Genomic DNA, 57,932 nt, shown 5'->3' on the forward strand with positions numbered 1-57,932 from the left:
ATTTGTATAATTGGTGAAACACTTTATTTGTTTTACTCTTTTCAATGTAACACTTGTAAAACGTTGATATAGAGGATCATTATTAACTTCAATAGCACGGAGCGAGTTCTAAATTTCTGGCAAGTAGACACACACATGGTACTCCTGCAAACCAATTATATATATTTACACCTCACAATGCCTCAAATCCCATCAACTTAAAGTTTATTTTATTATTAAATATTTGAAGATGGCGGAATTGGTCAACGACCGTGCTCATCTGTTTGTTACCAATGTTCAGAAACGCATCGACGAGGGGAAAGGCGAAATGGAGATGTCAAAGTAAGTCTCGACTAGATTTGGGAACTGTTTATGTTTGTTTACATTATCTCAGTGATACTGTTTTGTAAAACCTTTGTTATATGAAAGCGTTGTGTATACCACTTGTAATATTTACAAACATAAACACACGTTCAATTATAGTTATGTCATTCATGCTTTGATATTTATTATATTTGTCCTCCACACCGAGTGAAGTTTTATAAACTGGTGAACGTTCAAACTTCTTTTGACATAAGGAGCGCGTTCCGGTCCTTTAAATGTGCATACTATTTTTGCTTTCCTTCATATCAAAATTCTCTATGGTCCACCTTTAAAGGCAGTGGACATGCACTATTGGTGATTACTCAAAATAATTATTGGCAAAAAAACTTTCTTGGTGACGAGTAATGGGGAGAGACTAATGGTAGTAAACATTGTGCGAAACGGCTCCCTCTGAAATGCCATAGTTTTTGAGAAAGAAGTAATTGTCCACGAGTTTGATTTCGAGACCTCAGATTTAGAACTTGAGGTCTCGAAATCAACCATCTAAAAGCACACAACTTCGTGTGACAAGGGTTATTTTTCTTTCATTATTATCTCGCAACTTCGATGACCGATTGAGCTCAAATGTTCACAGGTTTGTTATTTTATGAATATGTTTAGATACACCAACTGTAAGGCTAGTCATTGACAACTACCAATAGTGTCCACTGCCTTTAACATTGTGGCAAAAATAATGGTTTTCTCATAACATGCTTTCACACGGCTCATAATTTCACTCCCTTTACATCTTTTTTCCAAATGCTTTAATGTGAAACTTTGGAACGACAGGTGGCAGCAGACTTACCGGGTAAAATCCCATTGTTGACGTGAGTGCTGAGCCTGCGCATATTACCGAGAACAATGGATTTTCCTTGGAAGTCTGCTGCCACCCAGCGTCTCAAAAGTACACTGCAATCTGATTGTTTCTGTGTTTTTTCCTTAATATCTTGTGGATTTCTCCCGTAGGATGCTTGGTTCATTCGCCATAGAGTCTGGTGCCTTGTGCGGCTATGCAACCAAGATTGATACGCAGAATCAGGACGATACCACATTTATTGACAACGCCAATTCTTTCTTCAAAGGATTCAAAGAAATCCAACTACCATGGATGCTTATATGTCAGTATTAATATCAGTCAGTCTTGTCAGTCAAACCTTTGTCTGCTTCTCTCTTTTGTTGCCCAATTGCACAACGCACAACCCAAATGCATAGTCTTTTACGGGTGAATCCGTATGTCGGCGTTTGTAGGTTTTTTTCTGATACGGATTTTGACGTAGCTCGGCGGATATGGGTTAAAGGGACACGTTGGTTGCGTGGTTTTCCTTTTGCTTTGCGAACTGACACGGTCGGCCATTAATGGGAGCCAAAAATTTGACTCCCATAAATGGCCGTCCGTGTTAGTCGACGAAGTAAAAGGAAAACCAGGCAATTTCGAGGCATATTTGTGTAGATCATTGTATTTTGCTCTAAAAACATCTTTCCAACCACATGCATTTCATAGCAACGGACGGTTACAAACGCTTTTCAGAGACAAACTCGACCGATCCAAGGCAACGTGTTCCTTTAATGCATGCGTTATACTCTGTTGGTAAATATTGGTAAACACCTTAAGAGATGTGCACAAACGCGTATGCGAATCACGCCACCATTCAGAGCAGCTCAGAGTAGTAAAAAAAAAAAAAAAAATGGTGTCCTGCAACCACCCAAATAAAAACGGTTCCCTCTATATTTAATAAAAACTGTCTAAATACACAACTCTGCACCAGCTGCCAAACAAAAAGGTGTAATATTCCACGTGTTGCCTACCAATTTTCAGTGTTAGTACGCCTGGCGATGTGCAGTTTAAACATGTTTTTGAATTGACTCTCAAACAAGCGGGAACTGCTCGAGTGCGTGACCTCATGTGTCAGTCGCTTGGGATCTACAAGCCATGAAGGCCTTGACAAAAGGCTACTTGTGCAAGGGTTCCAATGTACATTGGTTCCGGTAGAAGCTAAAAGACCGGTGTGACAGGATATTCTGTGGTGCCCCCCTCCCCTCCTCCTCTTATAGACCTTTTTGCAAATACTGGGGCGCGCGCGTAAAGCTTGGAATAAGGTGCATTGTGGTCTAGCTAGTGTCCAAATTTGATCCATATCTATCCCACAATGCACCTCATTCAACAGTCTGCGCTTGGGCAATGGTATTTGCAAAAAGGTCTGTGGTGATTTTTTGCACAAACTTCTTTTGATATGCGCCCTCTTTTGAAAGATTCTCCTTCAGCCCATGTACATTTCTCACTGGGGACAGAGTTTCCGGCGAATAGATTCCTGAAAGACAATGGCCCAATTTCATTGAGCTGCTTAAGCTGGAAATACTGCTTAAAGGATTTGGGTACTTTTTGTAACACTAAACACACAGCCCACAGATTTACATTAAACTTACATTGTTTGAAGTACGTGATAGTAAAAAGTGTAGCCTATTACCTGAAAAATATTAGTTGCTGAGGTGTTGTAGTTTTTGAGAAATGAGTAAAATAATGTCATGAAAATAGGTTTTTACATGCTCTAATAATTTTCGTCTCATGATCATTGAGACAAAAATTATTTTCATGACGTTGTTATACTCATTTATCAAAAACTACAGCGCCTCAGCAACTATTTTTTTACGGGAAACTTTCTACTATCATTATCTTCAGACGGTGTAAGTTTAATGTAAATCTGTAGACATTGTGGTTTGTTTTCCTACAAAAAAGTACATAGACCCTTTAAAGGAACACGTTGTCTTGGATCGGTCGAGTTGGTCTTTGAAAAGCGTTTTGTAACCGTTTGTTATAAAATGCATTTGGTCAGAAAGATGTTGTAAAAGTAGAATACAGTGATCTACACAAATATGCCTCGAAATCGCGTGGATTTCTTTTTACCTCGTCCAATAACACGGTCGTTCGCGACGTGAAAGAAAACCGTGCAACTTTGAGTGATACTAGTGTGGATCATTATATTCTACTTTAAAAACATCTTTCTAACCATATGCATTTCATAACAAACGGTTTCAAACGCTTTTTATTGACCAACTCGACCGATCCAAGGCAACGTGTTCCTTTAAGGAATCACTGCATGTCACATGGTATTTTGACTTGTAACCATATTCCGGTTAGCATAATTTTGTTTTGCCTAGCTTATTTTTGTGCTTACGAGCCTCCCACGATGAGTTAAAATGTTCGGTGGTAGATACCAGCACGAATACTATGTGAAGTTAAAGACATGTACACTATTGGTAATTGTCAAAGACTAGTCTTCACAGTTGGTGTATCTCAACATATGCATAAATAACAAACCTGTGAAAATTTGAGCTCAATCGGTTGTCGAAGTTGCGAGATATTTAATGAAAGAAAAAAACACTCTTGTCGCACCATGGTCGCACGAAGTTGTGTACTTTTAGATGCTTGATTTCGAGACCTCAAATTCTAAATCTGAGGTCTCAGAAATCAAATTCGCGGAAAATTACTTCTTTCTCGAAAACTATACATCACTTCAGACGGAGCCGTTTCTCACAATGTTTTTTACTGTTAAAAGCTCCCCATTACTCGTGTCAAAGTAAGGTTTTATGCTAATAATTATTTTGAGTAAATACCAATAGTGTCCATAGTCTTGGCCCAAGACTATGGTGCTTGATTCTGGATAGTCTACGCGCGGTTGAATCGCCAAAGCGCGCCCGCCACGGTATGATTTAGTTAATTGGACGGCTTGAAATCTAGACTACACTGGCAAGTAATTGGACGGCTTGAAATCTAGACTACACTGGCAAGTAGCTTGCCAGTGTAGTCTAGATTTCAAGCCGACCAATTAACTAAATCATACCGTGGCGGGCGCGATTTGGCGATTCAACCGCGCGTAGTGCACTATCCAGAATCAAGCACCATAGTCTTGGGCCAAGACTATAGTGTCCACTGTCTTTAACTCATTTTTGGCACTGAGTTTTGCCACTGGCATAATGCTCACAATAAATCCCTGTTGAAATCTTTACCTCCAGTGATGTTCTCTTGGATGGAGCCTGTGTTAAAGTGGTTTGGATTCTCTATTCACCCAATACCAGCTTTTAACTTCTTCAGGGATTTGATCAAGGATATCATCAATACACGCAGAGCTGACCCAAACCGAAAGGTACGAGTAAATGATATTAAATACACAAAAATTTTATGAATGTTGCTGTTTATCTCCTTTTCTATACTTTGTAATATTTGTTACTGGCCTTTCTTTAGATTACTTGTATAGATTACAGATTTTGAAGATTTTGTGATGTATTTTTGTAACTTTTATAGTTTTTTTAGAATGAATCCAACCGTATGTGGTTGAGTACGTGCCATTTTTGGTGCATGAATGGGGTGTCGTGGCCGATAGGAGCACCGAACTCAAGCTCTGGCGTTTTTGTGCGGCAGAATGTGGAATCGGAGTCGCGACACTTGTGTCCCTTAGCAATACACTTAACTATGGGTGCGTTCGTTTAGCTTCCCTGGGTCGACCCCGCGGTGCTCACTCGGGTGAGCACCTGGCAAGAGCTAATCGAACGATCACTCACCGCTTTCGTAGTGACGTCATGCACCTGGGGCCAGCCCCCAAGTGAACCACTCCACAAGCAGGGCACTGGGGGCTGACCTGGGTGAGCCCCTGGAATGACGTCAAAGCTATTCGATCGCACCGGGGCAGACCGGGGTCGACCCAGGGAAGCTAAACGAACGCACCCTATGAAAATGTTTGGTAATTGTAAAAGACCAGTCTTCTCACTTGGTGTATCCCAATATTTGCATAATATATCAAACCTGTGAAAATTTGAACTCAAATTGGTCGTCGAGGTTGCGAGATAATAAAATGTGCTTTCAGAAGCTTGATTTCGAGACCTCACGCGTGAAGTCTCGAAATAAATTCAAATATTTGAGAGGAAAACTACTTCTTTCTCGAAAACTACGAGACAACCATTTATCATAATGTTTTATACTATGCAACAGCTCCCCATTGGTCGTTAAAGGCAGTGGACACTATTGGTAACTACTAAAAAAATAATTATAAGCATAAAACCTCACTTTGGTAACGAGTAATAGGGAGAGGTTGATAGTATAAAACACTGTGAGAAATGGCTCCCTCTGATGTGATGCAGTTTTTGAGAAAGAAGTAACTTTCCACGAATTTGATTTCGAGACCTCTGATTTAGAATTTGAGGTCTCGAAATCAAGCATCTGAAAGCACACAACTTCGTGTGACCAGGGTGTTTTTCCTTTCATTAATATCTCGCAACTACGACGACCGATTGAGCTCAAACTTTCACAGGTTTGTTATTTTATGCATATGTTGAGATACACCAAGTGAGAAGACTGGTCTCTGTCAATTACCAATAATGTCCAGTGTCTTTTAACGTAAGTTTTTATGCTACAATTATGTGATTGCCAATAGTGCCCACTGCCTTTAAGTGTTTAGTATTAATATTGTCTTAAAGCAACACGTTGCCTTGGATCGGTCGAGTTGGTCTTTGAAAAGCGTATGTAACCGTTTGTTATCAAATGCATATGATTAGAAAGATATTTTAAAGAATAATATAATGATCCACACAAGTATCACTCGAAATCGCGTGGTTTTCCTTTTACCTCGTCCACAAACACGGTCGGCCAATTATGGGAGTAAAATTTTTGACTCCCGTAAATGGCCGACCGTGTTAGTTCGCAAAGTAAAAGGAAACCTAGCAATTTCGAGGCAAATGTGTGTGGATCATTGTATTCGACTTTTTAAACATCTTTCTAACCATATGCATTTTATAACAAACGGTTACAAACTCCTTTTCAAAGACCAACTTGACCGATCCAAGGCAACGTGTTCCTTTAACAGTTACTTGTAATCCGTTTTCTTTGTGTAGGAGTACGTGGACTTTCTTCAGCTCATGATGAAAGCCCATAACTTCCAAGACGAAGATACTCCCGAGGAAGAGAAGGTCGTTGTCGATATGAAACGGGAACTCACTGACGATGAAGTTGTTGCCATGGTAATTAATCGTATAATAAACGTAGCTATCGTTACACCGGCGATGAAGAATACAACTGTTTTTATTTCTTGTTTAGTTTCGGGGAGGAGGGGTCGTAAACACTAAGTTAGTCAGTTTGTATGAAGACATTTTGGCAAAACTCGTATCTTCATTCGCAGCAAATATGAAAATAAAACAAGACAAGTTCTTAAATAAGCATAATATACCTAGCAAGTAGACACAGACTTAGTGTTACCGCAACCCAAATTGATACCTTTCAACGCAATGCCTTAAAACGAATGCATATGTTGAACATTCCATTTCAGTCCATAGTATTCTTCCTTGGTAACTACGAAACAACGACAACAACCCTTTGCTTCACCGCCTATTTATTGGCCACAAACCCAGAGGTACAGGAGCGACTGATAGCTGAGATTGATGACGTCATCGGTGACCGAACAAAACTAACGTACCAAGACGTCTCTGACCTGACTTATTTGGATATGGTGTTACACGAGTCAATGCGAGTATATCCGCCGGCCATCGAGTACGTAAATCACAATAGGAGACTTTGAAACGCTAGGTGGCAGCAGACTTACCAGTATGTCTGCTGCCACATAGCGCTCCAAAGCCCCCTATTTAGTATAATACTGTTTGTCAGTGTGTTCTTTTCCATCTTCTGGTGTCAGTGGGTACTCTATCGGCCTTTAATCACAGTCTGTGCGACCCCTGTTCAGATTCCGCCTTGGACCAGAGCCGGTTTCCCAGAGAAATCTGTCCACCGGTGATTCTGTCCCCCATACTTAATGACACTTAAAAACGTTGACTGAGGAGGATGTTTCAGAAGAGGGCGTTAGTTTGTACACAGTTCGGAATATGGGGGACGGAATCTCTTGCCACAACGGTGTCGTACGTTAAATAGCATTTTGTCAATGCGAAGCTTTGTGGCTTGGAGAGCTGCGATCCCAGGCGTCCGGATGGAAAGGGAGACCACGCTTGCGAGTGGCGAAGCCACGAGGGCCTTTTCCAACTTGTTTGCGGTTTTTAATGTTTTCTTTATAATCACGTGAATATTAAAATTGGTTAACTTGAAATGTATGCTGTGACCGCTGACCCCCATTGCTTCTGATTGGTTTGGAATGTTGCTTCCCTTTGGGGCAGCAAAAATCAAGATTATGCAAAAAAACATTAAACACCGCAAACAGGTTGTAAGGGAGAAGGCTCGACAGAGGGCGCTGTTGGACAAAACTTATAAACGTTCACAAGAAACAGTAGCATAATGGTAAGGTTAAAGTTTAACAATGATTGCTTTCACTCTCAGCACACTGTTGGCGTCTGAATGATGGAGATATTGTCAATACAAAGATTATCTCTCTCTTTAGTCCGGTGGTACAAATTGTGCCGCGGTGGTCATTACAGACCTACGCCAACCACCTCGATCTACTGCTGATCTTGATGTTGTCTTGCCCCAAGACGATATTAAAGGATTTGGGTACTTTTTCAGATTTACATTAAATTTACAGGGTTTGAAGATAATGATAGTGGAAAGCTTCCCTTCAAATATTACTAACTAAGGTTGTGTAGTTTTTGATAAATGAGTAAAACAAGTCACAAAATCATTTTGGTCTCATGAGACCAAAATGATTTTAGCATGTAAAATCCCCTTAACCAGTTATGATATTATACCAAACTTATAATAGCATAACTGGTTAATACGCTTTTACATGCTAAAACTGAGACAAAAATTATTACTTTTACTCATTTCTCAAAAACTATAGCACCTCAGTAAGTAAAATTTCAAGGGAAGCTTTCTACTCTCATAATCTTCAAACTGTGTAAGTTAAATGACAATATGTGGACTTTGTGTTTTTTGTTAGGAAAAAGTACATAAAAAAAATATATACCCGTTAAACGATATTGGATAGTGTACTGCGATCAGTTGTAACTCGCTAAAGCGCGCCCCCCCCTTCCAATTGACTGGTTTGTGGACAAGACTGGTCTCCGGCGTAGTCTGGGAGGCTACACACAAACCAGTCAAAACAGTATTATAAACACATGACATTAATTTTTGCAACAGTTTAAACCAAAATATAATAATTATAAGGTGCTGTCTTCATTTTTTGTGTGTTCAACATTACTTTCCAATCAAAACAGGTTTGACCGGATTTGTCAGTCTGACTGCGTCGTCAAAGGTGTGCAAATACCCAAAGGTGTGATGGTCGAAGTCCCAGTTTGGGTGGTTCATCACGATCCAGAGACCTGGCCTGAACCCTACAAATTTGACCCTGATCGGTAAGACATTATTGGAATACCCTTTCTTCGGCCAAACTTCATAGAGGCTGCTTAAGCAGAAAATAATTGCTTAACAACTCTCTGCTAAGCATATTATGAGCAGGATACTAATCAATGGTATACATGTGACGTGGTAGTTTGGCTGGTAACCTTATTCTGGAAAGCTTGTTGTGCTAAGCATCTTGTTTATGCTTATAAGCAGATCTATAAAATTGGGCCCTGGTATGGCGTCAGTGTATGTATTGTTCAGAGGAGTCTACCCCTGGGCTGAGCATAGCATAGCCATATGGGTGCCTTTCAGGTTCGTTGTATCTGTGTACAGCACAAAGTAGGAGAAAGTCCTATAATGATGACTAGAGGCACACCCCAAAACCGCGCCAATATTAAAGGGAGTAATCTTGCTTCGATTTGAATTTCTAACTTAAAGGAACATGTTGCCTTGGATCGTTCGAGTTGGTCTTTGAAAAGCGTTTTGTAACCGTTTGTTATAAAATCGATATGGTTAGAAAGATGTAAAAGTAGAATACAATGGTCTACACAAATATGCCTCGGAATTGCGTGGTTTTCGTTTTACCTTGTCGACAAACACGGCCGGCCATTTATGAGAGTCAAAAATTTGACTCCCATAAATGGCCGACCGTGTTAGTTCGCGACGTAAAATGAAAAAGTGCAATTTTGAGTGATACTTGTGTGGATCATTATATTCTACTTTTAAAACATCTTTCTAACCATATGCATTTCATAACAAACGGTTTCAAACGATTTTCATAGACCAACTCGTCCGATCCAAGCCAACGTGTTCCTTTAACACTTTGATGTACAAAGCGGCTATGAAATAGTGAATTGTAAAACAATTATGAATAAACAAATTAATGTGAGTTATAGTTACTAAGGCAATATGTTGGTAATTAAACAAAAAAGCAAAACATTTTTACTTGGAGAGCTGTTGATAGTATTGTGAGAGAAACGGCTCCCTCTGAAGTTTTAGCGAAAGAGGTAATTTCTCACTTAAATATTAAACGACTTGCACATGTGCAAAACAGTTTTTTTTGTTATTCTTTCATTATTCTCTTGCAACTTAAACGACCAGGTTTTGAGTCAACATTTTCACAGGCTTGTTATTTTATACATTATTATGTGTGGGAAAGAGTTAGGACTAGTCATTACGTAGGATTTTTTCTAGGAAATATTAAAAACTTAAGGCGAGTCCTAAGTTAGGTCGAGTAACTCGTCCATACTCGAGATAAGACTTGTCTTAAAGACACTGGACACTATTGGTTATTGTCTAAGACCAGTCTTCTCACTTGGTGTATCTCAGCATATGCATAAAATAACAAACCTCAGCAATTTGAGCTCCAATGGTCGTCGAAGTTCCGAGATAACTATGAAAGAAAAAACACCCTTGTCACATGAAGTTGTGACCTCAAAATCTAATTCTGAGGTATCGAAATAAAATTCGTGGAAAACTACTTCTTCCTCGAAAACTACGTTACTTCAGAGGGAGCCGTTTCTCACAATGTTTTATACTATCAACCTCTGCCCATTACTCGTTACCAAGTAAAGGCTTTATGCTAATAATCACTTTGAGTAATTACCAATAGTGTCCACTGCCTTGAACTCTTTGTGAAATTCATCCCAGTGCCTTAAATAACCTGGATGTTTTTGTTAGAAAAAAACTTGTGTGAGTTTTGATATTGAGATCTCATACCCGTTTGTGTTACAGTTGGGTACCCGAGAAGCGAGGGAAGATGCATCCCATGTCATGGATACCATTTGGAGCAGGCCCGAGGAAATGTATCGGGTATCGTTTCGCCACGTTGGAGATCACTTTAGTCATGATCCGTATCCTGCAGAAGTTTCGCATAGAGACCTGCCAAAACACAGAGGTAAAACTTCATTTGTAATAGTCTTCATTTCACTTTTGATAAAGATTCCGAGCTAGCACAACCTTTGATTTCCATATACTGACTGGATATAGGAAAACTCGAGAAAAGTAATACTTTGTCATTTTTGGCGTCATTTTGAAATATTGTGATTTTCATAAAATCTCTTCAAAAATATTCCGTTTGGCTCTTTGTTACCTGCACCGATATCACATCAGACCAATCAAAACACAGATATGGAAAGCTCACGTTACTGCAATGACAGGGGACCAGTCGATACAAGGGTCGATATGAGCAACTCTCGTTTGACCTCTTAATACAGAGGGCGCCCTATCTACCTAGTTGATGTCCGTGAGAATAATGTTTGATACCAGCTTGAGGTTTTTTTAACGTTCATTTTGTTTCTCTACCATCAGATCCCACCGAATATTGGCAAACATGGACTGATTCTCCCAGAGAAAGGAATGACACTCCGGTTTACTAACAGAAATAAGTAATTAATAGGAGACTTTCTGGGACGATAAGTCTGCTGCCACCTAGCGTTGGAAAGTCTCCCACTTACGATAAAATTAATAAACACAACCACCTCTCACTTATAATTCCTGACGTTAAGACATTGTCGTTGTGTAGGCCTAGGTCCTATAGGATGTTCGAGATTTCCTCAGCAGAGGTCTCGAAATCAATTCAAATATTTTTAGTGAGAAATGACATCTTTCTCAAAAACAACATTACTTCAGAGGGAGCCGTTTCTCACTTTGTTTCTTACTATCAACAGCTCCCCATTGCTTGTTACCAAGTGAGTTGTTTATGCTTACAACTCTTTTGAGTACTTTCCATCAGTGCCCAGTGCCTTTAATCGAAACACACAGATTACTTTAACCTTGATCTTGAGAAGCTACATAATGTGTGAGTTCCAAACTGTTTTTTATTTTATTTTGTCTTTTTCACTTTCTTCGGAAGGAGGGGGTGGATGCCGTGATTTAGTATGCATTGGTCTGTTGTGTTTAAAGACAGTGGACACTATTGGTAATTGTCAAAGACCAGTCTTCTCACTTAGTGTATCTAAGCCTATGCGGTTAAGAGCACCGAATTCAAGCTCTGCTGATTCTGTTCAGCAGTGTGTGGGTTCGAATCCCGGTCGTGACACTTGTGTCCCTGAGCAAGACACTTAACCATTATTGCTTCTCTCGACCCAGGGGTAAATGGGGACCTGTGAGGGCAGAGATGGTTCTTGTGATTGATTTAGCCGAGTAGCGCATTTGTTGCACGAGGCTGTATACTCCCCAGGGAGCTGAGATGGTTTAAGGAGTGAATTAAGGCCCAGTGACCAGGGGTAATAATTTGAAGCGCTTTGAGACACCCATTCGGGAGTGAAAAAGCGCTATATAAACTCAAATATTATTATAAAAGAACAAACCTGTGAAAATTTGAGCTCAAATGGTCATCGAAGTTGCGAAATATGAATGAAGTAAACAAACACCCTTGTCGCACGAAGTTGTGTGCTTTTATATGGTTGATTTCAAGACCTCAAATTCTAAACTTGAGGTCTCGAAATCAAATTCATTTAAAGTTACTTTTTTTCTCGAAAACTACGTCACTTCAGAGGGAGCCGTTTCTCACAATGTTTTATACTATCAACCTCTCCCCATTACTCTTTACCAAAAAAAGTTTTTTGCAAATAATTATTTTGAGTAATTACTAATAGTGTCCACTGCCTTTAAACAGAGAGGAAGAGTCAGTAATGGTTCACAGCTGTAGTAAAACGCATAGAGGGTTCCTTAGTAGTGATACTTGTGTAGGGAACCCAAGTACACCATCAGTGTGCAAGAGCTGCTCAATTGTATATAAAAAGTTAAGTATGGGGTTGCGACCTTTGGGCTGGCCTAAACATCTGACGTCACACTTAAGGGCTCGTGAATTACGCCAGAGAGTGGCCTCAAGCTTTAGGTCAATCCCCGTTCATTTGCACCTTTCACCTAGATTCATGCAGCAAACACAGGGTGCGTTCGATAAGCTTCCCTGGGTCGACCCCGCGGTGCTCACTCGCCCTCTCATGGTGACGTCATGCACCTCGGGTCACCTCCAAGTGACCACTCCACAAGCAGGGCACTAGGGGCTGACCCGGGTTGCGATTTTTTCCCCCTCATGGACATTGCAAAGATTTGGTGAAAGAGCAGGCCAATTTCATGATGACGTAATCTGACGGAAAGAGCCAATTACAGCGGCAGAGAGAAACAAATTGCAATGTCGTTTGGAAAAAACAAAATTCGCACCCTTGAGCCCCTGATGGAATGACGTCAAAGCTATACGAACGCACCGGAGGCAGACCGGGGTCGACCCATCCCCAGGGAAGCTAATCAAACGCAGCCAATGATTTAGGCAGCTCATTCGTACTTTACTGCACATTATCCAATGAAATCACTGGTTTTGAAAAACAAGACCAAGTCTTCGGATGGCACGTAAAGCCGGCGGGCATGTGTGTTGTGTAACGCATGTAAAAGAACCCAGTGCACTTTTCGAAAAGAGAAGGGGTTAGCCCCGGTGTTCCTGGCTGTGGCTGCTGTATGCGCCGTAGCACCTTGTAAACCCTTATAAGGTGCTGAATAATAGAGTCTCATAATTCATCACTGCAATAACCTATGATTCTGAAAGGTTGTATATACTCAGCGCCTTGAGTACCTTGTTGGTAGATACGTGCGCTATATAAAACTTCGATATTATAATTATTAGTATTCATCCTTGCGGATAAAGACAGGGTACCAGTCTTCCTTTGGGCTCACTCTTTCTTACTTCCATTTAGGGCACATTCATTTATTTTCTGTCAGTATTTCTCGCTGTTGGTTCTCTGGCCATCCCCCAGATACTATTCATTCAAGAGGGTTTGTTTCCGGGGTACCTGCATAAATATTGTTGCTGCTAGCTGTCTCATAACAAGAAATCAGGGTTGGGATTTTATGTACGATCGTTACTCGTTACCAAGTAAGGTTGTATGCTAATATTATTATTTTGAGTAGCTACCAATAGTGTCCACTGCCTTTAATGTACAATGTATACTTCAAATAGTGTGTGTGTGTGGGGGGGGGGGGGGGGAACTGATTGTGACTTTACGGTTGGGATTTTTCGTTAAGGCGTTATTATACCATGTATATTTGAAAACAAAAACTACATTGTTTTGTGCAGATGACGGACGTTGTTTCTAATGTAATTGTGTTGTAATCCATAAGTTTTTCTCGCACATTAAAGGGCCTGTCACATTATGGCGTTTCGCCTGAACGTATGTCGTCAACGTATGCGAAATATCAAAAATACGTTAGTGGTTTACACGCCGATTGTAAGTTAAGGATACGTTTGGGATTTGGGTTTATGTTAAGAGCACGCTGTGATACGCTGTTAAAATTTGGAACACGTCGAGCCCGCAAACCTATATTGAGCATGTTCAAACTTTCTCGGCGTACTGAACGTGTGCTTCATACGACGCTCGTTGGATAAGTCGTCAGTAAATTCATTGTGCGTTAGACATACGTGATTATACGTTGACGTTAGAGGTACGTTACTCGTAAGTTGGTAAACGTTCGTACGACAGCTGATGAGATGATGACGTATATCCATTACGCATCCCCAACGAGTCTCGACGCCATTCTGACGTATCCACTAATGCCTGGCGATCGTGAAACGCACATAACTTTTGTTACAAAGTTAGTGATACGCTATCATTACATAAGCCCAGTGACCTGTGACATCACATGTTTACAAAAGAGCCATAGAGCCTGGCCTACATGCAGGCAAGATTTGTACACAGCTCAATGGAAGAAAACATAAAATCTTATATTTTATGGAGATTGCAGTGTCTAATTCTTATCAACTTTTGATATGATGAAAGGGGCACATCTAAAAACTTGATCAGCTTTTCAATACGTTCAATACGCTACGGATACTTCCTCTTGTATGTGTTCCGTTGCAAGTCGTTAGGATATGGGACGTTCTCGGACTTTGGAAATTTCCGAAATATGTTGTGTATACGTCGGCATACGTTCACCAGGCGAAACGCCATGATATGACAGGCCCATTACTTTTGCTGGGATATTACCATTGACTTAAATGAACATTTTTTATTCGACCGCTATAATGCTACTCTCACACTTGGGCGAATATCTTGCGATTATGAATGTTTGAATTTCGCGATGAATTCGCCCAAAAGTTGCGATTTGATAGTGAATATTATGTTCTCGGTCGTCCTTAAACCGCTCCTTACCAATATCTTACGCATAGTACGCACGCTTTACCAACAGTACCAATGGCTTACCAATGCTTACGAAAACTCTATGGCGAATTACCGTCTTCACAACATTCGCTGAATGTACGGAAGCGCTTCGTACTGCCCCTCTCACAGAGTGGCGAATGTTCTTGCGAAGATGAATATTTGAATTTCGTGTTGAATTCCTCAAAAATGGCGGTTAGATAGTGAATATTTTTATCTCCGTCTCACCCCTCGGTCGGCCCTCTCCTTACCAATATCTTATGAACATATTACGAATGCTTACCAACGCTTGCCAATGCCTTTACGAACGTTGCAAACGCCTACGCACGCTTTACCAATGTTATCAATGCTTCCGAAAATCACGCCGAATGACCGTCTTCGCAACGTTGGCTGAAATTTACAAACCGGTTTGTAAATTGAGCGATCTTCGTAAGGAGGTGGGGAAAAACTTGTGAACTTTCCGAATGTATTACCAACGCTTACGAAGACACGGCGAATGTTGCGATTGTTAAATATTTCCGTTCGTAAAGCACATTCGCTAGCATATTATTCTCCCTATAGTGTGAGAGTAGCATAATACAATAATTGGTTAACTTGGGGATTATTGGGTTTATAAGCATAAAGAAGTAATGCACTTTGCAAAATAAAACAGCATTATTTTGTGCAGGTGATGGTGGTTGTTTACAACTGTGGTGTAAAGACAGCTAGTCAAGCACATTATTTAATGGTTTTAATTTGTTCATTTCAAAAGATGTACAATCCTTTGAGTTACAGTCAAGATGTGGAGAACATTATTTTGATTAAAAGTGGGCAATGTTTCGAAATAATATGATTTGTGTCCAGCTATGGTAATTTGCCTTATTATGAGTTGACCATTTTTGATGATTTCAGTGGTATCCTGCCTGACTTAATGTTAAGGAACTCTGTGCTGCTGTATTATCTTCATGCTATGTTTCTTGTCATTATTATTCGTTCATGTATTGCTCAATATTTAAATTTGCAAATGCAAATTTGCTGGTATATTTTCTGTGCGATAATAGTTGTAACTTATCTTCAAGATGGCAAATCCGACCTTTTTACGATGTAACATGGCCTGGTTGTTTTTCTAAGGGTGATCTGTAACCAGATAGGCAGTTAAATTGATTACCCACTTGACTCTTCGAGTGATATTGCTTGGTGCCGAGTTTGATGGTTAAAAATGCCGATGCCGAGTGGTCGCCGAGTTTGTAAGGTGCCGAGTTTGCATGCAGGTGCCTAGTTTACGAGGTGCCAAAGTGTCCGACTGTCCGGTATTCGTTATAACGCATGGCGCTGGCAATGTAGCCGTAGCTATGGGTGACATAGCGTCATCTACACTGCCATTATTTTGATGTTAAACAATGGAACATGGCAAGGGTTGGCCTACCCGCCGCGCACAACTCTCAAAACATCTTTTTATCCCACACCCGCATCTTTTTAAAATAAAAACATAACAAAATAACCAATGTCAATCACTGTCCTGCTCTAACTGCGCATGCTCAGCAGCGGATACTTCATGGCACGACTCCTTGAAGAAGATGAAACCACAAGTTTCTTATCCGCTCAGTCAGTAGTCTAGGTTCCTAGACCATTGGTGTTGCGTGGTCACACACAACCAACGTTCCGATTATGCACGGCAAAAACTGTACACGCTTGTAATGAACGAACGCTAGCGGGCGCTCTGTTTCTCTGATTTCCGGATCTCTACATGTCCTGTGCTCACCAAGGTCTAGGACATTTGCAAATTGAAAGCGTGGCCAGACTATGCAAATGAATCGATTATTCATATCACGTGACGGGTTGAAGATGACTATTCAAACTAGACCGAGTCAAAGGTCAATGTGATCGGCGCGCTATTTTTAATAATCTTTACTCAAAGAGTAATTCCGTGGTCATTATAGGCCTATTAAAAGGAAAACAGTGAAATTTTAAGTATAGACTACCTATTCAGATTATGGATACGTGACGATTTGAAATCGTAAATAATGGTCAAAAATCGAACGTAAGATTAGCATTCAGAGAGTCCGTGTAACGGACGCTTGTATGGCCCCACGGCGTGGAGCAATCGGAACGTGAAATAAGCCTTGTGGAATATCATGTACCGCCTATGCCGTGTCTCGTGGGGGTTGGAGGTGTTAAATCCCGGGCGCTATGAACTCCCAGCTTGCGGGTGTCGACTCCGTTGTTTCTTATGATCGCAACGTTCCAATATGCTCCATTTTGTTATGGGTTTCAGGTAATGTTGATGATGTCAAAACGTAGGAAAATCGCATCTACCTCCATGGTTATTGACAGTGTTATTGTGTGAGTAGCTTAAAAATATTATGAGAATTTTTTATAAAAGGTTGAAATAAAAATAATGCTAAAACAAAATTCCCTCAAAGCATAATTTTACCAAACAAAGTATTGTTTTTTAATTCTGTGAATGATGAGTTATTTTTGAGGTAATGATTAAATTGGGCAACTAGTGGAATTTATGACCTGACTATTCGCTTCAAATAACTGGGAGTTGAATAGCAGTAGTCGCCACCCGACAAGCAATCAAAATTCGCAATTTCTCATGAGTTGTTCCAAAAGATATTGTTACGACTACATTCCAAAAAATATTACATGGTTACGTTCCAAGATGCGCAGCTACTCGGCTACGTTTACGTTCAAAGATACGCTTAGGTCTACATTCCTTCAAGTTACACAATAATATCAAAAGGTATGTTTTCAAGCCCGAGTCAAGCTACGCTTACATTCCAAGATACGCAGCTACGTTTACGTTCCAAGATACGCTTAGGTCTACGTTCCTTCAAGTTACACTATAATATCAAGTACGCTTTCAAGCCCGAGTCAAGCTATGCTTACGTTCAAAGATACGCAGCTACGTTTATGTTCCAAGATATTACGCTTCAGTCCAAGATATGCTTACGTTCCAAAAGATGTCAACGTTCCCAGCTACACAGCTACTCAGCTGCGCTTACAGATCTGCTTATGTTCCTTCAAGTTACGCTATAATATCAAAAGGTACGCTTTCAATCCCATGTCAAGTTACGCTTACGTTCCAAGATACGCAGCTACGAATTACAGTCCAAGATATGCTTACGCTCCAAAAGATACTGTTACGTTTTAAGCTACGCAGCTACTCAGCTACGCTTATACACTCCAAGATACGTTTAGGTTACGCTACAATAGCAAAAAGTACGCTTTCAATCCCGAGTCAAGCTACGCTTACGTTCCAGGATCTGCAGCTACGGTTACGTTTCAAAATACATTCTCACAAAGACGCTTTTGAATCCCTCAAGATTTCCTTCCCCAAAGATTAAAAAACTGTCACTGTGAATAACACTACAGGGCCCACCAGTTAATATCTGTTTGGCAGAAAATACTGTACAACATTTCTTTACTATCCAAAAATTTAGGTGGGCACTAGGCATAAGTCTACAACATTTCAAATTTAATTAAAAATTGGCTGGTAACCAGTTTCTGCTAAGCAATACTATTTTGTGCTAACTATAAGCAAATTGTTTAGCCAATACAGGCTTCATCAGTGTGGGCCCTGGCACGTCGGGAGCATAACGCCACGATCGCATTTCAAGCTGCATCATGGCAATGCAGTAGTCTGGATCTGGATATTATACACAGAAAGGTTTGTGGTGGTACCGCAAACCTTTCTTTATCGTACGCAGCCTCTGATTGGCTCCACCGGAAAGTCGGGGGAAATTTGCCGAAAAACAATAAAAAAGTTAAGACCCGTCGTTGCGAATGTCCTAGACCTTGGTGAGCACAGGAAATCAGAGAAACAGAGCGCCCGCTAGCGTTCGTTCATTACAAGCGTGTACAGTTTTTGCCGTGCATAATCGGAACGTTGGTTGTGTGTGACCACGCAACACCAATGGTCTAGGAACCTAGACTACTCAGTCAGTTGCACGAGAGTACACCAGTGGATCATCATGTCTGTAACTCTTGCCTTGATTGGATTGATTGTTGCTCTACTTGCATGGTAAGAACTATCTTCGCCTTTTTATCAAACAGTTAAAGACCATGGACACTATTGGTAAATGTCAAAGACCAGTCTTCTCACTAACTGTATCTCACTATAAGCATAAGATAACATGTGAAAATTTGAGCTCATTTGGTCGTCGAGGTTGCGAGATACGATGAAAGAAAAACACCAATTTCATACGAAGTTCTGGCTTTTAGATGCTTGATTTCGAGACCTAAAAATCTAATTATGAGGTCTCGAAATCAAGATCAAGGAAAATTACTTCTTTCTCGAAAACTCGTTACTTTTGAGGGAGCCGTTTCTCGCAATGTTTCTCGCAATGTTTTGTATCAACAATTTCCCATTACTCGTTACAAAGTAAGGTTTTATGCTAATATTTATCAATAGTGTTCACTACCTATAATTATATTTTGTGTCGAGCAGTTCTCTATTAATTTGTTTTTCCTTCGATTTTAAAACTTACCAAATTAGTACACCCTTTTCTTTCAAACATTTCTGTATACGGTTAACGTATACTTTGTAGGTTGAATTTCAGCAACATTTCGTCCCAAAGGAAGCTGGAGTTGCGTTGTCTCGAGAGGGGTGGGGATGGGGGAGGGAGTGCCTGATGAGGATTGAATTGTCTAGTTGTCTTAAAGGCAGTGGACACTATTGGTAATTGTCAAAGACCATTCTTCACAGTTGGTGTATCTCAACATATGCATAAAATAACAAACCTCAATGTAGCTCAATCGGTCTTTGAAGTTGCGAGATAATAATGAAAGAAAAATAACCCTTGTCACACGAAGTTGTGTGCATATAGATGGTTGATTTCGAGACCTCAAGTTCTAAATCAATTTCGAGGAAAACTATTTTTTCTCAAAAACTATGACACTTCAGAGGGAGCTGTTTCTCACAATGTTTTATACCATAAACCTTTACCCATTACTCATTACAAAGTAATGTTTTATGGCAATAATTATTTTGAGTAATTACCATACCAATAGTGTCCACTACCTTTAAAATCAACAAGTGATACTAATTGATTAATTCCAACAGCTTTCATCTGAAATGTTGTGATGACTGGTCTTTGACATTTCCCAATAGTGTCCAGTGTCTGTAAGGAGGCTTATTTTTTTATTTATTTTTACATCATTAAGAAAAAGATAAAAGTTGAAATATAAAATTACTTAAATTTGCTCCTCTTCCCGTGTGTTGGTTGTATAATTTGTACTCGTCCATACTATAATCCCATAACCTGTTTGAAGATCGTATAGCTTTATAACAGCTGATGTATTGACAGTATTCCTCTTATCGAATGCAGTCCTCCGCAAATGATATCATGTTTGTATGTGAAAATAATAACGGCTTTATTTTCTGTCTTACACCTTTTTGTCCTGTGGTTAAAGGCAGTGGACACTATTGGTAATTACTCAAAATAATTATTAGCATAAAACCTTACTTGGTAACGAGTAACGGGGAGAGATTGTGATAGTATCAAACATTGTTTTCGAGAAAGAAGTAATTTTCCTCGAATTTGATTACGAGAGCGCAGATTTAGAACTTGAGGTCTCGAAATCAAGCATCTGAAAGCACACAACTTCGTGTGACAGGGATGTTTTTTTCTTTCATTAATATCTCGCAACTCCGACGCCCAATTGAGCTCAAGTTTTCACAGGTTTGTTAACTTTGTTAACAATTACCAATAGTGTCCTAGGTCTTTAATGGCTGTCTGGTTTTTTTTCTTTCTGGACGCCTTTGGTAATTGTCAAATACCAATATTTCTGTACGGGATAGCCACATCAGGCGTTTGTACAGTAATTTACAGATGCAGATGCAGATAACCTTGTTGGTACATCCCAGCCTATGCATAAAATAACAAACCCTGGAAAACTTGGAGTCAAATTGGTCATCAAAGCTGTAAGAGAATAATTAAAAAAAAATCACCTTGTTGCATTAGTGTGTTTTATGCTGCCTCAAAAGACTTCGGGCCTGAAGTTTTTAAACATTAATTTGAGCGAGAAAGAACATTCCCCCCCCCCAAAAAACCTACTTTACTTCAGAGGGAGCCGTTTCTCACAATATCTATCAACACTATCAGTACTATCAACAGCTCTCCATTGCTCGTTACCGAGTAAAAGTTTATGCTAACAGGTATTTTGAGTAATTACAAATAGTGTCCCTCAGTGCCTTTAATGTTGTCCATGTTTTGGAGGGGAAAGGGGCCTTTTCCAAACCACGATTTCTGCTCCAGTCAGGCTTCGACTAAACCAGTAGCATCAAAAACAAAATCAAACCGTAGATTCTTATTTATTTTGTTTCTTGTTTGTTCTTTCTTTTGCCAACCTGCATTTTATTTGTACTAGAAAGTTGGACGAACCTGTGTGTCATTAAATTTTTGTTGGAAAGTTTGACGAACCTGAGTGTGTCATTAATTTTTGTACTGGTAATTTTGCTCTTCAGTCAGGCTTCGACTAAACCAGTTAACAAGAAAAAAAAACACCCCAAAACCCCAGATTTCTATGTCATTAATTTCTGTACTGGTAATTTGTCCTGCTTTTATGGCATTTTCTTGGCAAGGAATATTATGAGCATGAACTCGTATATATAGTACATTAATGCACAACCTGCATTTATGTAGACATCCCGCTGTTTGTACTGGTAGGCCGTATCCGAATTGGCCGCGGTATAGCTACGGCTGCTGTTGTTGTGAAAGGTCTACCTTTTTATCAGGGCCGTCGTGGCTTGGAGAGCCACAATCCCAAGCGACTGGAACGGGACACTACGCACGCGAGTGGCAAAGCCACAAGGGCCTTTTGTTTCCGATTTTGAATGTTTTTTTCCCTGTGATAATCTTGATTTTTGCTGCTCAAATATTGTAGCAATATTCCAAACCATTTATAAACGACCGTGCTGGTCAGCGGTTCAGCATACATGAACAAGTTAATGCAAATTTAACAAATATATGCAATTATTGGTATGCAATTTTGAGAATATTAAGAACAAACAGCAACTGGTGTTCCAGTCGCTATGATCGCGTCTCCCCGAGCCATGCGAGGGCCGTTACAAAAATCTCGCTAAGGACGTCTTTAAACGCATGGCGATGGCATGGCGATAGACTATGGATTGCCCAAAGCGTCATCTTACTGCCATATTTCACGATTATAAACAATGGACCCGCTGTGCGCAATTAATCCCTATCAAAGATATTTTCATGGTAAAGCCATCTTGAATTTGTCCCATTGATATCAATGTTACCAAACCGAGGCTGGAAGTACAAAATAGTCTGGTTCCTATTTGCAAAATGATTATTAGCATTCAGTTAAGGAGAATGGACGAAGAGTGTAGATTCGTGAACAGAATGTACAAGCCGAAGGCGAGTTTATTGTATTTACGAATGTACACTTTAGAATCTATTCTCTGACTTACACTATTTTCCCCATTTGTTGTAATAGTTTCAATGGAGGTTGTTTCTACATTACATTCGTCATGAGTGAGTGGTTAAATATCATCCAATTCAAGTTATGGTGGTTAAGTCATCAGAGTGTGGTTTCGAAACCCGGTCGTGACATACTGTAGGACTATTTGCTTCTCTTAACCCCGGGGGGGGGGGGGGTATGGGGGGGGGGGGTATGGATTCTTGTGATGGTAGAGGTATAGGCTGATAATACTGTGTATGAAAAACCATTTGGAGCACTACGGTTGCCCAGGTTGTATACTCCCCAGGGAGCTGAGAAAGATTAAAGGGATGTTTTGGCACCAATGACCAGGGGTCGATTTCACAAAGAGTTAGGACTACTCCTAACTTAGGACTAGTCGTAGGCGATATCAAAAACGTATGGCTAGTCCTAAGTTAGGACCCGTAACTCGTCCTAACTCGAGATAAGACTAGTCTTAACTCTTTGTGAAATCCACCCCTGGGCATGTCCAAACGCATTGACACGGATGATGTGAAATGCGCTATATAAAAATGTGTTATTAATATTACACACTCACATGAGATGCACACGTTGATACTTGCGGGTAGTTGTTACTTCAACCACACATCCTCTACCTCCGGTCGTAAAAGCAATGCAGATACATTCTGACTCTATAAAACTTCCGGGTCAGCAGACCCGGATTCTGGATCCTAGGGGGGGGGGGGCTTGACCCATATGTGGATTTACAGTAAACCCGTAAACCCAGTGCGGCAGGAGGAACTGTCCCCCTCTGTCTCAATATAAATATTGTCAATTATTTTTTTGGTTTTTCAGGAGCACATACAAGAGAAGGACTTTCTTCAAGACGATTGGTCTTTCGGGCCCACCACCTCTTCCATTGTTTGGTAACATCTTAGCTTATGGAGGGGTAAGGTTTTTTTTAGCTCTTCTTTTTGCTCTTCACGTCAGAAAACAATAAATATTTTAAAACTATTTATCAGACAATTTATCAGGCATCATTACAGCACGCAATACAATTACACCAAAACATGCCGAGTACAACAATAATTTTTAGCAAAATTTACACACAAAAAAAGACATGGGGGAAAAATGTCAGACATAAAATCACTGAACAGGAAAAACAGACCTAGAAATGATCGACATAAAGACAGACAACATACATGTCGACGCACCACTGAAACAGATGCACGCCTGATGGGTTGCCTATAAAAAGCTTGGAGCTTATCGAGAGGCTTTCCCACTGCACCCGTTCTGCCGAGAAGTCACATACATGTACAAACATAAATCAACCAGGAACATTAATTACAACACTTCAATCATAACTGATACACATATTTGTTACACTTCTGGTTGAATATTTAGCTGGTTTGTAAACAACGATAAGTATAACGTTGTTTTCTTTTCTTCATTTTAATCATCCTGCAATGAGTTATGGGATTTTTAAACCGTTGCCTCAAATGGCGAGCCGACATTATTCGCACTGATTTCCAGCTTAATAGGCCGTGTCCAAATTGGCGGCTACAACTACATACGGCTACGACCTTTGCCAAGAATGTTGCTAAGTACGTCCTCACCTCATGATGACGCAGACATTTAATAGCAGAAGCCGTAGCTGTAGCCGCCAATCGGACACGGCCTTTCCATACAGACAGTCGTCAACTGAAATGAATTCAAGACGAAAAGTTCGCCGTCATGTCACGTTGCGTTACGAGTATAAGATAGTAACGTCTTGGACCAAGACTAGGGCCCTTTTCGAAACCACTTCGGCTTTGGATTCGGCTTCAGGCTCCATCCTCTCGTCTGAAGCACTGAGCGCGTACGCAAAGCACGCACAACCACCGGGCCAAGCTAGCCTGAGCCGAATCCAAAGCCAAAGCCGTGGTTTCGAAAAGGGTATAAGTTCCAGAGGGGGGGGGGGGGGGGCTTGAATCATCTCCGGGTCATGCTGACACAGTTAAAGATTTAAAAATGGGCTTCTGACACAGAATTTAAGTCAAGACCAAAGAGACCTGGATTTGGGTGAATTTTGAACAGGAAGCGTAGTGGTAAAACCCTGACCAGCATTTTTCTGTTCACAATTATTAAGGTACAATAAGCGTTGTTCTTTGCCTTTCTTTTGTTTTCTTCTTATACGTTTTTTCTATGTGTTTTTATTGCATTTTTGTGTTATATCTTGGAACCAGGGAATGCACGAAGCACATCAGGCATGGAGAAACAAATATGGCAAAGTATACGGGTAAGATTTTACTTAACCTGTGACTGTTCATGTTTGAAATACACTCCGCAAATTAAGTGTTCAAACATTATCTTTGTATGTTGTAATAGTCTCATCTTTTGTTTCTGTGTAATGTTTTAAGGTAAATAATATGTCAAACAATCTATATTCAAGTTTGCATTACATTTTGTGTGCACGATTTTTTTCTTCTCCAAAGTGAAAAGAAATGTCGCAACTAAACCATTCAGTCGCGTGACTGTGGTGGGGTGTGCTCGTAACTTTGTGTACATTTTGAATATAACGAGCACTGTATTACAGCTGGGAAAGCTGACTCAAACTGAGGAAACCTTAAAAAGTGACTTTGTTTTGTTCATTCATTAAATACACCGATGGACACGTTTATTTGTTAATTGTAAATAGACCCACTTGGTGTGTCCCAACATGCATAAAGTACCAAACCGGTGACATTTTGGCTCAATATTGGTCTCTGAAGTTGCAAGAAAAAAAAAATGAAAGAAAAAACACAAAAGAAATTGTTGCAAATTTTTGTGTGGATTCAAATTCAAAATAAAAGGCTTATGCTGAAGCTTATTGAGTGAGAAGTTATTTGTTTTTCTCAAACTACGTTACTTCAGAGGGAGCAGTTTCTAACAATGTTTTATACCATCAACAGCTCTCTATTACTCACAAGTAAGTTTGCTAACAGTTATTTTGCCTTTTAGTACCAATAATGTATTTTCATTGACAGTGTGTTTGAGGGGGCACGAAAGGCCATCATTACCTCTGACCTTGACATGCTTGAGGAAGTCCTTGTCAAAAAATTCAACAATTTCTGCGACCGTCAAGTGAGTATTTATCCATCTGAGTTCATACCGAAACAGTATATTATTTAACCACAAAACATTTAATTGAACAATTCATTATCAGCTTTCAAACTCCCAGCGTTTCGTATGAAACAACGCATTACGTCAAGTGCATTTCACATGTTAGCAGGGAATATTAGAAGGTTTAGCTGCACGTTCCGCGTGAACGTGAACGTGAACGTGAACGTGAACGTCAACAAATTGTGTCGTTAAAATCTCACGTTTTATACGTGAAGTTACAATTTTTCACGACAGGTACGTAAGTGTGCGCAGACGTCATACGTGAGCATGCAATAAGCCCAAAGTGACGACGTCACACAGAAACAAAACAATTTTTTTGACGTTCACGTTCGAGTGCTCGTGCAGCTAAACCTCGCTTGTGCGCGTGCGTGCATACTCCACGTAACTAGGCATTCGGGGTGGTTTAGCTGCACGTTACGAGAGTCAAAAACGTGAACGTGAACGTCACAGTGAGTTTTGCTGTAAAAGTTACCACTTTCACGTCTGTGCGGCACTTAAATGTAGCCCGAGCCCTAAATGTAGCCTGACCTAAATGTAGTCCCAAACATGTACCTAGATGTAGGTCCGGGCTACATCTAGGTACATGTTTGGGGCTACATCTAGGTACATGTTTGGGACTACATTTAGGTCAGGTTACATTTAGGGCTCGGGCTACATTTAAGTGCCGCACGCACGTCCATAAGCTCAAAGTGGTGACGTCACCAAGAAACGACACAATTTTCTGACGTTCATGTTCACGTATTTGCTCGCGTCACACGCAGCTTAACCTCGCTACATTCGGCACTTGGCCCGCAAGTGAAGACTGGCGATGGTAGGTACAGAGTTCGGCGGTAGACATAGCCATGGTTATGGGCCCTGTTCATTGCTGGTTTCTTTTATCCCAAAAAGATATTTCCTCTGCGACCGGACCTCCTCAGTAATGATCTACTCGGTCTAAAGGGTGATCGATGGAAGTTAATGCGGAGTACCATTGCACCAACATTCAGCAACAGCAAGATGCGCAAGGTAAGCCATTAATCGTACATTGAACTCCCACAAATGAAAGATGACATTATAGTGGATGACGGACATTCACATAATGTGTTTGTACAGCAAAAATATCAATGTTGCTTTTTATATATTGGATACTTGATATTGGACATTCCCATGGGTTTGTACAGTAAATATCGAACAAACTTAAATGTCATACATGAAAGGTGTTATAAAGTGTTCATCTTGAAATAGCAAACATCTATAAAAAATATTGCTATAACGAGCGATTACTTCTTAGTTTTTGTTTGTTGGTTTTGGCCCCTTTTTTTTGGGGGGGGGGAGGTTTTTTTTTTTTTTTTTTCACGATTTGTTAAGAACGCTTTTCTAACGAGTGCTTTTTGAAACACTTTCTTTAGGGGTCCACAGAACAATACTGGATACTAGTTCGTATTTGTTCCTGTTTTCAGTGGCCAGCAAAACGCATCATTCTCTGCCTGATTTTTTTGAGAGCTTGTCCATGGGTTCCATTCTTTTAGATGGTAGTTTGTATCCTTTTGAGTGATTTTTCACTCTGTCCTGGAGTGAAACTCCTCTATAAAGAGTGCAATAACCACCACTCTAGTTAAAGGATTTGGGTACTTTTTCAAAATGTCCATAGACTTACATTAAACTTACAAGGTTTGAAGATAATGATAGTTGAAAGCTTCCCTTCAAATATTACTTACTGAGGTGTTGTAGTTTTTGAGAAATGAATAAAACAAAGTCATGAAAATACCTTTGTAAATGATTAAAATAATTTTCGTCTCATGAGACGAAAATTATATTCATGACATTGTTTTACTCATTTCCCAAAAACTACCGCACCTCAGCACGTAATATTTACAGGGAAGCCTTCTACTGTCATTATCTTCAAACTGTGTAAGTTTAGTGTAAATCTGTGGACATTGTGTTTTTTGTCCTACACAAGTTACATAGACCCTTTAAAGAGCCATTTGAGGGACAACTGGAAAGTGGTGGTGTTCACTCTTTTTCATTTAGAGGGATCAGTACAAAATAAAACACCACCTTTTTCTCCAATCAATGTTTCTTCATGTGGCTTCAGAATCCGTTATATTCTTTGGATTAGTACATTTCTATTTATTATTGTAGTCATTTACTTATTTTGTTTATTTTTTGTTTATTTTACATTCTTAAAGATGGCGGATTTGGTCAATGACCGTGCTGATCTATTTATTAAAAATGTTCAGACACTCATTGACGATGGCAAAGGCGAAATGGAGGTGTCAAAGTAAGTTTGAGCAAGGATAGTCTTACAAGTTATGTAGGGCCTACAACTCAGCTATTTGGGGTCGTTTGTTGGTTTGTTTACAATAAAAGCAGCTTTCAGAATTGTCAATCTTGAAACCGTGGTGTATAGTCTCAACGTTCCTTTAAATAGCATTCACGTCAAAAACAAATTTGCCCAAGTACCTGTTTAAAGGAACACTATGCCTTGGATCGGTTGAGTTGGCCTTTGAAAAGCGTTTGTAACCGTTTCTTATAAAATAAATATGATTAGAAATATATTTTAAAAGTAGAATATAATGATATACACAAGTATTACTCGAAATTGCGTGTCGGCCATTTATGGGAGTCAAATGTTTTACTCCCATAAATGGCCGACCGTGTTAGGTCCCAAAGTAAAAGGAAAACCACGCAATTTTTAGGCACATTTGTGTGGATCATTGTATTCTACTTTTAAAACATCTTTCTAACCATATATACATTTTATAACAAGCGGTTACAAACGCTTTTCAAAGACCAACTCGACCGATCCAACGCAACGTATTCCTTCAAAGATGCTATGTCAGATTTTTGGCCGATTTGACCCACAAATTTTGATTTAAAATTCAAAAGGTATTTTGATGGGGGTCGAGAAAGTTACAAGCTTACATTTGAGCCATTGCGCTATATAAAGTCCGCCAATTATTGGTAGCAGTGAAATAAAGTGCTCAAAAATTTGTTTTTGTCGGGATCCCGACAATATCACGAGACCAATTCTTATGTGTTTCATAAGAAACGTTTTATACTTTTGTCATGGTTCCTGACCATTAAAAGTTAAACTTTTTTCGTTAGAGCGGGTGATACTCTTTGAAATACCATTGACTCAAAAAAATCTATTTTTTAATGTTTTGGGCAAAAAATCTGACATAGCATCTTTAACATCTCAAAATAGACTCGACGTGTGCATTTCCGTAATTTGTTGTTGATACCATTTTAATACCTCCCGTAGGATGCTTGGTTCATTTGCCATAGAAACCGGTGCCTTGTGCGGCTATGCAACCAAGATTGATTCACAGAATCAGGACGATACCACATTTATTGACAACGCCAATTGGTTCTTCAAAGGATTCAAAGAAATCCAACTCCCATGGATGATTATATGTAAGTGTATGTTAATGCCAGAACTCGGCCCAATTTTAAAGAGCTGCTAAGCACAAAAGTGCGCTTAGGATGAAATTTCTTCCTTGATAAAACAGGATTACCAACCAAATTTCCACGTGATTTTTAGGATAAGCAAACAACAGCTGAATTAGTAATAAACAATATGCAACAAATGGAAATTTGTTTGGTAATCCTAAAGAAATTCCATGCTAAGCAAATTTGTGTGCTTAGCAGCTCAATGAAATTTGGCCCTGGACACTATTGGTAGATACTCAAAATAAGTGTTAGCATAACAACTGTCTTGTTAACGAGCATTGTAGAGCCATTGATTCCCTGCGTGGCGTCACATGCGTTACATAATATATAATCCTGAGTGAATTTGACAATAGAAGGAACACAAATTGTCATTCCTTTTAGCAGACCCTGTCTCATAACAATATTGTTCTCTGAAATGAAAGTAATGACAACGTCACGTAGGGAATCATGCCATATGTCAGCAAGTGACGTAGTTATGTGGGCGTTCCCGGAGACTATCATTTTTTAAAGAAAATAAATCATTTAAACATACACACGAATTAAATGTACACAATTATTTTTTCCCCATCTGAATTATTCTATAAAGATGTTAAGGTTGCACTTAACAGCAAACCCTTAACTAATTTGTTGCTTAATTATAATAAACATAACTGTTGCCTCAGGTATTCACCTCGCGATAAGAAGCATTCCCAGTTGAAGACCTTTATAAATATTAAATCCCTGTTGAAATGTTTACCCACAGTGATGTTCTCTTGGATGGAGCCTGTGTTCAAGTGGCTAGGATTCTCTATTCACCCAATACCAGCCTTGAATTTCTTCAAGAACATAGTCATGGACATTATAAATACACGCAGAGCTGACCCAAACCAAAAGGTAGGCTCGGCGAACGGCATCGAACACATACACACACACCCCCACCCACACACGCAAGCTATACCCTTAAAGACAGTGGACACTATTGGTAAAGTCAAAGACTTGTATTTACAGTTGGTGTGTCTCAACATATGCATAAAACAACAAGCCTGTGCAAATTTGAGCTCAATCGGTCGTCGAAGTTGCGAGATAACTATGAAAGATAAAACACCATTGTCACACGAAGTTGTGTGGTTTCTGATGCTTGATTTCGAGACCTCAAATTCTACACTTGAGGTCTCGAAATCAAATTCGTGGAAAATTACTTATTTCTCGAAAACTACGTCACTTCCGAGGGAGCCGTTTCTCATAAGGTTTTTTACTATCAACCTCTCCCCATTACTTGTTACCAAGTGAGGTTTTATGCGGATAATTATCTTGAGTAATTACCAATAGTGTCCACTGCCTTCAAAACCGTGGACCTCCTGTATAGACGTTAATCACGCTGTCACCATCTTGGTCATGTTCCCGGTTTCCAATAACAGTAATGAATGCTAACGCTCATTGCGCATGGCACCAGACTATTATTTTGTCCAGCCTCAGTTTGGTTACAATGAGACGGAATGGATTAAAATCAAGATTGCCACCCCGTTTTGTCCCTCCTTTTTGGGACTTTTTTCCCAGCTTTATAGCTCCCATTGGTTTTGTACACGTTTTCCAACTTTGGACCTTTCCTGAACCGTTGACCCATATTGTCCTCTTTTGCTACCGGTCACCGGTTTGAATGTGTATACCTACTCACTCATACTCAATTATTTACATCCATGTGGAGACATATTTTGCCCCATTGTTTGTTTTTGCTTTTTATGTAATTTTTTTCACCTGGTATTTTCTGACGATGACTTTATAGAGAGCAAGCTAGTCGAAACGATTAGACCAATATTAGGAACTCACTCCACGGATAGTGAAGTGTATCAAGAGAAGTCCCCTCGATCCACTAAAGCTGTAATAGTAATCCAGATGGGCTACCTTCCGCCCAGGTAGTAGTGGAAAAGCAGGACAGTTCCTTTCAGAAATGAGAAGTCTCCCGAACTCCGAAAATCTACTCCGCGGTAGTAGAATAAAGAAGAGGACAGATTCTTAAAGATCATAATCTACCCGGCAAGTGGACAAAAACATGGTGTACCGCAAACCAAATATTATTTTAGACTTTGCATGGTGAAAATACGATCTAAGGTTTGCGGTAACACCATATTATAAAGATAATCTCTAATGAGTTGGGGTTGGTCTGAAAGAACCAAAGGGTTCAACTCGAAGTTTCTACCAGCTTTCTCCAGAAGACGATCACAGCATACTGATCGAAACGTAGAGTATAATGAACTGTGTCAAATACTGATACCTTACCAATGCATTACCTCAAATCCCATATGGTATTTCCTTCTTTTTGTAGGAGTACGTGGACTTTCTTCAGCTGATGATGAAAGCCCATAACTTCCAAGACGAAGACACTCCCGAGGAAGAGAAGGTCGTTGTCGATATGAAACGTGAACTCACTGACGATGAAGTTGTTGCCATGGTAAACGTAGCTACGCTTAAAGGGTTTGGGTATTTTTTGTACGACACAAGACACAATGTCCACAGATCTGCATTAAAGTCACCTGGAAGAGTATATGCTTACGAACAATAAAACAATTTTTTTTTAGTAATTGTTTGTCACGAATTATATGTTTAAAAAATATATAAAGTTGTTTGGGGGGCTGACTCCGCCTACCCCTTTTGTGACGTCAATCGAGGCAGACTTTGCCTGCAATGCGTATAGTAAACACACGTGCAAAGTACATGTACGTCCAAGTCGTGAGTTGGTACGTTTCAAAAAGTGTTTTTCTGCATTCAGCAGCAATACACCTGGTCGGCATTGCCGGAACCCCCCCCCCAAAAAAAAAAAAAAAAAAAACATTTTTTTGAAACGTACAAACTCACGACTTGGTCCGTACATGTACTTTGCAATTGTGTTTACTCTACGCATTACAGGCAAAGACTGCCGTCACGAACAGCGCCCTCTTGGGTCGGGGTCTACTCTTAAATTTGTAAATAACATAAGAACTGATTTTTTAAAACCTTAGTTAACTGTTCCACTCATCAAAACACATATATTAGTGACAAAAGCTTTATTTTGAAAAAATCCCACTTCCAGGTGACTTTAAGCTGTGCACGATTTGAAGATAATGATGGTATCAAAAATAATACTTGCTGAGGTGCTGTAGTTTTTGAGAAATTTGTCACAAAACAATGTCACGAAATATGTTTACGTCTCAGGAGACGAGCATTAATTTAGCATGTACAATTTGTGTTTACCAGTACTGGTATTTACGCGACTCTCCTGAAAACATTCTGTGATTTTCGCTTTTTTTCTTCTTCAAAAACATGACTGACGACTCATGAATTTGAAACCTCTTCAGATAGTAAACATACATCTTCATTCACTATTTGATGCCTACAAAAGCTATCAAACCTTTTTAATTAAACAACAAAAAAGGGGGTAACCGTTATAAACACACGCCCCTAAAATGAATTTACTCAATTGGTCGTCGAAGTTGCGAGATAATAATGGAAGAAAAACACCCTTGATTTCGGGACCAATTTCAAATAATTTAGTGGAAAGTTACTTCTTTCTCGAAAACTATGTTACTTCAGAGGGAACCGTTGATCACAATGTGTTATACTATCAACAGCTCTCCATTGCTTGTTACCAAGTATAAGTTTTTATGCTAACAATATTTTCAAGTAAATACCAATAGTGTCCATTAGGACGGTGTCAGTCTACACATATCCCTGGTCAGATCCGAAATTTGGACTGCCGCAGTGAAACAAAACAGTGAAACAAAATGGTCAGGGTGTGCATTGTCATGACGCAATAGGTCTGCCTCACAAAAGCGCACAATCATCAGGCAATGTTGATTCAACTATATTAAATTCAAATACACTTTCATTCCGTACTTTATTTCAAAAAATATCGACAACTATTTGTACTACGGAGTAAAGCAAAAAGCATAATAAGTAACAGTAAACATAAGTGTAGTGGGGCCGTATATAAAGTTAGTATAACACAAAAAATAGTTATTGGTATGTGTAATAAATGTCGAGGCGTACTAGACGCCCGAAACATAATGTGGTCTCAAAATGTGTAGCCGCCATTTTAAACTATCTCTTCTGTCGCTTTTGTCATTTTTAGTCCATCATCTTCTTTCTTGGTAACTACGAAACAACGACAACAACCCTTTGCTTTACCGCCTATTTATTGGCCACAAACCCAGAGGTACAGGAGCGCCTGATAGCTGAGATTGATGACGTCATCGGTGACCGAACAAAACTTACGTACCAAGACGTCTCTGACCTGACTTATTTGGATATGGTGTTACACGAAGCAATGCGAGTGTACCCGCCGGCCATCGAGTACGTAAATCACAATGGTAGAATTTGGAACGCTAGGTGGCAGCAGTAAGGCTGCTGCCACCTAGCGCCCCAAAGCCCCCTATTTATTTTAATAATGTTTGTCAGTGTGTCCTTTCCCAGCTTTTCACCCCAGTCTGTGTATCCCGGTTCAAGTCCCGCTCTAGACCGGGGTTGAACGATGGACTTTGGAACGCTAGTTGGCAGCAGACGTTAATTCCAGGTAAAATGCACGTATAGTGTTGTGCATGTGCACTTTACCGATACTAATGTTTTTGGTAAGTCTGCTGCCACCTCGTGTCCAAAAAGTCTCCCATTGGGATTACATGCATAATATGATTGAGCGAATTTTCTGTTCTGTGGTATACGTGTTAGGTAAAGATTGACCATAGTTACATTCATTCAACACTTTGGACTCTTAATTTTCACTTTGAAGTTTGATCATTTTGTCAATGTCAAGTTTTTAGGTGATTTTATGATCTCAAGAACTGTGATTTATAAACAAATCAAAACAAAAACACGGTCTTATAAAGGGTAGGTTTTTTGTTTACGAAGTCAAGTTTTTAAGCTTATAATTATTTTGAGTAATAACCAATAGTTTCCAATGCCTTCAAAGATAAATATTGACTTAAAGGCAGTGGACACTATTGGTAATTACTCAAAATAATTATCAGAATAAAACCTCACTTGGTAAACGAGTAATGGGGAGAGGTTGATGGTATAAAACACTGTGAGAAACAGTTCCCTCTGAATGGACGTAGTTTTCGAGAAAGAAGTAATTTTTCACGAATTTTATTTCGAGACCTCTCGATATTAAGCATCTAAAAGCACACTACTTCGTGTGACAGGGGCGTTTCTTCTTACATTATTATCTCGCAAATTCGACGACCGATTGAGTTCAAATTTTCACAGGTTTGTTGTTTTGTGCATATGTTGAGGCACATCAAAAGAGAAGACTGGACTTTGACAAGAACCAATATGTCCACTGTCTTTAAATATTAAAAAAATGCCACTCTATTCCCCCCGGCCAATTTAAAGGTACGACCGGATTTGTCAGTCTGACTGCGTCGTCAAGGGTGTGCAAATACCCAAAGGTATGCTGGTTGAAGTCCCGGTTTGGGTGGTTCACCACGATCCAGAGACATGGCCTGAACCCTTCAAATTTGACCCTGAGCGGTAAGATATTTTTAATAATCCGTCTGTGCGGCCTGGTGCTACATTAAGTTCCGGGTGACATTTAGGTACAGGTTTGGGGCTACTTTTAGGTCAGGCGACTTTGGCTCGAGCTACATTTTAAGGGCCGCACATCCGTCTGTCCCAATTTGCTTGGCATACCCTTTCGCATGGCGTTTGTCTGCATGTAGGCTATGCAACGCAAACGGATGAGTCCAACATGGGCTATATATGGACAAACCCCAACCACACCATAACGTGTATGTTAGCTTCTATTTCAATTTCAAGCTTATTATTCTGATTAAGTGACTATAAAATGGGGAGTTTTAAAGAACATTTTGAAAAAAAGGAAAACAAAGTTATCAGGAAAGACAAACCTGACTGTGACTGCTTGACAAGACTATGTGAGTTTTGCAAACACGTGTGGTGTAGACCCACTCACATGACGTGCTGATCCTGTTAGCCATATTCGGTCAAATGTGAGTGGGTCTACACCACACGTATTTGAATTCCAAAAAGAAGTGCCAGGAGGTGTGTTCAGGGCCCAATTTCATGGCTCTGCTTACCTCCAAATTCTGCGCTTACGATCACAATTCCCCGCTTACGTGCAAGCGCCGAATTTCTGCGCAAGCCTTGTAATCGTAGAATGCCCATAGATATAGAATTAAAATAACTAGATCGGCCGCGCGTACAAACGCGCCATTGCCTGTGTAGAAAAAGTTTTTGTTCGCCATGGACGCGGTAAAAATTTCACGTTCGAAAGGCGACGCGCAAAAATGAACACGGGAGATAGGCCTTTGACGCGCTAAATGTCACGTGCTGACGGCAAAAAGTCACGTGCTGACGGCAACGCACAGAAAATGTACACGGGAGATAGGCAATGGCGGCCCCCATGCCAGAACCCGCGTATGTACGCGCGGCCGATCTAGTTATTCTATTCTATATCTATGAGAATGCCCAGTAACGGGGAGTACGCACGCGCAGAAGCCAAAATTCGGCGCTAACCCGCGAAATACGCTTGCCGTAAGCACAAAATTCCCTGCTTCCGTAAGCACCGATTCTGTGCTTACGGTAAGCAGAGCCATGACATTGGGCCCAGTTGTGCAAGGGGGTCAATGTTATATTTCCTGTGTTTTTGTTACAGTTGGGTACCCGAGAAGAGGGAGAAGATGCACACAATGTCATGGATACCCTTTGGAGCAGGCCCGAGGAAATGTATCGGGTATCGCTTCGCCACAATGGAGATAACTGTTGTAATGGTCCGTATGCTGCAGAGGTTTCGCATAGAGACCTGCCAGAACACAGAGGTAAATTAGATTTGTTAGTCTTCATATTCAATGCATGTCATGGTCTTGGATCAAACTGCTGTGTTAGCACTTCAGTGTCATTGCGTTTTGATTCAGTGTATGGATACTTGTCGTAGATCCCCGTGACGTCACACTCTCGCACAGCGCCCTCACAAGACAAAAGGGTGATAGTTTGATAGCCTGGTTCCCTGTGGTGAGACGTTAGATGTGTAAGCTAACCATTGGACGACTGCTGATGTGGGTGCATTAAACATAATATGTGCGTTCGACCTCACTTTGTGGTTCAATTTTGCAAGTATGATATTGTGCGCGTCTCACTATACGCATGCGTCGCCCGAAAGGCACACCACTAAATGACGCATGGGAACCTTGCTCCAAAAATGACGCAACCAATATTTATATGCCCTAATTGAACCCACGGCTTCGGCTTTGGATTCGGTTTCAGGCTCCGTCCTCTTGTATGAAGCCCTGCTGAGCACGTACGCAAAGCACGTACAATATTGTCAAAACAACCGCGGGGCCAAGCTAGCCTGAGCCGAATCTGGAGCCGAAGCCATGGTTTCGAAAAGGCCTAAAGTAGGTGATGAAAACGTTGGGGTTCATTCTGTCGGAAGGTTGTGGTTGTATAAAAAGATTGTTTTTAAAAGGGAATCCGTGAAAGTGATAGTCTTGCAATTATGGGCGTGTCAATGATAAGCATATCTTTTTTTAAAGGGACTGCCTAATCGACTCGCTTCTGTTTAAAAAACTGTTCTTCAGACTTGTCGGTTATATTATGAACTTGTTGTATTTCCTTTGATCTATCTTGTGTCGGAGTAATTTGTCATGTATTATGATCGTCTCTCCTTATGTTTCATGTCTGTCTGTTTGTTTTGTTTCTTTGTCTGTCTGGCTCTTTTTTATAAACGGCCCTATACTCTATTTAATACACTTATGTTTACTGTTACTTAATGTTGTTTTGGCTTTACTCTGTTGTACATGTAATTGTCGATATTTTGTCACGGAAGTATGGAAAACATCGGTACTGAATTGACTTGACTCAGTCATAAAATGGGGATGGCATTATGCCTGTTATTTATTCATGTTAAAAATTGGACAATTTTAACGCCATAACGAAATTTTTAACGTCAATTGTTGTATTCTTTCTTCTTTTCTTGTTACCATCAGATCCCGCCGAATGTTGGCAAACATGGACTGATTCTCCCAGAGAAAGGAATGACACTCCGATTTGTTAACAGGAATAAATAGATAAACATATTCATAATTATAACATAATGATAGCCACATAAACACATTTTTAAACATTGTCGCTTGGTATAGACCTTTCTTTTGTTGATAAACAAACCACCTTGGTTACGCATGGACGGCCGAATGTTATTATTGTAAAACACTCAACTGTATTAACAGGTGTTTTACCCAAATTCAACATTAATCTGTCGTAGAAATCATACCAGGAATGTTGCGTGCTGCATTCTTCATTGATGTACGCGTTTAGACGCGCATAAGTTCAACAAATTATTGTTACTACGGTTTGCCCTACAATATGGCGACTTTCATAACAATAAAGGGGTTATTCAATACGGTCTATTGGGTTTCATAGTACTAGAGAACCCCAAGAGTCATTGGGTGCGTTCATTTAGCTTCCCTTGGTCGCTTGGTTCGAATAGCCTTGACGTCATTCCAGGGGCTCACCCGGGTCAGCCCCCAGTGCCCTGCTTGTGACGTGGGTCACTTGGGGGTGACCCGAGGTGCATGACTTCACCACGAGAGGGCGAGTGTGATCGTTCGATTAGCTCTCGTTTAGGGGCTCACCCGAGTGAGCACAGCGGGGTCGACCCAGGGGTGACATCATGACCATTGCAGGCTTTCGACCTCATGAACTCCGTTGATCTCATTTTTTTATTGAGCTTAATAAAATTAGATTACAGAAGTCACTCGTGTATACTTTAAATTAGTATTCGTATTCTTTTGTTTTGTTTTAGTATAACCCCTTTTTGATATCTCTAGGTTTTAGGGTGAAGGGTTCTACACAATTTTGATGTACATTTCGGGCCCCGAAAATTGCCAAAGTTCTTAATCTTGGGTTTTTATTATAGCTGTTATTTTTGTCTTATTTATTAGAGAGTTTAGAGCTTTCACATTAGGTAGTCATAGGCTTATGCATTTAAAAGCACTGGACACCTTTGGTAACTGTCAAAGAACAGTCGTGTCACTTGGTGTATATCAACATGAACATACTCCAATTTTCACAGGTTTGTTATTTAAAGATACTGGACACTATTGGTAATTGACAAAGACCAGTCTTCTCACTTAGTGTATCTCAACATATGCATAAAATAACAAACCTGTGAAAATTTGAGCTCGATTGGTCGTCGGAGTTGCGAGATAACTATGAAAGAAAAAACACCCTTGTCACACGAAGTTGTGTGCTTTCAGATGCTTGATTTCGAGACCTCAAATTTTAAATCTGAGGTCTCGAAATCAAATTCGTGGAAAATTACTTGAGTTATTTGAGATAACTATGAAAGAAAAAAGACCTCAAATTCTAAACTTGAGGTCTCTCAACCAAGTTCATGGAAAATTACTTCTTTCTCTAAAACTACGTCACTCCAGAGGGAGCTGTTTCTCACAATGTTTTATACCATCAACCTCTCCCCATTACTCGTTACCAGGTAAGGTTTTATGCTTAAAATTATTTTGAGTACTAACAGTGTCCACTGCCTTTATAATAACAAACTTGTGAAAATTGGACTCAAATGGTCGTCGAAGTTGCGAGAGAATATTGGAAGAAAAAAAAACCTTTTTCGCACAAGTTGTGTATTTTCAGATGCATGATTTCGAGACCTCAGGTGAGGTCTCAAAATCAATGCAAAATAGTGACAAAATACTTCCTTCTCAAAAACTACGTTACCTCAGAGGGAGCCGTTTCTCACAATGTTTTATATACAGCTTTCCATCGCTCTTTACCAATAGTGTCCATCAGTGCCTTTATCGTTACTTTGAATTTGGAGGCGAGTTGGATATGATTTAGTGTTTATGATTTTACACAGGTTTACTTAAGAGTGTTCATCAGTAATTGATAAGCTGTAATAAAAGCTAGGTGGAAGGTTAATCTAGCTGTACTTTTCTGCATTTGTATTTTATTCTTTGTTTTCATTTTCATTTTCAGTTTGTTCCAATAAAACAGGTGCCAGAGTCACCGGTCCAAATTATACATCTTCCAGCATCTATACATTGTAAAAAGGAACTCAAAAAAACATTTCCACTTTCTGCCACTTTCAACTGGGTTAATACTTTAATTCGCCACGAGAGTCGATGTAATGAGAGACTTTACAAAGAATTTTTTTTAAACAGTCTAGCTTTTTATCATGCATCAGCACCTATAAATGCAGGAGGAAATAACCCAACTATTGGCCGTGAAAACTTGAAATACCGGAGCAAAATATTTATGAATAGAATTGTTGTTGATGTCAAACTAAAAGATCACGGCTTTGTTGCACGCAACGAATAGGGACAACAGCCACGTGGCTTTATATCAGAAATAATGTGTGCTGGGGTTACGAGTAAGATGGTTTGTATGGGTGTGTGTTTTGTGGATTTGTACGGTGCTGATCTCCGCCAACAAATAAACACATTTTCAGTAGGGCGTTATAACGCCGTATAGGGCGTTATTACGCCCTAATAGGGTGTTATACGCCGTAAAATAGGGCGTTTTATATAACACCCAAGCAGATCCTTGCCATTTGATAGGAGGATTGTCCGTCACGTGATAGCAAATAAAAGTACCATTGCACGCTGAGTCACTCGCCGTGCTTTTTCGTTCCATCCGAAAAGTACTATTGCACGCTGGCACGCTGCCAGCGTGCAATGGTACTTTTCGGATGGAACGAAAAAGCTGAGTAAAAACATCACTGCGTGCGCGTGTCTTTGGTAACGCAGCAGGTGTTACTGCAAGAAGGCATAGTAAAATTACTAGCATTCGGCTTCTACAGTTGAAATTGTTTGTTTTGAAAGTTGTTTCTTTCAATCAAAATGACAAAGTTCTACTTGGATGTTATATAAAACAAATAATGAATGTTTTTCATTCGTGCAATGGTGCGAATATGTTCATTCGTTGAAAGCTGGAATGTTCCATTCAACTCGGATCTGCCTCGTTGAATAGAACATTCCATCTTTCAACTCATGAACATATTCGCTCCATTGCACTCATAAACATTCATTATGTGTATAATAACGCCCTAATTTAGGGCGTTATAACGCCGTATAGGGCGTTTTATATAACACCCGAGCAGATCCTTGCTATTTGATTTGAGGATTGTCCGTCACGTGATAGCAAACAAAAGTGCCATTGCACGCTGAGTCACTCACCGTGCTTTTTCGTTCCATCCGAAAAGTACCATTGCACGCTGCCAGCGTGCAATAGTACTTTTCGGATGGAACGAAAAAGCTGAGTAAACACATATCACTGCGTGCGCGTGTCTTTAGTAACGCAGCAGAGTTACTGCAAGGTAGTAAAATTACTTAACATTCGGCTTCTACAATTAAAAATTGTAGGCCTACGTTTTGTTTGTTTTGAAAGTTGTATCTTTTAATCAAAATGACAAAGATCTACCTGGTTGTTATATAAAACAAATAATGAATGTTTTTCATTCGTGCAATAGTGCAAAATGTTCATTTGTTGAAAGCTGGAATGTTCCATTCAACTCGGCCTACGCCTCGTTGAATGGAACATTCCATCTTTCAACTCATGAACATAATTTGCACCATTGCACTCATAAACATTCATTATGTGGATAATAACGCCCTACTGAAAAAGTGTTTATTTGTTGGCGGAGATCAGCCACCGTAGATTTGTGTGTTTAAAGGAAACGTTGCCTTGGATCGGGCAAGTTGGTCCATGAAAAGCGTTTGAAACCGTTTGTTATTAAACGCATATGTTTAGAAAGATGTTTCAAAAGTAGAATATAATGATCCACACAAAATATGCCTCAAAATTGCCTGGTTTTCCTTTTACTTTGCGATCTAACACGGCCTGCCATTTTGGCCCCACAAACTGGCGTGCCGTGTTAGTTTACGACGTATATTATAAGGACAATCGTGCAATTTTGAGGCATATTTGAGTGAATCATTATATTCTACTTTAAAACATCTTTCCAACCTTATGCATTTCATAACTAACGGGTTCAAACGCTTTTCATAGACCAACTCGCCCGATTCAAGGCAACGTTTCCCTTTAAGCGTTCTAAATACGACTCGTGTAGTTCAGAGAGAAAAATAAGCTTAGATATTGGGCCGAATAAATAAAAACTAGCATTTGCTTCTACTAGCCTTTTACTTAAATCCTTACAAATAAAAGTAAGCCTTAATATTGCTAGTGATTGGTCGAACTAGTAGGTAAAAGCAATGCTTGAGGGACTCTTCTTATTGAGATGTAAATAAAACCGACATTTTACTATTACCTTGATAGTTTCACAAGTTACTGGGCCGTATAAAGGCCAGCATTAACTCATTTAATTAAGTTTAAGATCAGGCATGAGAATTTGCCCAAATCTCTATAAATAACCTTTTACTGGAAAAACACCGTTTACTTGAACGGATTAGTAAATGGTCAGAGAAAAGCACAAGAGCGGGGTATTCAGGAGTATAACAATAGAGGCATTCCCTTATAAGGAGTTGTTTACCCGAGGGCGGCGGAGGGCTTTACCATTTTCATAGCTTGAGGGTGTTATGTTGAAAGAAATCGTTAAACAATTATAATTTTTGCATTTATTTTACTTTTTGACCAAAAAGTGATGATGTTTTTGACCGAAATGGTATTTATGAATGGGAATCAAAGTGTGTTGAATCGGTTTTCAACTAGTGGTTTAAACCCGCCGAGGCCTGGTTCTTTATAATTTACCTTGACTTCTTCTCGGTAAAATTATCAAGAACTAGGCCTCGTTGGGATTAAACCACTAGTTGAAAACCTCATCACCACACATTGATTCCCTTATGAAAGACAGCGGACACTGGTAATTGTCAAAGACCAGTCTTCTCACTTGGTGTTTCTCAACATATGCATAAAATAACCAACCTGTGACAATTTGAGCTCAATCGGTGGTCGAAGTTGCGAGATAATAATGAAAGAAAAGACACCCTTAGTCACACGAAGTTGTGTGCTTTCATTATGCTTGATTTCGAGACCTTAATTAAACTTGAGGTCTCGACATCAAATTCGTGGAAAATTGCTTGTTTCTCGAAAACAACGTCACTTCAGAGGGAGCCGTTTCTCACAATGTTTTATACCACGAACCCCTCCCCATTACTCCTTACCAAGTAAGGTTTTATGCTTATAAATAATTTGAGTAATTACCAATAGTGTCCACAGCGTTTAAGGATGATACTTTGTTGTGATATAAAAGTTTTTTGAAAACAAAAATGCATTTTGCTGGGTTTGAGTTGTGAATATATGAGCTAAAGCAGTTTTCAAACCCCAAAATTGCCTAAAATGTCAAAAACACAAAATAAGCAATATAGTGAATTGAAAGTGGAATTTTATTTACTTGCATCCAAGGCCCTTACATCCACAAAGTATAAAATAAAAATAAAAATCAATTTTTGACCGTGATCATCAATAATTAAGGCAGCTAGTGTGGTAGGTAATGTGTAAAATTACTCAAAACAATTGTTAGCATAACAACTTACTTGGTAACAAGCAATGAAGAGCTGCTGATAGTATAAAAACATTGTGAGAAACGGCTCCCTCTGAAGTAACATAGTTTTCGAGAAAGAAGTAATATTATTTTCCACTAAAATATTATTTGAATTTGATTTCGAGACCTCAGTATTAGATTTTGAGGTCCCCGGAATCAAACATCTCAGAAAGCACACAATTTCGTGTGAAGGGTGTTTTTTCTTCCATTATTAATAATATAATATTATCTCGCAACTTCGACGACCAATTTATTGAGTTCAAATTTATTTTGTGCCTATGTTGAGAAACACCAAGTGAGAAGACTGGTCGTAATAAAAAATACCCAAAGTGTCGGTGTTTTTAAATAATGGGGAGTCCCATGTGCTCGGCTAGTTATTCACCCGGCCTAATTAAAATAACCCTTCACCAGTGTAAGTTTCCAAACGTCCAACTCCAAGCATCGATACAAAACGTTCCTTCAATTCCCGCCAAGTACTAATAGACCATTTATTTTGTATTTCAGGGCCTCCCAAGTCAACAACTCCCCCGGCGCCCAGGACACTGTCTCGCTCGTTTTCCAATGAATGGTAAAAAGCCGCGCGCCCTCAAGTGGTGTGTGTCTGGTTGCAAGGTAACTTCCAACATTACAGTTTACACGTCAAAAGTCCATTTTCGGTAAGTTTAAACAATTCAGTTTCCTACAAAGTTGTCTCGTATTTATGTCATCTATATTTTTGTATTGAGTGCTTTTCAGATTGACACTGTGGGTGTGAGAATAAAAGGGCAAACAGCAGCTAGCAAAAGTAGCAGTCTGAGTTGGAAGTCGTATGAACTATATGATGTTACATTTTTATAATCAGTTTGTGTGTGCTTGCACCGTGCTGCAGCCGTTACGTGAGAAAATGGTGTACGTCACTCAGTACTTCTAAGTTCTAGAAACTGTAAGGCTCCCCTGTGAGGAGCCTTATAGTTTCTAGAAGTAATCACTCAGGAAACTTTGTACCTTTATTGCCACTTTGTAGTGCTTTTTGCAACGTACAAAGTGACTGTTGACACTGCGTACCTTCTCGCAAGACACTTCTTCGTCTTCGTAACTTCTCTGTACCTCATACATGTACTAATTCGGGATATCTCCGTCGTTTGTAGCATCCTTATCCTACTGCAGCTAGGGCCTCTAGCTTTCTCTAGTCTAGGCTGCCGAGAGGGTAGGGAGGGGTACGTCCGACACTGTGAAATGTACGTCCGACACCAATATATTATATATATAATTATATTATTACACTCTGTTAAACTTGAACTTTTAAAGTGTCCGAAAATGTCGTCCGACCCTGTGGAACTGCCCATACCAGTCCTAACTTAGCATAGGACTAGCCATACGTTTTTAACATCTACTAGGTACTAGGACTATAAATGCCATAACGTAACAGTAACACTCCTCCCGACGGCAGTCGGGAGGAGTGTTACGTTATCGCAACTACTAGGACTAGTCCTAACTCTTTGTGAAATCGACCCCATGTAAGTTTTTGACTAGACTCAATTAGAATTGAATATATAAAATGTAATGCAATTGGGTAAAACTTTTAGTATCTGACAGTATCCCATCATCACCATAGATAATGACAATGGGAATGAACTTCTTTTCAAAAATAACAAATAACGATAGTGTTTTAGGGAGTAACAAACTACTTTCCATCAAAGACCTCTTCATCACAATTCTTTAAACTCACCTGACTAAGGGACGCAATGTTTGCATGGCTGGGAGCACATTCCATGGATTTGCATTAGGCCCTATTAGGCTACAACTAGAACTGCAGAATTTACTCTACAGATTGGGCAGCTCAATATGCAGATTGGGAAGTTCAATATTAATAGTGATAATCAAATGTGTACCCTTTAAAGGCAGTGGAAACTATTTGTAGTTACTCAAAATATTTATTAGCATATAACTTTTCTTGTTAACGAGTAATGGGGAGAGGTTGATGGTATAAAACGTTGTGGGAAACTGCTCCCTCTGAAGTAATATAGTTTTCGAGAAAGAAGGAATTTTCAACGAATTTGATTTTGAGACCTAAAGAATTTGATGTCTCAAAATCAAGCATCTAAAAGCACACATCTACGTGTGACAAGGGTGTTTTTTTTCTTTCATTATAATCTCGCAACTTAAACGACCGATTGAGCTCAAATTTTCACAGGTATTTTATTTTATGCATATGTTGAGATACACCAACTGTGAAGACTGGTCTTTGACATTTACCAATAGTGTCCAGTGTATTTAAAGTAAGCAGGTGTGCTTAAAGACACTAAACACTTTTGGTAATTGTCAAAGATCAACCTTCTCACTAAGGGGCCTTTTATATCTCAATGTATGCATAAAATAACAAACCTGTGAAAATTTTAGCTCAATTTGGTCATCAAAGTTGCGAGATAACTATGACAGAAAAAACACGAAGTTGTGTGCTTTCAGATGTTTGATTTCGAGACCTCAAACATGTCAAAATATAATTCTGAGGTCTCTAAACCAAGTTCATGGAAAATACTTCTTTCTCGAAAACTATGTCACTTCAGAGGGAGCCGTTTCTCACCAGGTTTTGTACCATCAACCTCTCCCCATCACTCATTTTCAAGTAAGGTTTTATGCTAATAATTATTTTGAGTATTAACCACTGTCCACTGCCTTTAGATATAGCAGGCCTTACTTTTAATATATAATTTGTGTTCACTAAATTTTCCCAGAAAATTTCTAGAGACCACTTTAAATGCATGATACACAAACATGACAAGTCGAGGAGGGCATCTGCGCTCCGGAAGTGCCAATTTGGACAACAGAGCTTTCCGTGAAGCCGTCGCTAGAATGAGGGAGGAAGTCCTAGAGAGTAAAGCCGAGACCCAACGAGTCAAAGACCAGCTCAACTGCCTCGTCATGCTCGTCAAAAGGTGAACCTCTATTTGCAGAGAGGAGCCATATTGGCTCGGGACAGACTTCACTTTGTTTTAAAACGTTTTTATTGTTGGTTTTACAAGCTGTCTTGGTCTAACCTATTGAACTTTTAAGATCCAAACAGCACATTGTATCTTAAAAACTAAGGTATTAGCTATTGGTTCATAGCCACCAATATTGTTTCTGAAATAGGAACTTTGATTGGCTGTTATTTTCCCGCTTCTTTCTGGATCCTTTCCTTAATCCCTTTCCCCCTCTCTTTTTCTATAAATGGATATGTATTTGTTTGTACTTGTCTTATGCCTCTGAAGAAGGTCCGGATTGGATCGAAAGCTAAGGCCATCTACCCTATTCATTATATTAAAAACTAAGGTAGAATATGTTTAGCCATGTTAGAAGACGCAGGTCCGTGTATTAAAACATTTCTGAAGGATTTATCTTGAGTAACCTTTTTTTTCATTCTCTGATTCATGAATGAACTGTACTTCTGATTCTACTTCTCAGGGCATGGATGGGAGACCAGGCAGCAGCTGTCCATGTGGCAAATATCGTTGGTGAGTATTTCCATCCAGATCTTGACCACCGGCTTCAAACTCTGGTGTTTCTGATTAGCAGAGTAAGGGTTCGAGTCCCAGTCAAGACTAGGACTTGTGTCTTTACGATTTAAAGGCCGTGGACACTATTGGTAAATTACTCAAAATAATTATCAGCTTCACTATCAACCTCACTTGGTAACACGTAATGGGGACGGGAGAGGTTGATAGTACAAAACATTGTGAGAAACGGCTCCCTCTGAAGTGACGTAGTTTCGAGAAAGAAGTAATTTTCCATGAACTTGGTTGAGAGACCTCAAGTTTAGAATTTGAGGTCTTTTTTCTTTCATAGTTATCTCAAATAACTCAAATTTTTCACTGGTTTGTTATTTTATGCATATGTTGAGCACGAAATGAAAAGACTGGTCTTTGACAATTGCCAATAGTGTCCAGTGTCTTTAACCTGGGAAGCGACGGTAAGGGAATCACCTTAAAGGGTCTGGGTACCTTTTTAGGACAAAAAACACTATGTCCACAGATTTACACTAAACTTACACAGTTTGAAGATAATGATAGTAGAAAGCTTCCCTGAAAATATTACATGCTGAGGTGCTGTAGTTTGTGGGAAATTAGTAAAACAATGTAATGAAAATAATTTTCGTCTCATGAGACGAAAATTATTTTAATAATTTACAAACGTATTTTCATGACATTGTTTTACTCATTTCTCAAAGCTACAGTACCTCGGTAAGTAATTATGTGAAGGGAAGCTTTCCACTATCATTATCTCCAAACCCTGTAAGTTGAATGTAAATCTATGGACATTTTGAAAAGGTACCCAAATCCAAGGTGGCTCACTGTTTTTTTCAAATATCAAGTAATAAACTACAAGGGAAACTTGCTGGGATGTGATCCCTGGCTACACAGCAGCTAACAGCTACATTTTGCCTCGGACTGGCACCCCAGAACAAAGATTTTGACCAAATAGGGAGACTGCCAACTCGGGGCTATCTAGCTCAGTTGGTATTATGTTGCTACTTGAAAGGCGGTGGATACTATTGGTAGTTGATGTCAAAGACTATAGCCTTCACAGTTGGTTTATCTAAACATATGCATAAAATAACAAACCTGTGAAAATTTGAGCTCAATCGGTCATCAAACTTGCGGGATAATAATGAAAGAAAAAAAACACCCTTGTCACAGGAAGTTGTGCCCGATTAGATGGTTGATTTCGAGGCCTCAAGTTCTAAGTCTGAGGCATCGAGTTCGTGGAAAGTTACTTCTTTCTCGACCACTATGGCACTTCAGAGGGAGCCATTTCTCACAATGTGTTACACCATCAACCTGTCCCCATTACTCGTCACCAAGAAAGGTTTTATGCTAATAATTATTTTGAGTAATTACCAATAGTGTCCACAGCCTATAATCTGGAGGTCATTGATTCAGATTCTGCTCTAGTAAATTTGTCTTTGTTCAACACCAAATTAAGATCTTTTTTTTATCATCCTTATTGGTAGGTACCGCTCCTCCCAAGTTTCTACAGGATGAGGAGAAACAAGTGGATGGTGTAAACAAGGTACATGGGGTGTAGGAGTGTGTGTTTGTTTGTTTGCTTTTAAAATGTAATCTTTAAAGGCACTGGACACTATTGGTAATTACTTATTATAATTGTAAGCATAACAACTTACTTGGTAACAATCAATGGAGCTTTTGACAGTATTAAAACATCTCCCTTTGAAGTTACGTAACTGAGTACATTTATGCCATCAAGAGCATGGCTTTAGGTGGACTTGAGTCTTTCAATGATTTCTTTCAACACAACACCCCTCCAGCTATGAAATGGTAAGGCCCTCGGGTAAACAACTCCTCACAAGGAGATTGCTGTGCGCGTCGCGCGTATCACGTGATGTGGCACAACTGTCCCGGCCGTTGCTCTCGACCAATAGGAATGAAGAAACTGTCTTATAAGCACATGTGCAAGCCCGCGTGTCACGCCCATGTTTCAACACTTTTTACTGGTGTTATATCATCTGTTCAAGCAACACCTCGCGATGCCCTCTCGACCAGTCAGAATGGATAAACTGTCCTAGGTATTTATAAATATGAATGAATTTTTCTCACCTATTTTTGGACTCCATAAAGACAAGAGCCCTTCATCACTGGGCGATGCTCTCGATTGGGCTCCTCAATCGCCACTTCAGGCAACTGAAGAGCCAAGCTCTGTCCAGGGCAAAGGAGAGGCTTCAGCAGAGACAGGACTTCCTGGACCAGCAGTTGGCTCGGCACAGAGTCCTTCTGAAGCAAGCTAGCGATGTAGGGCTGGCCAGCATGAAGAAGACTTCTAACCCATACCTGGAGGTAAGCCTGCCTTCGATTGCACAAAGATTTAGGACTCGTCTTATCTCGCGTTAGGACGAGTAACTCATCCTAACTTAGGATTAATCTTAAGGTGTGCATGCTACAGCGCAGGGTTGTGACTCGTCCTACGTAAATACTAAGATTAGTCTTAAGTTAGAAAAAGTTTTGTGAAATCGACGGCTGGGTGACTAGTGAGACTAGTTTAATAGACGTTAAATTTGCATCAGGGATATAGTATATTCATTTTGGTTTTACCATTATACCATCTATAATGGACAAAAAGGTACTTTTTATTTCACGCAGTGATAAAAAAAAAAAAATCAATCGTTAGCAGACAAGGCGCACCAAAAGATAAGGCGCACCAATGTTTTTGGGGTCTAAAAAGTCAGATAAGACGCATCTTATCCGCAGGAAAATACGGTACACCGATATGTGTTAGCACCGTGTACTCAGTACGCTCGTGAGTTCTGATAGCAAAAATCACAGGCATATTACATGGGTAGGATTGGAACCCAAAACCTTTGCGAACAAATTCTTGATTAGTGTCATACCAACAGTGTTGTAGCGAGTGGGTAATAAATCAACAATATTCTAGAGTTTAATTATGGGGACATTATTGCTGGAAAGGGGGAAATTGAACACAGACAGAGTATGTAATGAAAAAAAATATACAATTGTGTTTGGCTGAAGACAGTCTCGTTCAGTAGAAAACACATCAAAAAACATCTTGAACAAAGACTAAATATTTTCCTTTGCAATCACAATACCTTTTTAAGTGTTTGATATATTTTTGAGAAATGTTTTTGAAGTGCCATCTCCTCACTTTAGTCTCAAATGTTGAGATGTTAGATTAGACAATATCTGAACTATTCTCATATTCATCTCAAGATGTCAAAGCTATGACAACAACTTTTTATTGAAAACAAACAGTTATGATCAAATTTTTTTCCTAACCTCTTTCGTTTTTCTTCAACTGTATTTTACTTTTTGTATCAATCCCCCGCAGAAGCCTCACAGTGCGTGGAATTCCAGACCCAAATCTTCAAAACCAAGTCGTCTCCACCAGACGGAGTTTGACTATCCTACAGACTTTCGTCCGTCCAAGCCTGATCCTACCATGGCAACCAACATGGTGGAACACCTTGCTAATGCAGCCACAGCAGACAGAGCAGTAAGTACATGCAAAACGTGTCGTGTACTTTTGTTAACCTTAGAGGCAGTGGACACTATTGGTAATTACTAAAAATAAGTATTATCATGAAACCTTACTTGGTAACGAGTAATGGGGAGCTGTTGATAGTATAAAACATTGTGAGAAACGGCTCCCTCTGTAGTTTTTGAAGAAAGAATTAGTTTTCCACGAATTTGATTTTGAGACCTCTGAATTAGATTTTGAGGTCCTGAAATCAAGCATCTGAAAGCACACAACTTCGTGTGACAATGGTGTTTTTTCTTCCAATTATTATCTCGCAACTTTGACAACCATATGAGTTCAAACTTGTAAAGGTTTGTTATTTTATGCATATGTTGAGATACACTAAGTGAGAATACTGGTCTTTTGACAATTACCAATAGTGTTCAGTGTCTTTAACCTCAGACATTGTACTTGTTACATGTCGTTGGCTAGTAGTGTTGCGACGCTAACACGTTGAAAATATTTACAAGATTGGCCTGTATCACACAAGCTTTCTATAATGATGGTCGTTGGGAGCAAAATTGCATCAGTGTCATTTAATCGCAAATTTGCGTTATGTGAAATGCGTCCGTGTGATGAAATTGCCACAGACCCGAGTCAAAAACACACGGAATCAAGACCTCCTTGAAAAAATTGCATCACTGATTAGAAACGCCGAGATCAGTCGTGTAAAACGGCACTTGGCATGATAACAAATGTCCCAAGCATTGCACAACAATTACAAATGCACAAACTATCAAGCAGTATTCATCATCACCGGGGCCTAGTTTCATGGCTCTGCTTACCGTAAACACAGAATCAACGCTTATGGAAGCAGGGTATTCTGTGCTTACGGAAAGCGTATTTAGGGGTTAGTGGCGAAGATAAATAAACAACAGTGTGATCTCACATAAACGAGGGAGGGAAATGTTGGAATAGCGATTTGTGTGATCGTGTGAATGTTTGTCATAAAATCGTGTGAAAAGGGCTTACAGACACCTTTAAATTTTTCAGGCAGGGTGTGGTTTTGGTAATCACACCTCAAGTTAATGAACCAAAGAAACTTACTTAAGAGCACTGTAATTTTAGAGAAAGAGGTAATTTTCTCAGTTCTGCTTTGTGTTTCCCTGTTTTTCTGTCCTTTTTTACCAATATTTCAGTTATAAAAGGTAAGTTGGCCAATCCATACCACATACATGTAGTTATAACAAGAGTTTACTGTATTCTGTATACATGTAGTTTTATTTTTTTTTCCTTACACCCCCATTTGGTTAAAGTTCACTCAGGGTCTGCCTTAGTTTTATTTGTCAAAGAAAAATAAGCATACGCATATACCTTCTACACACATACTTGTTCCCATTCAAAGTCATTCAAGCACCCCTGCTCCCACGCACAGTCTGCACAGAGCATAACATTAGCATAATTAGCAATCTTGAATAAATTAAATACTTGCACAACTCCTGGGGAAACCTTTTGAGTGGGCTCCACTGGTAATTCAATAATACACAATTACATGAACAAATAAGACTAAATTATGTTGAGAAGAAAGTCACCTCTTGACAATTACCAATTAGATTCTATTTGTCTTTGTTTCTACAGTATGCTAAAGCAGCAAGAGACAGATTTTCGCAGGTTGGTACTGATTTCACTACTGTGTGTCTAAAAAAAAACCTAAACACTTTTGAAATTGCTGCCGATTTAAAGAATTTGTTATTATTGTTATTATTATTAATAATGAATAGGGTAGATGGCCTTAGCTTTCGATCCAATCCGGACCTTCCTCAGAGGCATAAAACAAGTACAAACAAATACATATCCATTTATAGAAAAAGAGAGGGGGAAAGGGATTAAGAAAAGTTATTATTATTAGATGCATAGTGCCTGTTGACATCCTTGAAATTGAAGAGGCTAGATGCAAAATTCGCATTGATATGGTTATTGTGCAATGAGCTATATTAAAATTTGTTATTATTATTTTTATTATTAGATGCATAGTGCCTGTTGACGTCCTTAAAATTGAATTGGCTTGATGCAAAATTTATTCTTAATATAATATTTATATGTTATTATTACTGGTTTGCATACTAACGAAAACTCACAGCCATTATTTTTCTTTGATTTTGTAATAGTTTTTGTTCATTATCTTCTTGGTAAGTAAAAAGCATTTTTTATATCTTTCTTCAGCCTGATCTTTTTAATGCAAGCTATGTTGTGGCTGATCGGGGCAAGCCCAAACGTCCAAGCAGTGGGCACCAGAAATTCACAGATAACCAGAGGACAAGACCAAAAAGTGCTGGTAAGATGTGATATAATTCATGCCTTTTGTCAAATTCTATCTTAAACCAAAAAAAAAACGGTTTTTATTTTCACTTTTACTTTAAAGCCCGGTCCATACTTCCTGCGTATGCGAAGTGATTTTTGACATTGATGTGATCAAGTGGCTGTTTTCGCAGCGAATATTTCAGCACAAGTCAACTGACACAAATTATTTTCTTGCAAATTTGTGGCGTCAAAAGTCACATTTGCAGGAATTATGAACTTGTTTTGTGTTTTCGACTTGGCCCCTCAACAGGTTTGATAACTTCTTGTTCTCAGAGCAGGCAACTTTTTTATTATACTCCTGATGTTCATTATTTCCAGTGCCATGTTTGACATCATTTGTTGAATATTTGCCAGATAACTGACCTTAGAAGATCAGTTAAAAGCGCTGCACACTATTGGTAAATACTCAAAATAATTGTTAGCATCAAAACTGACTCGGTAAAGAGCAATGGAGAGCTGTTGATAGTATAACTTATTGTGAGAATTTATTCTTTCAACAGTAATAACAACCACAAAAGGGGAACGACCTCTGAAATACGAGACCACCCGACCAGTGTCAGGGAAGCCTTCTAGTAGTGCGACCAAACCCCGCGCCAAATCAGCTAAAGCCACCTCCAACCGAATCTTTGAAATGACCGAAGGACAGGAAGGTCGTTCAAATAATGCCCAACAATTGCAAGCGAAATTCACCGCGCTGGAGGAGGAGTTTTCATTGTTTGACCGAGAGGAGGCAGAGCGGGAGGGCCCCTCTGTGGTTGAGAGGCAGAATGGGGGCCACACCCACTACAAGGACAATGTTACGGATGGGTTGAGAAAGATTGCGACTATGGAGGACGACTTTAGAAAAACAACCAAGATGCTGCAACAGAAACTTGGTATCACGGGGGAGGGAGTTGTATGAAGGGGAGGGGGGGGGGGGGGTAGAAAGACTACCAAGATGTTGACAGTTGAAACTGGGTATCACAGGGGGCGGGGTTGTATGAAGGGGGGGGTTGAAAGACTTCCAAGATTTTGACAGTAGAAACTTGGTATCACGCGGGGAGGGAGTTGAATGAAGGGGGGGGGGGGGGGTAGAAAGACTACCAAGATGTTGACAGTAGAAACTTAGTATCACAGGGGGCGGGGTTGTATGAAGGGGGGGGGGTGGGCCTGAGCTCACTATCAGAGCTGCTTAAACAGAAAATATTGCTTGACAATGTGTTGCTTATGTTTTGCTTAGCAGAATTGAGCAGGATACCAGTCACAAACTGAGCATATGTCATGATAGTTTGGCTTGTAAGCACATTTTGCTGTGCTAAGCTACTTTTGTGCTTAACCAGCTCTATGAAATTGGGCCCTGGAGTGTAGCAGTACCGGTTGGAAGTGTGTGATAGCTATTAATAGAAAGAGTTTGTATTGTTTACTGTCAGTCTTCAAAATCTATCATCTGTAAAATTATAGTAATATTCGTTATTGCATAATGTCGAGCCATGTTTCGGTGTGAGTAAAAAACAAAAACTTGTAGTGCTTCTGTGTCCCACATCCAACGAGGCCAAGTTGGATATTGGAAATCGATGACCAATTGAGTCCAAATAAGCATATTTTTTTATTTTATGCATGTCACCAGACACACAAGGCCTGAAGGCCACTTTAAGTTGTGGGCTACAATCAACTATTTGTCCATGGGCCGTTGCCACCTACCAGTCTCGGGGCTGAACATTGAAAACTACCAAAGGTGTCCAGTGCCTCTACAGATTTTATCAACGTTTTTTATATATTTTTAATCCGTCCATTTTTCTTATTAATACTTTCACTGACGATGTCTATGCCATTGTTACTTTTTGAAATGGTGGTATTCATAAGATTCAAAATAAAGAAAGTTGTAATTTTCCACTTGATCCATTTCATGCATCATTGTTTTGTGTGTAGTTTAAAGGTATTTGATACTTCAGTATTACTTTTGTTTCAATGGATAACAAAGTAGGAGGGACAAACAACATTGACGTGTATGACGTGCAAGACAATCAGAATAAAGAATATTGTTTGGTTGTACCCTAAGCACTGGTATACTCGGTCCTTTTCTGATTTCTCGATTTCTCGAAGTCGAATGCATTTAACTTGGGTGGTGTTGTGGGGGGGGGGGGGCGACGACGGAGTCTCCTGCCACACCGAGTTTGTCATGCAGTGATCTGTGAGATGGCCATTGTTTCCGTATCGAGAGATATCACAATGTTCAAGACCTAGGCCCAAAAAAGAACTCATTAACAGCAGTGGACACTATTGGTAATAACTCAAAATAACTACTAGCATAAAACTAAAGAATTCATAAAAGGCAGTGGACACTTGGTAATTACTCAAAATATTTATTATCATAAAACCTTACTTTTTAACGTGTAATGGGGAGAGGTTGATGGTATAAAACATTGTGAGAAACGGCTCTTTATGAAGTGACAGTTTTCGAGAAAGAAGTAATTTTCCACGAATTTGATTTTGAGACTTCATAGAGCACACAACTTCGCATGACAAGGGTGTTTTACTTTCATTGTTATCTCGCAACTTCGACCACCAATATTGAGCTTAATGTTTCAGAGGTTTGTTGTTTTATGTATATGTTGAGATGCACCAAGTGAGAAGACTGGTCTTTGACAATTTCCAATAGTGTCCAGTGTCCAGTGTCTGTACAATTTGAGCTCGATTTGTCGTCGGAGTTGCGAGATATCTATGCAAGAAAAAAACACCAAATTGTCACACGAAGTTGTGTGCTTTTAGATGCTTGATTTCGATACCTCAAATTCTAAACTTCAGGTCTCGAAATCAAATTCGTGGAAAATTACTTCTTTCTCGAAAGCTACGTCACTTCAGAGGGAGCCGTTTCTCATAATGTTCTTTACCATCAACCTCTCCCCAATACTCGATACCAAGTGATGAGGTTTTATGCTAATAATGTTTTTGAGTAATTACCAATAGTGTCCACTGCCTTTAAATAATCCCTGCTTAGCAATAGTGAGCAGGATACCAATCACGAATTGAACATGTTATTTTGGCTGGTAACCTTAATCTGGTCAGCATGATCTGTTTTTGCTTCGCTTTTTTGTACTAAAAAACTCTATGAAAATGGGCCTTGTGCGTAGCTTTAGGGCACATCAGAAGCGGCAGTGGTTTATAACTATTGAACCTTTTCATTCGGAGCGGGTGGGACAACAGTCGAAGCAAACACAATGTAAATTATTTAGAACAATGGTTTATCAACAGCTTAGTTTTATTTTAAAAAATAATATCTTAAAATGTACACAAAATATCGGATATCTTTATTTCATTTGTTTATTTGTCCTTCTGGGTTGAAAAGTGTTAACATGTCATTTATTTAACTTTGAGTTTTTTTGCAGCTCGCCCTCTAGCAGCATTATTCCGAGCAATCTTTTTCAAAGTCTCAGACTGAAATCTTTCTACATCCTGAATAATGGATTGCAGCGATGGCCGACTCTGACTCAACCCTAGACAAGTTTCACCAATGTCATTGATGAAAGACAACTCTGATTTCTTATCTGTTATAATATTAAACAAATGTCCCAAACTGTAGACGTCGGTTCGGATGCTATGATGACAAACGCCCTCTATGATTTCTGGAGGCATTTGTGGACAGTTATCATAGCACCATGACTTGTCATATGTGAATACAGGAGGGGAGGATCTAGCCGTGTAGCCAGTCCAAGATCTATAATTTTGGCCGACCATTTGTGACTCCTGTGAACATCGCGCCATATTATAACATTACCGCTATGGAGGTCATTGTGAGACCAGCCAGCATCATGTAAGGCAAGAAGTCCCCTTGATAGATCAATACATATTTGAATCCAGTCCATTGTCTTTAAGTTTGCTGGAGGATTTCTTAAAACAGAGAAAGATCTGTGGATGTCTTTGATACTTGGTCTCCAACAAACTCAACACCGAATGATTGTTGATCAATGATGCCTAAAACTCGGCTGAATTCGGTGAAATGTTGCACAGCCATCATGGTTCTGATCTCTGTGACCATTTCTTGATTTGCTTTTGTGGGATCCTGAACATCTTTCAGTCTCTTGACTGCAACCAGAGTACCATCTACTATCTTTCTCTTGAGATGGACCTCTCCATGCGCCCCACTGCCGAGACAGACTGGGTAGCCTTGACTCAAGACGTCTTCTAGTTCATTCTCCAGAAGGATTGGAATAACTGAAGGTTCAGGAGGCAAGATTGGGGAAGGACCGGGGCTGTTGCTGACTGAGCTACTGCTGTTCTTAATGACTCTTTCTTTTGGTTCTTTGCTTTGATTTCTGATGGGGTCTTTGAGCCAGCCATCTGTCTCCTGTAGAAAACAAAACACAACGTCAAACTACTGGGTGACTTTTCTATATACTATTTGTAAATAGTTTGATATCATACTAGTTTCGTTGACTGCATCTCCATTTCTGCTGGCTTTCCTAAGTCTTTCTTCTATTAATGACGAGTTAATTAAAGATTTACCTTATATTGTGGAGCTTTGCCATTATGGAGCTAAACCTCTGCATAACTCCATTGACTGTTCTCCCTTGCTGAACCTTTCTCTGAAATAAATATCAACACGAAAGGATAATTACCAAAGACTCATTCAATTTTCAAACAAGGATCGAACTATTATCAATATACAGTTTTACAAAATTCAGTTTCGGATAACAAAAGTTGAGGTTTCGCTAACTTGATACAGCTAACAAATACAACTATTTAAAACATTTGTGTCCAGTAGTCCTACCTGTTGATCTGGAAATGAAGTTATCAAGACCGACTGCAGAGTTGGTGAGACTGGTGGGATAGAATATGTCTGCCCTGCATGGTTGCAGACCGACTGCAGAGTTGGTTTGGCTGGTCGGATAGAATATGTCTGTCCTGCATGGTTGCAGACCGACTGCAGAGTTGGTTTGGCTCGTGGGATAGAATATGTCTGCCCTGCATGGTTGCAGACCGACTGCAGAGTTGGTTTGGCTCGTGGGATAGAATATGTCTGTCCTGCATGGTTGCAGACCGACTGCAGAGTTGGTTTGGCTCGTGGGATAGAATATGTGTGCCCTGCATGGTTCCATACCGGCTGCAGAGTTGGTGTGGCTGGTGGGATAGAATATGTCCGCCCTGCATGGTTGCAGACAGGCTGTAGAGTTGGTGTGACTTGTGGGGTAGACGATGTCTGCCCTGCATGGTTAGAGACTTGGTACTGCAGTGACTTAGGCATTGACTGACCGGTAGCACGTTGTAGTTCCTGTTGCCAAAGTTCTTCCGATTGAATTCCATCACTTCACGAAGAAAAACAAATAAAACACAATCAGAGGGATCGATTTCTCAATCGAAAAGTGGAAGTCTTTGACGTAATTTATCGATCAAGCTGTTATTGTCTTACTTGATTCTGTCAAAAGAGGCCTTTGTAGCTCTAAGTCTTTGCAATACTTCCTTGGCGATCTCATGTTCGTTCAACAATCCCTGGACAAAAAATGGTAAAGAAAACGAGTTTCATAAATGTTAGACAAGAGTGGTTATCATTACGATGTCAAATGATGTAATTTTCTCCAGATGTTTGTTCGTCTCTTTGTCTATCTGATTGTTTCGTCTTTGTACTGTCATTTAAGCATGTGTACTCTGTTGATGAAGGCAAGCCGCTACAAGTGACCTGGCTTATTTAGGGCCTTGCCTCCCCAAGCACTTTCTCGTTTGTTTATTCTTATTCTGTCTTTTATGTAAATGTGCGCTACAATATAATTTTTGTAATCTGTGGAACCGTGTTAATAGTGGAAACAAGTGTGAATTAAATTGAGTTTAATTGAATTGAATTGAATTGAATTGAATTGAATGGTTTATTCGTCAAGTATATAAAAATACATGAAATTTACAATCCTATTGTACAGCAACATATAAAATATTAAAATGTAAAATTGCACAAGAATTACCACAATACTACATAAACAATAACCTTAATGTAAGTTTAAAAAAATGAAAGTTTATAAAAAACAAAAAAACAAAAAAAACAAACAAACAAACAAACAAACAAACAAACAAACAAACAAACAAACAAACAAACAAACAAACAAACAAACAAACAAACAAACAAACAAACAAACAAACAAACAAACAAACAAACAAACAAACAAACAAACAAACAAACAAACAAACAAACAAACAAACAAACAAACAGTCAAACGCTAAAGCATGATTGGGTAGTGGACCCCTCCCCAAATTAAAAGAGGCCAAATTGCACAGGAGATGCCAGAAAATCAAATAAAACAATAATAAACAATTAAGACAGTACATAGGGCTGGATGCATTGCAGTTATCTAATAAAATCACAGTTAAAATTATGGATAGCAATAGGTAAAAATGAGTTCTTGAACCTGTTAGTCTTAAGGCTTAGTTGACGGATCCTACCAGATTTGTTGTGAACAATCAGTGG

The 57,932-nt window shown here is 39.5% G+C and overlaps 3 protein-coding genes across 3 annotated transcripts in view; all 3 read left to right on the plus strand.

The window, feature by feature from the left end:
- LOC117288972 (cytochrome P450 3A24-like) overlaps positions 1-11,243 on the plus strand; it is a 35,470-nt gene extending 24,227 nt beyond the window's left edge. The window contains exons 5-12 of the mRNA XM_033769851.1: positions 230-321; positions 1,309-1,460; positions 4,354-4,484; positions 6,226-6,351; positions 6,657-6,877; positions 8,485-8,622; positions 10,346-10,508; positions 10,922-11,243. Of these exons, the coding sequence (XP_033625742.1) occupies positions 230-321; positions 1,309-1,460; positions 4,354-4,484; positions 6,226-6,351; positions 6,657-6,877; positions 8,485-8,622; positions 10,346-10,508; positions 10,922-11,002 (1,104 nt within the window). The 3' untranslated portion in view covers positions 11,003-11,243. The remainder of the gene's footprint in view (positions 1-229; positions 322-1,308; positions 1,461-4,353; positions 4,485-6,225; positions 6,352-6,656; positions 6,878-8,484; positions 8,623-10,345; positions 10,509-10,921) is intronic.
- A 7,372-nt stretch (positions 11,244-18,615) lies between these two features.
- Positions 18,616-37,033, plus strand: LOC117288760 (cytochrome P450 3A24-like). Its single transcript, XM_033769591.1, has 13 exons — positions 18,616-18,769; positions 23,005-23,098; positions 24,375-24,427; positions 25,155-25,251; positions 26,179-26,295; positions 27,459-27,550; positions 28,535-28,686; positions 29,465-29,595; positions 31,025-31,150; positions 32,807-33,027; positions 34,063-34,200; positions 35,342-35,504; positions 36,672-37,033. The coding sequence occupies exons 1-13, from the start codon at positions 18,720-18,722 to the stop codon at positions 36,750-36,752; spliced, it is 1,515 nt and encodes a 504-aa protein (XP_033625482.1). The 5' UTR covers positions 18,616-18,719; the 3' UTR covers positions 36,753-37,033.
- Positions 37,034-42,761: 5,728 nt separating this feature from the next.
- On the plus strand, positions 42,762-52,403 carry LOC117289460. Its single transcript, XM_033770597.1, has 9 exons — positions 42,762-42,852; positions 44,911-45,111; positions 45,620-45,669; positions 47,166-47,224; positions 47,791-48,006; positions 49,013-49,177; positions 50,780-50,812; positions 51,365-51,476; positions 52,003-52,403. Exons 2-9 carry the CDS (start codon positions 44,951-44,953, stop codon positions 52,401-52,403), a joined length of 1,197 nt encoding a protein of 398 aa, XP_033626488.1. The 5' UTR covers positions 42,762-42,852; positions 44,911-44,950.
- The last annotated feature ends 5,529 nt before the right edge of the window (positions 52,404-57,932 follow it).

The sequence above is a fragment of the Asterias rubens genome, chromosome 4 (assembly GCF_902459465.1).
Source record: "Asterias rubens chromosome 4, eAstRub1.3, whole genome shotgun sequence".
Classification (NCBI taxonomy): Eukaryota; Metazoa; Echinodermata; class Asteroidea; order Forcipulatida; family Asteriidae; genus Asterias; species Asterias rubens.

What these genes read in the sequence shown, in the direction of transcription:
- LOC117288760 (XM_033769591.1), top strand. Translation starts at nt 18,720, where the DNA reads ATGTCTGTAACTCTTGCCTTGATTGGATTGATTGTTGCTCTACTTGCA. An exon ending in GGCGAAATGGAGGTGTCAAA is followed by an intron (nt 27,551 to 28,534) that starts GTAAGTTTGAGC and finishes TACCTCCCGTAG; the next exon opens with GATGCTTGGTTCATTTGCCA. An exon ending in GAGCTGACCCAAACCAAAAG is followed by an intron (nt 29,596 to 31,024) that starts GTAGGCTCGGCG and finishes TTCTTTTTGTAG; the next exon opens with GAGTACGTGGACTTTCTTCA.
- LOC117289460 (XM_033770597.1), top strand. Translation starts at nt 44,951, where the DNA reads ATGACAAGTCGAGGAGGGCATCTGCGCTCCGGAAGTGCCAATTTGGAC. An exon ending in CAGCCACAGCAGACAGAGCA is followed by an intron (nt 49,178 to 50,779) that starts GTAAGTACATGC and finishes TTGTTTCTACAG; the next exon opens with TATGCTAAAGCAGCAAGAGA. An exon ending in CAAGAGACAGATTTTCGCAG is followed by an intron (nt 50,813 to 51,364) that starts GTTGGTACTGAT and finishes ATCTTTCTTCAG; the next exon opens with CCTGATCTTTTTAATGCAAG.